Source organism: Anas platyrhynchos, chromosome 8 (genome assembly GCF_047663525.1).
Source record: "Anas platyrhynchos isolate ZD024472 breed Pekin duck chromosome 8, IASCAAS_PekinDuck_T2T, whole genome shotgun sequence".
NCBI lineage: Eukaryota > Metazoa > Chordata > Aves > Anseriformes > Anatidae > Anas > Anas platyrhynchos.
This window is the reverse complement of record NC_092594.1, coordinates 30,430,102-30,501,162: the sequence shown is the minus strand read 5'-3', so window position 1 is coordinate 30,501,162 and position 71,061 is coordinate 30,430,102. Positions and strand designations below refer to the sequence as shown.

At 47.1% G+C, this 71,061-nt stretch overlaps 1 protein-coding gene across 5 annotated transcripts; it reads left to right on the top strand.

Annotated features, from left to right (window-relative positions):
• The first annotated feature begins 44,430 nt into the window (after positions 1-44,430).
• On the top strand, positions 44,431-66,906 carry DMBX1 (diencephalon/mesencephalon homeobox 1). Of its 5 annotated transcripts, none has more exons than XM_072041795.1 (6): positions 44,431-44,584; positions 57,478-57,643; positions 60,084-60,263; positions 61,625-61,803; positions 63,081-63,435; positions 63,891-66,906. In XM_072041795.1, the coding sequence occupies exons 2-6, from the start codon at positions 57,490-57,492 to the stop codon at positions 64,289-64,291; spliced, it is 1,269 nt and encodes a 422-aa protein (XP_071897896.1). In that variant the 5' UTR covers positions 44,431-44,584; positions 57,478-57,489; the 3' UTR covers positions 64,292-66,906. The 5 variants fall into 5 exon arrangements, with proteins under 5 accessions (XP_071897896.1, XP_027319335.1, XP_071897898.1 ...); XM_072041797.1 differs by lacking the exon at positions 44,431-44,584 and adding an exon at positions 45,081-45,189; XM_072041796.1 differs by lacking the exon at positions 44,431-44,584 and adding an exon at positions 47,245-47,861.
• The last annotated feature ends 4,155 nt before the right edge of the window (positions 66,907-71,061 follow it).

Below are 71,061 nucleotides of genomic sequence, written 5' to 3'. Positions count from 1 at the left end.
GAATGAAGGAAAAAATCCTAGGAGGTATCGATGGTGGTAATTATTTCAGCCTTCTTTATCATTAAAGATGAGAGATGAATCAAAATGAGCTGAAAGGATGTCACTTGCAGTTTCACTCAAGTCAAGCAGCAGTTTGGAGGAGACCTGGAATCAGTCTCCCCATGTAAAAGGTTTGGAAGATTAAAGCAAACTTGAGTTCAGAAAGAGTACGTGTGTTTAAGAAAACCTTCAATCCTAGAAATATGTTGTTTTTGCACACGAAAACATACTTAAATACACAAATTGGTGCTCCATCAATGCAATTTCACAGATTGTTAAATCTGACCCTACGGTAATAAATTAAAGTGAGTATCTCAAAAATTGTATTTACCAGCAAACTCCTATCTGTGCTCACAACTGAAGATGTTCCACTGCACCAGTAAAAGTTTGAGCTAAGTTGGTTACTTTGGGTATCTCTTAAAATTGCAGGCATTTTACTGTGAATGGCTTCAGGGATCTTCCCCATGCCCTCATCATCCTAATGCTCTTGTGAGGGAGGACTTTAGATAATCCAGAGGTCACTGGGAAAATACAGCTGCAAAGGTTCGTGTTTTCTGAGTCAGGTATAATAATATAACAATCTTTATAACAATTACAAGATTATTTTAACTACTACTACGTTAACAAGATCCCTCTGCCCCTGGGCTGATGAATTTCCACCCCCACAAAGTGAGAAATCCTGATTGTCTCCATCACAAGTTACAGCTGGCTCTTGCTGTTCTGCAGGCATCTCTTCCGAGGGCAGCACAAACCCTGATATCAGGGCTTTTCACTGACCATCATGGTCAGACTCCAGACACCAGTAGAAGAAGCTCCACTACTCAACAGGTCCTTTTCTTCAAAGGACTGAACTCTTTGCAAACAACTGTCTAGGTCCCCACAACCTTTCTGCCAAAAGCCTGCATTTTTTTTTTTTATTATTTTTTTTTTAATGAAGGGTGAGGAACGGTCTAGGAAATCTCCTCAGACACCACAAATCTCTTAACCAGCAAACTTCTTCTGGCATTACTTAAAATCTTTATCCTTTTAATAAATAAACTAATAAAAACAAACAAAGAAAATAAACCCCTGGAGGTGAGAGAGGTGAAAGGAGGTGATGGAAGCTCGTTTTACCTGTCACTGCTCTGGGTTGGGTGTTAATGAAGTTGAAGCCATACAGAACACCTAATAGATGTACAGAGATAAAATGAAAGGAGAGGGCACAGTGCTGTCAGTTCATCTCCGAGCCAGGATAAATATTAACATTATCAGACTACTGTGAAAAATCCCAGAGAGGGATTACAACCAGAGATTCCTTAGAAGAAGAGGAAAAAAAAAAAAAAAAAAAAAAAAAAAAGAAAAAGAGAGATAAATGGACGCCTTTCTGAATGCTCGGGAGCCAGTGAGTAACACTTTCTCTCAACACATTGTCATGCTCTTTCACAGAGCAAATAGGGCTTTCATTTCACAGCCTCTTCTCCCTACTCAAGGGCCATGGGTAGATCCTGGAAAGAAAGAGGATTTTGGAAACCTGTCAAGTGGCAGGAGGGGTTTTCAATTGGTGTTTGAAAAAGGACTGGGTGAAATCTGATCTGGTGTTATCACAAGCACCACTTTCCTTCCCAGCCCCTGCACCCATTCGCTCTCATTCTCCTTCCCCCAAGTTCTCCTCTCAAAGGGAAGTTCAGGAGAGGTATGCAGGGTGTCGGTGTCAGGTTTTGTCATGGCCTTCAAGACTGAGTAAACATGGGCTGAGGACTACGGGTGATGCACACCAGCAGCTCTCCAGAGGCTTTCGGAGGTGGAGGGGAAGGTCCTCGCCTTAGTGCTCCCACCCAGAGAGATGCTGAGAAGCTCTGATGGTTCCCCAGCTCCTCAGCTGCAGGCCACACTGCAGCCTAACCAGCTCCCCATCTCCAGCTCTGGTCCCAAAGCTGTGTTTTCTCTTTTTCTGCAGGGAAACCCACCTTGCTGCACTTCACCACCAGCTCTGCTAGCACAACCCTTCCTGAAACCGGGCTGGGAACCAGGTAACCAATAGGGTCCTGATTAAAATTAACCCTTCCCCTTAACCTCAGATAATTATCAACTTGGATCATATCATATTAGGGAAAAACAAAATAAAAAAGAGTTCTTAAATTGAACAATAACCCCACAGTGACATAAACAAAAATCCAGAACTGCAAGACTGCAAGTGAGCACCCAGAACGTGGGTAAGCACCCAGGAGGTATATCAGCATTGGTGCCAGCTACCAACAAAGCACAGGATGGCATCTGTAGCATGACAGCACTGCCTGGGATTCCTCATCCCTGGAAAAGGAATGACTGTGAAGGAGCTGATTAAGATAAAATGGGATGAGGAAGGTAAACAATGGTTATTCCCTTTCTCTCCCAGTACAAGAACTGGGAGGCAGCTGCTGAAAAGTGCAAGTGGCAGCTCAGACCAGCTGGAAAAGGAAAAAAAAAATCACCTTAAATCTGTTTAATCTGTGGAGCTCCTTGGCACTGTATACTGTGAAAAATCAAAGACAACTAGAGTAATTAATGGAGAAAATAAATCCATTCTGGTTACATGGGGAATCCCCTGACCATGCACCTGGGCCTTGGGAGAAAGTATTCTGGTAAGGGATCGCTGCAAGTTTGTTGTGCTACACATATTCACTGGTTGGCCACAGCTGGAGAAAGGATGCTGACTTGGATGAGCCTCTGGATAGATACTGGCTACTTTTATTGGCATTTGAAATGACTGGTGGAAATGGTACTGCCATTTCACGTAGCACTAATAGATAACCTGCTTGTGTCCACAGTCCTGCAAAAGTCCAGGTCCCTCAGCAGTTATCTGACTGATATTACAGCAAATGTTCAGCTCAGGAGGGAAATGAAGGGTGGGCAACTGGAGCCCAGCTCCCTCTCCCTGCAAATCCCCGGCTGGCAACACACTCCCCACTGATAACGGGGATCTGGGTTTCCAGCAGCCTCACACTGATCGCTAATCTGAGCGAAGACCGAGGGCTGATTTTCATAAGTGCTGAGTACAGACAGCGCCTACTTAAGCCAAAAAGAGCTGTGAGCCTTCATCATCCTGGGGAACTGGGCTGAACCATCCAAATCTGCTCTGCTCGGAAGCCCTGTGCAACTACAGAGCCAGCCTCTGCCCATTTGGTGCCAGGCTGTGACTGGGGAGCGGGGCTGTGCACGGAGCCCTGGGGACAGGGACACCCCAGGGGCTGGCAGGATCCTGCCACCCACCTTCAGGAGCAGTGGCAGCATGAAGCTGGTAAATCCTATTCGGATGAGCATCCAGTGGAAAGGGGGCTTTTAAGCAAAGGAGGTGGTGATGGGGACCTGCTTTGGGCCCCCACATCTGGGGAGGGAAGGTTTTCCTGAGGGTGTAGCATGAAGGAAGCCCATTCCCCATCAGGAAAAAGGAAAACATTCCCCCTCATTTAGCTCAGCATTATCCCCACAGCACCAACTTCTCTCCCTCACCTCCAAGCCTCCCTCGTGCTCCTCCCATGGAGGAGGGGCTGACGGTGCTTTTAAAAAATCCCCTCCTTCTGTATTTACTTCGTAACCCAAATGCCAGGAGACGGTCGACAGCTGGCTTAAATCTCTGCAGCTCAGGAGATCAGCCGTCCCCCCCCCCCTACTTTTCTAATAAAAATTAATTTATTATGATCCAGAGAGTTGAAATTAATCTGCCTCCGGAGAGGCTGTGTCTGGCGAGGCCTGGTGAGGAGGGAGGCAGAGGGCTCCGGAGGGCACATTAACAGTATTGTTGTGCTTAATGTTGTGTGGCCGCAACATCTGCTAATTTAATGCACGAGCAGCCAGCTGCCTCCGACAGCTCCTAACAAGAAGTGGGCAGTGGGGAGAGGGGGAGGTTTGCAGGAGGATGGAGGTGCAGGGGGCTGGGCTGCTCGCCAAGCCCCTCTCCCCGAGTATCAGCAGGGTGTGCCGATGGGCCCGTGGTTAAATCCATGGGGGGTCATCCCGGCACCGAGCTGCTTGTTGGTCAGATATCACTGTGGGTGACAGGAGAAGCAGAGAGGAGATGCTGAATCCCCCCATGAGATGAGCTGCTCTAAGAGCGAGTCCAGCTTCTGCTCCTGATCACGTTCAGAGATGCCTCCATCCATCCCTGGTCTCCATCTTCCAGGAAGGGCTGACTCCATGCCTCCCATGCCAGGGGATCCAGCACCCACTGGGAGGCAGCAGTCTTTGGAGAAGAAGCCAAGGCTGGGCAGCAACTCTGATTTCCACTGGGAAATGGAGAAAGCCCTAGGGGAGTGAAGATCAGGGCAAAGAAGCCACGGCACGTTCCCTGATGTCCTGGGCACGGCCGTGGGTTGTTGCATAGGACACCTTGGGACAAGTCTCCTTGCATCAGCTGCTCTGCAGCAACTGCCTGGGGACAGCTTAGAGGTATTTACCCTCGAAAAACAGATGAAAAATCAAAGCTGCTCGCTGTGCTGTGGTGGAGGAATCAGCCATCCAGTGTTCAAGGCCAGGCTGGACAGGTTTTGGGCAACCTGGTTTATTGGAAGGTGTGTCACTTCCAACCCAAACCGTTCTGTGAGTCCACCTGCCATAGGAAACAACCCCACAGCAGCTCCACAGGACGAGTGGATGGGAGAAGCCAGGGCTATGAGACCCCAAACAATCAGAATACACATGCCCATAGGGTGAACCCCTATAGGGAAATGAGACTCTTGGTCCTTAAAACTACTGGGATGCCCCCAGGCCTTTTGGGCCAAACGATCTGAGGGCCGTGGCAGATCCTGCCTCCAGACAAACCAATGACAACACAAACAGGGTGGGAAGAGACACTGCATTGGGCTAAAAGACTATGGTAAACCTCTTAGGGAAGGGAATGAAATGATTTTTCTCAAATAACCAACATAAGGATTTGAAAATGAACATCTCTTAGTATTAATTTAATTAAAGCAGCATGCTGCCGTTACTTATAAAGCTAGAAGAATCAGTCTGTTTAATGGGTTCTCAGCTAATCAAAAATTAATTAAGCGTTTAGTGGGGATTCCAAATCCCTGAATTGGATTTAAAGAAGCCTGTTTCCATGTCTTTTTCAAGTGTTGCTTGTTTTACTATAACAGGAGACGTGTTTGATTGTGCAGACCTCCCATTATCCCTGGCTTGCAGGTGATCAGCCTTGAAATTCATTCTTGTTAGTTGATAGCTGCTCCATTCCCCGAAATGACTGTGACAGAGCATCACTAAGTCTCTGCCAGCCCTAAAAGAGGGCTCAGAGCTTTGCTTTGAGCACTGTGCTGCACGTCTCCTTAGTTCTCAGGTGATAAGGAGCAAACAGCAAAACGGGGCTGAGAAGGGGGAAGCCTCCCCCTTATTTCTGAGGCTGCTGGTCATGCAGTGGGGAGCAGCAATGCAGTAGATGGTGTCCTTTTCTCCATGTCTCTGCCTGCCCTCCTGCTTGTAGATGCTCTAATTCCTTCTCTGACAGTGGATATTGCCGATGGCAGCCTTATTGCCTTCTCTCAGCCCCTTTCTCACCACTGCATAGCACCTACCTGTGAGGGATGGAGTCTGCTTGCACTCAGGCAACAGCCACCTGTCCTGACCTTGAGTGGAAGAAGACGTCTATTTGTCAGCAGTGTGTCCCACAGACACCCTTTGCCCAGTCCCTTCTCCTTCCCTCCTCTTTCCCTGCCCACCAAACCACACAATCCCCCCTGCCTCAACCCAGGAAAACACCCTAGGCAGCGGATCCAGCTGAAAAGCAGTGCATTCATTAGCAATAACGAAAAATAAAAATAAAAAATAGTGACGTCTGAATACCCATTGCTTCTCCAAGCCCTTTCCCAGTGAGACCCATGGTGTGCAGGAGGGAAGGCTGCTGCACCAGGAGATGCGACAGTGCCAGCCTGCACCCTGCGATGGAAACCACGGCCCCATCCTGCAGCTGCAGACAGCTCCGCTTGCCTTTCATCTCTGGAGATCTTTTTTAGCTATTCAGCAGGCTGACAACGTAAATAATACCAATAATAATAATAATAAAATTGCATCAAGTGTCAGGCAGGATGCAAAATTTCCCTGCCTCTTTTTTTGGCATGGGGCTAAGGGGTGGAAACTTAATAATGCTCTACCTGAACCCCTTAAAGCACAACATCTTTGAAGTAGCAAACTGGCAAATACACTCAATCAATTATAAATGAAATAATCTTCTTAAAATATTAGAGATTTGGGTGCTAAGCAATACTGGAAGATTACGGAGAGAAAATCAGTTTTAGAGCTTCCTAAAGTGACAGAAAGAGAATAATCGGAAGAAATGGTGAGAAGTTTAAAACGATTATGTAGATTTGTGTCAGTGAAAATGTCCCAGCAATCCTTAGCCGATCTCTCGTACGCTGGAAATAGATTATGTTCAATCCTTTCTTAAAGGGGCAGGTTTCTTTCAAGTGTGGGGGTGGCTTTATTTTTATTTTCTCTTTTTCTAAGAACCTTTGCATTATTTTTAACCTCCAAATGAGGCTGGGCCCAAGGGCACGGCTGTGTTTCTTTGCTTTGCTGTGGTCTCTGGACACACTGAAGCCTGGGCACGTTGCCTGGCTTGCTGATGGGGCCGGTGAGCCCATCCCCACCTCGTGGTGTGACACCCCACAGGAGCAGCCACCAGCTGGAGGTGCCACCACCCAGCCTGAGACACCCTCAGGAGCACTCAGTTCTGCTCCTGCTGGGGCCAGGCAGATCTGGAGAGATCTCACTGAAAACAATTGTTCTTCCCACTGTGAAACACCTCTGAAATCAATATTAGATCCATCATTACAGGGAACAAACACCACTTGGTGGCCCTGGAAAAAAATGAGGTGCCCAAGGTTGAGCAAGACTCATTCCCCTTCTTTCTTTCAAATCTGGATTTCCGTGGCTCCCCAAGAAACCAGCAGCAACAAAAGAGGAGAGTAGAAACCCAGGAAGGGGAGCAGGAGCACACCAGGCACAACTGGACCGTCTTTGATATAAGCAAGTTATGGAGAGCTTGTGCTGCAATTCCTTTTGTTGCTGTTGGGATTAGATCCTGCCTGATCCTTTACTGGCTCTGCATTTGGTATTTACAGTCTCAGTGCAGATTGTTGGAATGATTTCTGGAGTTTACCCTTCACACACACATATGATTTTAACACAACCTGCAGACATATCCCCAGCACAAAGGACCACCCGACCTGGAACTTCAGGGCTGCTGCTAAAGAGCAAAATACAGATACAGAAAGCAAAGCACAAATGGATGGAAGGGTTGGTGAGAGCTTTCGTTGACAGGTAGCACAGGACTGGAGGCTGTCTCCAGGGAGAAGGAGGTAATTCAGGTAATCTTCAGAGAGGATTTGCCTGGAGAAATGGAGGCTTGAGGGCAGAAATTCCTGGAGTTGAGCAGGGGTGGAAGAAAGATGAAATCTGGTTTTGCCAACAGCCATCCCGGAGATGGGCCCACCAAAGAGCACCCAGGCACTCTAAAAGGTGTTGCTGCTTTCATTTAAGATCCACAAACCAGTTCCTTTCTGGAGTAATGGATATTTTCTGTAGGGAAAAGTAGAACCTTTTTTCTGAATCAGATATTTTCAATCACACACACACAAAAACTTGACAAAGTGCTTTTTTTTTTTTTTTTTTACTTCAATGAGAAAAATTCTTTATTCTTATTTTTAGTCTTTTTCCCCCTCATTTGCTCATTGCTTTCCCTGACATTTTTGACCTTCCTTCTTTTCCTGAGGGTCCAAGTGAAAAAAATGATAGAAAGAAAGAAAAAAATTCCCAAATCAAGACCTTTCCTAGAGGTGTTTGCAAAATATATAAGTGAGCACAAGCCCCAGGATTTTTTAAAGGTCCTATTTTTCAGCAGCTCTGAGCACTGGAGGTTTTTTTCCTTTGGATTTAGGGGGACTTAGGGGTCATTTCAAGATCTGGCCACTCTCCTGTGCTGCTCAGCCCCAGACACCCCCACTGCTGCCGTGGTCTCCCCATCTACAACAGCTTCAGGGATTCAGACAGTCAGAAATAGCATCCCTTACCTGCTGCTGGCAGAGGGGTAGGCAGAATTAGCTAATGTTTGTAAAGCTCTTAGCAGATGACAGTGCTGTTGTGTGGTACTAGTCCCATATTATAGCTGTGTGCTGCTTGATCGTCAGGCATGGAATCAATTTTTGAATAATGGATATTAAAAACGTCAACTATGACACCCAGCCATAATGCCTGCTGCACGCTGAGTGCCTGTATATTGTTTCACACACTTAATATACAGTGGAGGCACTGTAATTACTCCTTGCTAATCCCCACACTTCATAATCTGCCCTTACGTACAAAACCTGGCCGCCTCTTCCCACCTCTCCACAAAGATTTCAGAGCGTGAGCTGCACCTAGCTGTCACTGTGCTAAGACATCACTATTTTTTCCCCCCAAATATTGTGAATTACCAAGCAAAGATTTGCCAATTGCACGTATCCGGATCCCTGAACCTGCTCTCAGCGTGCATCTGTTCCTGGCCGTCACTTAGCATCAGCAGGATGGAGCGATTTGTCTGCCCAGAGAGAGAAAGGCAGGGCTTCCTTTGCAGAGACCCTCAGATAAATGCTGCCAGAAAAGCTGCACAAAGGAAATATGTTTATTTGCAGCATAAGCTTTGGAAAACGCAGCTACCGAGGGCTCAACCTCGGATTTAGCCATCTGAAAATTGAACTCTGGGTCTGATCAAATCTAGGAAGTTGTCTTGACTTTGGCTGTAGTCACTTGGGTGTTGCGCCAACGTCTGTGGTCAGTCTTTACTGCCAGTCCATAGAGATTCACCCCATTTCTGCTGGTCCCCTCCACTGACATACAAGGGGACGCTGGGGTTAGCTGGGAAGTAACCATGAGCATTCCCCAAGTGAGGAAGAAGCAGCAGCTTCTCATCAGCAGAAATACTTTGAAACAGCCCTTTCAGCTGAGTAGAGGGGCCCAAAACTAAGCTTCAGATAGAGCTTGATGAGATGATGGGAGGGACTATGGAATAATTTAGATGGGTAGGGACTTCTTGAGCCTCTAGCACAGCCTCTTCCTCCAAACAGGGCCAGCTTTAAGGTCAGACCTAACTCCAGTGTTGGATCAGGCTGCCCAGAGCCTCGTCTATCTGAGCTTTGTCACCAGGCATGGAGAGCCCACAGCCTCTCTGGCCTTTCATGGTGTTGACAACAGCCTGCACAACGTGGTGCCTGTGCACAAGGAAAGATGCCCACGAAGCCAGGAGGTCCCAGCCTCTACCTCTGTGGGGCTTCTTCTCCTTCAGAAGCCCAAACCTCTGGAGGTGGGAGAACATGGCCAGCACAGGAGCATGGCTTTTCAGAAACCCTTCCCAGCCAGCTAGTGCACTTGGGCTTCCTACAACAAATTTCTGGCCTCAAAGAGCAAAGCAATGCAGAGGCCCACATCTTTTGCTGTGCTGTGCCAGAACCACTGTGTGGCCAGATTCTGGCTTCCAGCTAGAGCTCAGGCACCATGACATCCTTGCTCACCACATGCAGGGGGAGATGCTCCTGGAGACAGTTTCAAGAGCTGCAGTAACAAAAGGGACATCCTGATAACGGGACAGAAAGGAGAGATCTTCCCTTGGATGCTGGCTGGATTTTAGCCCTCTTGGTCCATTTCGGAAAGCACCTTGAAAATATTAGGACTCAAGATGAGGTCAGAGAAGCCACTGGACCCTGGTTGAAAAGCCCACCTGGTTCTAGAAATAACCTGTGGACATCATGCATAGGAAAACCACAGAGGCATCACCTCTGTCTCAAAGCAGGGGAATAGTGATGTTTACCTACAATAATAGAGAGGTAAACTGAGGCACGCAGCAGCGGAGAAAGAACCATAAGCCAAACTTGAGGCCTCAGTACTTCATCTGCAACCTGCCCCCCTTTCATTTTAGTGGAGTTGCTTAGATTTTCATGTCGTATCCATGGCAAACCAGGTATGCAGTGCTCAGAGAATGGAGAAACCTTCTGCTGGCAAGAAGGTCACAGTAAGAGGAGATAAAACGTGTCTGCAAGCCTGTGCAGGGTGTGCCATTTCTGCATGTGCTCTGCCCTCTGTGCTCAGCCTCCCCAGCAGGAAAGTGACTTAGGGAGACAGCCCAGAGCCACACAGGCTGATGCCACGGGTCTTGACTCTTGGCTGAGGGCCCGGCTCGCTTTATTTGCCGCCCGGAGCTGCGGAAGCAGGCTGACACCCACCCACTCCAGATTAACGGAGGGGGTCAGCCGGCGAGATGGGCAGCACGGTGGCCAGGAACAGCTCCCAGCCCCGAGCTCGATTATTGCTTAACTTCTCTGCCAAGCCTCCGGGTCCCGCTGTGCTAAATCATTCCCCATCGATCCGTTCCCATTATAAAGCTCCCGTCTGCCCCGCGAGGGTGCGACTCCGTGCGACTCGACTTCCAGCGCAATTGAGCTCGGGCCCTAAAAATCAATACTGCAGCAACCCAAGGATCAGAGGCCAATGAGGTCTTTAACAAACGTGTCTGGTGCTCTTGACTTGAGTAGGCTTCAGCCTACTTTGAGGTCCTTTCTGATCCATCATGGGTTTGTTCAAGTTGTCATAAAGCAAATTTGCAGGCATTGATCCAGGCAGAATGAAGTTGTGAATATCAGATGGGGGAGGGAGGGGGGAGAATAACCCTAGAGAAAGAGTTTTAATAGCTTATAGGCAACACATGTCTGAGCCAGAGGAAAGCAAATTAGGAGAATGCAAACGAAATAAGCTTTTTCTATTTTTTTTTTCCCAGCCTTTCTTCCCTCTGGAGATGGAAGCTGCACTGGCTCTCAAGAAAAACAAGAGGAAACAATAAATATTATTAACTATAATATGGGGCCGGTTTTCTTTGTAATGGATGAGGGCCATGTGGGTGTATATACTTGAGATGTTAACTGTAGAGCATGTTATTTAAGGATAACTTTTATATATATAGAAAATAACAGGCCAGATCCTTCTCTGACATGAAACCATGTGGCTCTGCTGAAGCCAATTCAGCTCCTGCCAGCAGACAGGACCCAGGGAAACTCATTTCAGAGCAAAATAACCGAAGAGGGAGGAAAGTTGCTTTCCATAAAGTGCGATTCTGATGACAAATGACCCAACCGCCTGCAAAATGTATTAACGAGGCTTCACTATGCAACAAATTGCACAAAAGCCAATTGAATTTAATATCAGGCTCATTCATCTCCCTGGCTTTTTGTTACTTTTAAATCAGCTCCAAATCTTTTCAAAACTCATTAAATGAAGCATAATCAAAATTCACATTTCTGTACCTTTTAAGTCCAAACCAGGACCCCAGGAGCACCCCCCGCCTTCTCCCCCACAACCCTTGCCCTGGTATTTGCTGCCTGACCTGCCGTGATATTCAAGACAGGCCCCAGATATAACTGCTGGGGCAAACGGCAGTCCTGATGCCAGCCTCCAAAGGCAGAGCCATCCCTTTTCAGCCCCAGGAGGAGCCAGCCAGCATCCCAATGTTCAGCCATGAGTTGGTATTTTGGGTGGTCCTGTATGGCTCTGCACCCATTGCACCTGCAGCTCCCCGGTCTCTCCTGAGTACAATTCAGAGCTGGTGCACTGCAGCATCACGAGTCTGCTGCATCCTCTCGCTCGATCTCTGACTAACAGCCTCTGCCTGCCGGCAGCTTTCCCTGTCACTCAAGATTTGTCCCTTCAGAAGTCCCAGTGAAACTACCCTCGGGTTCAGTAGTCACTGGTTAGGCCCAGAAATCCCAGTCCAAGGAAGCATTTCGACTTTTCTGACATCACTCACTGTGGCTGAGTGGTGACAGGATTGTCCCTTTTGCCAGAAAACCCGTGATTTCATTTGTTCCTGCCAGTCCAAAGTGTAATGAAAAAAAAAACCCTGGAATTTTTCATGCTGCTCTTCCCTACCAAATAAAAGTGAGCCGAGCTGGATGAAATTAAGTTTCCTTTCCAATTTAGTTCACTTTCTTCACAACATATTTTTGTTTTGATGTTTATTTTAAGCCAAAACATCAAAACAGTCTATTCGGTCTCTTGCGTGTTAATGAGACCCAAACAGTTTCCTCTTCTGACCAGTTCTTCTCCACTAAAAACCTTGCTCATCTCATATCAACATTATCTAGCCAAAATAGGTTCAGAGAGAAATTTCCAGCTGGGTGCATTTACGTCTCGACATGCCTGGCCCTTCCCAGGGCAGTCAGTGGGGCAGCTCAGCTATTTTGGCATCTCTCTGCAGTGGGGCCGTGCCACCCGTGCCCTCCCCAGGTCTGTTGCATTTTGTGGTGATGAAGGAGCAAACAAGGCTCCATTCCCTAACAAACAGAGAGAATTAAATCTTGCTTTCACCACCCTTGATCCATTTGTCTGAACACATCCCTCTCTTGAACGCATCCTGCTTTAGAGCCATCTTTCCTCTATTCAAATTGCTCCTTAATTCCTCCTCTCAGAGTGCGCCCGACCACAGGCTTTTCCCCATATCCATCAGTCCTCACGCTCACCGTAATGGTGTGCAGGAACGTTTGCAGATATTACCGCTGCTTCCGTGTTACGCTGCCTCCACCTTGTCCTCGTTGCTCTATCCCCATCTATTGCTTTGCCCCGCTGCCCGTCTGAGAGCGGCTGCACACACTTCTGCAAAGCGTTATCTCATTATTTCAATTCTATCTGCTAAAGCGTTTGGAGAGACGGTGTATTAAAGACACTATATAAAAATAAATTGAATCGAGAGGAAATCTATATACCTAAAGTTGTAAAAAGGAATAGTCTCCGGTGATGACTCCATTTCCAGCGACGGCATTGTAACAAGCTGGAGCCCATCTCCCAGCTGAATTTTAAATAGATCTGTTCAGATTGGAAGAGCTGGCCAGGCTCGTGGGGCTGGGGGGTGTGTGATGGAGCGCGGGGGCTTGGGAAGCTGTGAGCAGGGGGCACAGGGAGCAGGGGAGTTGCAGTCCCCAGCTGCAAACACAGCTTGTCCAGCTCAGCCAGGAGCTGTGAAGAGGGATGCCCTGGCTCTCCATCAGCTTGTTCCTTTCCATCATCTCCAAATCTATCATTCCCTTCATCCCCATGGCAGATCCACAGTGTAAACCCTGGTGGCTGTCCCCGTGTTGGTCCTTGGGGCATGGAAATAGAGCCCAGGCTCGCTCTCTCTGCAGCCTGGGCCGTGGGCTGGAGAAGTGGTCTGGAAGAGCAGAGCTCTGCTGGGCTGTGGAGCAGAGAGGTCCCAGCAAGGGGAGGCAGTAGAGGACAGCTCTACCTGTAAAATGTGTGACAGAGCTGACAAACCCACCCCAGAAATATTGGGAGCTTGCTTAGTGGACCCTCAAAGTCGCATTTTCATCCTGAGGAACCTGTAAGATACAGAAAGAGGAAAGATTTGCCCCACTGGTTTGTCCTCGTCCTCATGACACCCAGATCTTCACCGGTATGTGATGGGGAAGGAAAAAACAAAAACATGCCTTGCACTCATACCAGCAGAACAGGCCAAGTCACGGTCCGGGCACTTCACAGGATGGGTTGTGATCCGTGGGGAGGCTTCCTGCCAGTCAGTCCTGCAGTCCCTAATTAATTCATTGTTTGTCTATTTGGAGGAAGGGCTCAGCTGAGATGACGTCTTTTTCAAGTTAAAAAAAGAAGAGAAAGAAAGGAAGTCTGACGTACGTCACAGGCCCCTCCACCCCTCCTAACTCAAAGCATTCTCCGTTTTCTGTTTCTCTTTTTGCAAGTTTTAATGTCAGCATTTGAGCAAGCTGAGGGAAACACTTGCCTCCCAGTAATTCCCACTGAAGTGGCAAGAAGTGAAGCAACATTTTGCAACTCACTTGAACCAAGGTAGCGATGTCTCTTTCTCTGTTCATGAAGATTGCTTTGCATTTTTTCTCTCAGTCCTGGTTCAGAATCATGTCCCAAAACAAACATTCCCAGCTGGAAGAAATATTCCTCCAGCCTTGCACGATGGCCACCAGCACCCCAAATAACGCTGCTGGAGGGAGAGGATGGATCCACAGCAAACCACAGGGTGTTCCCAGCACCTGATGCTACCTGCAGCCCTGACAAGCAGTGACTTGAGAGGTGTCCCCAGCACCATTTATTCTCTCTTTCTTCCCAGGACCTGAAGCTTGATGCTTAAAATGCATTTTCCATTTTTTGACTTGCTCAGGGTACACCTGGTTGTTACCTGCATCCTGGGAACAGCTGGGATCAGCGGCTTTGCTCGAGTGGTGGAATTCAGATCCTTGGATCGATCAGCACTCCCATGCTTTAATAGAAATATTAACTCTTCCAAGCTGCAGTGAGGGAACCAGGGAGGCAGCCTGTAAAGTGGCAAAGCATAGTTCCCAGAAAAGCAGCTTTTCAGGTCTGGATCACAGCTATCGCTAAATAATAATAGTAATAGTCAACTAAATGTCTGAGGGAATCTCTCCTCCCCATATTCCTCCTTTTCCAGCTCATTATTTCTTCATAAGACTCATTACTAGCAGGTCTGAGACTCGGGCACTGACCCACAAAGGCCTGGAGGGAGGAAAGCTTTGAGATGCTGTCAGCCCCAGCTGCATCGATCGAAGAGCGAGGCAGAGAGGCGAGCGAGGTGGCATCCAAAGGGACAGATTTCCTGGGAATTTGGAGGCGGCAGGATAAGGCTCCATTAGCATGTGCCCATCCTCAGCATTTCAGCTGCACGGGAAATCTGATTTTTCAGTATGCCAGCCCATGAATCCAAAGGGAATTTTTCAAAATCCCAGCAGAAAAACTTTAAGAGAACACTGTTCCACAAACAGCAGTGTTCTTCTGTAGCCATTCAGCCATTCAGGACAGGTTCTGCCCCAGCTGAAGCCTATTTATATCAGGACTATTGTGCTCTGTCCTCATCCCACCCCATGTGTCCATGTGTTCCTGTCCCCTTCCTCACGCTCCTGGTGTCTGATAGGACAAAAAAGAGAGAGGGACAGAAGTGAATACTTTCCAAAAGGAAAAGATACTTTCATTTGGTAATATCACTGTGTTTAACTGCTTTGTTTGTCTTTTGGGTTCCTCCTGTTCCCTCCACCACGAGCCTCTCCCCCTGCTTGCCCTTGGTCTCCCTGGAGGCACCACATCCTTCGGGACAAGGCAGAAGGTCCTTATAGGAGTCTACACATCCCACAGCTCTGGGTTTTCTGCCAGTCCCCCACCAGCCAAGCCTCCCTCCTGGGAGCTTATTCCAGCAAAAACACATTCATGGCAATACAGGGTGGAAGAGAAGGAAGGACTTAAGGAAATGCTTCATCCTTTTCTCTTAGTGAATTTCTACATGAATTTTGTGCATGAAAAAATGAAAATGAAATCTAAGTGCATTAATTTGATGTTCTGTTCATCCACCAAATCCCTGCAAGTTTTCTTTCTGGTTTCTCCTCCTTTTTATCTCAGCTGCATGGGGAGCAGCCAAGCCCAAGGATGATGCCCAAGCCCTTTGGCACCATGAGCCCTGGGCCCAACTCTGAAACTGAATAACTCTGCGAGTGCAGGACCACTGCCCTGAGATGCTGGGATGTTAAGGTCCCTTTGGAGAATCTGAAACCTTCAAGGGGACATCAGTGATCTATATTTTTGTGAGGACTGAAAATAAATATTCTTGCCCTGGTTTTAATAGTGGCTTCTTAAAGATTTTCTGCTGGAGCCTCCACTTCTTTCCCCAGTTTCCCTCTAAACCCATTGCCCCATTTCCTTGGTTGAATCTCCTCCTTGCAATGTTCCCCTTTTTGCCTATTTCGGTCTGTGATTTGGCTCTCCCTGCACTGGAGGCTGTATCTGCTCCTTTGCATTCAGCAGCTCACCGCGGCACTGCTCGCATCTGAATTTTGATTTTGCTATCAAGTGAAGGGCAGCTCTTAACCGAGCTGGCAGCTGAGTAAGCCTTTCTACGGCGAACTCTTGGGAGGGAATATTATCTCCTACTTGTGTGTGAAATGCCTCGGAGAAGGAACCACACCAGGTTTCTGGAAAAACACCGTCATAAATAACGTGCCTGATGGTCACAACAGGCGAGTGAGGACATACGACATAATCAGGGGATAATAACGAATCTCACCAGGCTTTCAGGAGCGTGGGGCTCGCAGAGACACAGAGCAACAACCCGGCGCCACTGCCGGGCTCGCTGCTCACTGTCAGGAGTGAAACCACTTCATCGCAGCCACTGAGAGTTGGCTTGTGAGAGCCTCGGATATATTCACCGGGGAGAAAATTACCTGTCAAAGGAATGATAAAGCCACGGTGTGCTTTGCTACTGGAATCCATTTGTTCTGACTGGTGACGGGGAAGAGTTCAGACTGCGTCAGGCTAAGTCTGTTGCTGCTGAAAGGATGGACGCTGGAGGAAGTATTAAAGCATAGCGTCCATGTTCAGAGCATGGTGAGATGTGTTATTGAATAGATTTTTTTTTAAGTATACAATCTTACACATTTCTGTAGTTATAGTTAAATCCACACATGTACCTGCAAGCCTGATCTTGGAAGAGGCATGTGCTTTTTAGGGAGTGACACGATATCTTGGTATGCCATGCATACAAACCAAAAACCATCAGCAGGCATCATTTGTGCCAGAGGAAATCGGGGCAAATCACACCCATTCGTACCCTGCCCAAGACAGCTGTGTTTGCTGCTGTCATGTTTTCACTGGCAGTTGGCTTGGTTTCACGATGCGGGACACGTACTCACAGAAGTTAGGGTAGAAGGCACTTTATGAGATCACTTGTTCCCACATTTCTCCCCTGATATAACCAGTGATGTAGTGATGATGGATTTTGCCCATTTTTGTTCTAGATACTGTTGAATTAGGAGGAACGCAGCAAGAGGATTGAGGGAAGTCATCATCCCTTCGGCTCAGCCTTGGTGAGGCCACCACTGGAAATCCAGACACACCTCCAAAGTTATGAAATCTTCACCTAATCCACCCCCCTGGATGCTAATAAAGTGCTTGGGGACCGTTTGCAGACCCCGTGGTGGCACTTCTCCATCAGCCTGTAGCTGTCAGTGGCCCCAACCTCCCAGCTAATGAACTGTCTGAAGGTGAGGGGTAAAATGAAAGCTTCATATCCCATGTACATGACTGGAAAAAAAGCAATGGGAAAACAAAAATCAAGGCAAAACTCTTCAGAACAGGCACGGGGAGAAAAATAATGCTATTATCATTCTTCCACATGAGAAGAGTGACAGAGGAAGACCTCTCTCCCCACCCGTCTGGGTGCTGTCTGGATTTCCCAGCAAGGTCGTGGCAATAAGCAACCAGCTGATTGAAATGCCACATCTCAGCCAACCAGGAGAATAAGCAGACTTTCTATCAGGATTCTTCACAACAGAGCACTCATTGTGATAAATGAACTGGAGAACATGACAAATGAGTATAACCTACCAGTGTGCATGGATTCATCAGCTCAGAAAGCATCTGGTGGAGAGGGAGGAAGGGATAAGACTGTGCACAGGGGGTTCGGTAGGAGAAGGCACACAGGAAGGTCACACTGAGCCCTCTGGAAGCACATGGATTGGAAAGGAGACCTTGGCTAAGTGCCTCTGTGGGGATGGCCACAAGGCCATGAGGGCAACAAAGGAGTCCCCTGGGATGGGGCCTCCCAAGGCTTGTGTTGGGCAGAAACAAACTGCACATCTTCTACGAGAGATCCTTGAGGTCTAACCTTGACTCCCTGATGTTCACAAAGTGACTGGGTCAACAAAGGTGGGATGGTTCTTCAACAGGCATAGACGTGAAAAAAAAAACAGTAACTTTCCTACGATATCCAATGTCCTCCAAGGGGAGCTCTGGGCAGACAGGGCCTTCATCCATGGATATAGAATCATAGAATATCCTGAGTTGGAAGGGACCCTTAAGGATCATCAAGTCCAACTCTTGACACCACACAGGTCTACCCAAAAGTTCAGACCATGTGACTAAGTGCACAGTCCAATCTCTTCTTAAATTCAGTCAGGCTCGGTGCAGTGACCACTTCCCTGGGGAGCCTGTTCCAGTGTGCAACCACCCTCTCTGTGAAGAACCCCCTCCTTATGTCAAGCCTAAATTTCCCCTGCCTCAGCTTAACCCCGTTCCCGCGGGTCCTGTCGCTGGTGTTAATGGAGAAAAGGTCTCCTGCCTCTCGACAGCCCCTTACGAGGAAGTTGTAGACTGAATATACCCTCGGAATATACCCTCGGAAGTTGTAGACTGATATACCCTCGTACCTCTTCTCTCCTGCTTCCCAGGTGCCACAGACAGGATCACAGTCTGTGGCTCCTTTGTCTGGTACGAAGCACTTCTTAATCCAGAAGACAAAGTCATAACAACATCCAGGGGTTGGCAGCTGAAGTCAGCAAGGTTCAAACCCGAAAGCTCATGCAAATCACCAGCAGTCATGGTAATTAGCCATCGAAATGGGTTACTAAGAGCTGTAAGGAGTTCATCACTCATTTTCTTCATCACTCACAGTCAGGAAAGCAAGACTGGGGCCTTTCTAAAGGACACAGCCAAGCTTGGCCAACAAATGCTGTGAAAAATTAAGGAAGGAGGGGGAAGCTTCTTTTATGGGGCGGCCATACAAAATCGCAGCAGGCCTCAGTGGCTCTTTCAGTGTGATGCTGCTGTCTCCCTTTATGCTGTTCTGCAGTGTCCAAACAACAAATGGACACAGAATGGAGTCAAATTCAACAGGAGAGCAAGAGGCATCGAATTTGCATCTACTTCCAGGACTGAATTTTTGTCTGATGTCTGTGTTTTACAAAGAAATTCAAATTCATATCACTGCAGATCTTAGAGTGAATTTTTTCCCCTTATGATGTAAAAATAGCCTGCAATGAGTCTTTGTTTAAAGCCATGGAGTTAATTTTCTATAATAATTGTTAACAGTTGGAGTTTTTCTTTCTTCAAGCTCAAGGGAGAAGCATGGACAGATTTATTAATGGTGTCCCCCAACGTGATTGATGGGCTGTCGAACAGGGAAACTTCACACCTGAAAAAGCTTGAAACAAGAACACTTACACCAAAAATAACGTCTGCGCCTGGTACCTCTGCAAGTCTCTCTGTAGCAACGCGTGGCCTGGCCTTCCCAGGGGCTTCCCAGCACAGCAGCTCCTCTGTCGGCTCTGTTCTTCCATCGCTGGAGAGTTGGATACACTCATGGCATCACCAGCACAGTGATGGATGAAGGGAGAAAAGAAAGAGCATCTCTGAAAAGAGTGAGCAGACAAACAAGAGATTCCCTCTCGGGGTAATTATCATAGAAGATTTTCCTCCAGCACAAGTGTCCATCACAGCAAATGTGGCTCACACACAGTTTCCACATGCATGCTTAGTGGTTCGTGGATGAATTTTAATCCTTGGGCACATCCCTTCTGCTGTCGTAGGTAGCAGATAACACGGGATGAACTTTTCACAGTTCTGCACTGATGATGGGGCACCAGCGAGCCCCCCATGCACCAGGAGAGCACAAATGTCTCTAGAGGCACCCAGGATAACAACTGAAAGGCACAAGACCTCGTGAGTTTTTACAAATGACGAAGCACTGGGAACCATCTCAGCATGCAAGAGGAGTGGGGAAAAGCTCAGGCCTTAGCCACTGATCACAACTTCTGCTCCAATGACAAAAATATAATCTGTTTTAATAATCTTAATAATCTTCCCCCAGTATCCTTTGTCCATATGGCTGGTAATTTGGCTGCTTAGGAAAGAATTATAAAAAAAATCCTCAAATAGGGATCTAATGGCTTAGCTCAGAGAATCAAAGCAATTACATGGAGAGAAACCCTACCAGGCCACTTAGCCTTCTTCACCCTCCTTCCCATAGATAGGGTCCTCCTGAAGGGCAGAGTCAGATCAGCTCCCACGTGGAATTGTGTCCCCTTCCCCAGCCTCCTGCCCCAGGGGCACTTTTCTCCCTGCTTCATTTTTTTGCTAAGACTACATTTTCCTCCAGGATGGTGACTGTCCCTTGCATTGAATTTACACCCTGCCCAGCAGGCAGGGATCACGATTGGGGTAGACCCTTCCCGTGTTGTGCCAACAGCAAAGTACAGAAGCCTCCTGCAGGCTCTTCCAGGACTGTCCAAGGTCTTAAATGGGATGCCACAAATATTTCCTCCCATCTTTGCCTTTAGCATAAGGTGTGGGTGAGGAGGGGGCCAATCCAGCAACCTTCTGGTGCAAAGCAGTGCAGCACTCTGACCGCTGGCATGACCTCCATCTGATCAGAGGGCCTGGCTGAGGCAGCTGGCATTGCTGAAAGTCAACAGCTCCTATCCCATCTATTTTTATTTCTGAAGATTGATCCTCATCAAACTAGTGTCTCCTTAGCAGTACTGATTCCCAAAAAGCAACACCGACTCCCAAAAAGCAATACCAGAGCGCAAGCAGGACTTGTACAGAAAGCTAGGGCTGCGGGACCCTTGCCCGCTGGTGGTCTGCAATGGGCTTTTAATTTATTTAACCATTGGTAAACAGATGTAATCAACATAACCTTCCCCATCTCCTTTGGCACCACATCAGAGCCACAGGCAAGCTCCGCTGGGGACCGGCCGTCACATTGGGATGAGGCTGCGAAGCCTCGAGGTTATGAGACCACTGCTGTGAGTTTTGCCCAAATCTTTACATGCCCAGTTGGTCTCAGCAAGACACCATTAACTTACAGAGGAAGAAGAAAGGAGCCCCATCTGGAGCTTAGAAAGCACAAATCTGCCATTCTCTCTTCGCAGGCTGGGGCCGTCTGAACAGAAGGTAAAGGTTGCAGGGAGATGCTTTCATAGGGAACAATGCATGGGAAACACAGGGACAATACGCTTTTCTCTTTCCACTCCCCCCTAAACTATTTCTCTGCAAGAGCAGGTACCTAAAATCGCGGCCAAAGAAAACTGTAAGTTAGGAGCAGCAGCCCTGCTTTCAACAATTCTTCCCACGCTCCTCTCTGAGCTAATAATATTTTGCCATATTGCACCAGTGCAGGGTTACCAAGTCTTCTGATCAAGGAAAATAAAACATACCCACGTACTGATTTAATATTGCAGCAGCCAAAACCATAAAACATGTCGGCAACAGTCACTGCAGGTAGTGAATTGCATAGTCTTGCTGTTAGGGGAGCTCCAGGTGCAGGATTTCAGAGGATTTTAGAGAAGCAGGCTGCCAGCAATGCTGAAATCTCAGTGTTTTCTCTCCCTTACAGAAGCCCTCCAAATTGACAATAGAGTGGCTTGTCTGCTCTGCTCTGAATAAATCAGCAAATGAAGTTATTTCTCCTTTTTTTTTTTTTTTTTTTTTACTTCACCTATTTGCAAACCTCTGAGTTCTGCACTTATTTTTTAAGCGTGAAAATTTGCCAGTCACTTCAGGGAACAAATCGGGCCCTGCAAGCCCTTTTTCTCCTGCTCAGCACGTCTGAGGGATGGTTGCCTGAGATGTGTAACAGCTGCTTTGATTCCTAATAGGAGAATAAAATTTCCTGGCCAGAAGAAGATGCCCTGATTTCCTCGGTCACTCTAAATCCATTCCTTGGACTGGCTTAAGAAGTTTCTGCTGCTCCATCCCCCCATGCTGATCAGCAGATTGATCCGGGCTGAAATCTGTCTTCAAAAAAAAAAAAACCTTAAAAAAGCAAGGAGAAGGGCGTTTTTAAGCTGTATTGTTTTGCTCACTGAGATAACAACAGTGCCCTGGTGCTTGACAGGGCAGGCAGGGAGGAAGGCGTCAGCTTCTCACGCTAACATGGTGCTTGAAAAAAAGGTTTCACTGAACAACAACGTGTGACTGATGCAGCTTGTGTTTCTGCAGGTGCCTTCCTTTTTTTTTTTTTTTTTTTTTTTTTTTTTTTTTTTTTTGTGGCTGATTATTCCCTCCAAATATCCCCCCTTTCGTTGCAATTTTAGGTAGCAAGGAGTTGCCATATTCTGGCTCACATCTCTGATCGCAGCCAGGAACCAGCACCAGCGACGCTAACAGAAGGTGCAATAAGAAGCTGCCTGATGGCAAATGATCCATGACTCCACGGAAATATCCTAGCACCTGGAGATCAGTTCAAACCCTGGAGCAGGAGGTCTCATCTCCCTTGCAAATAACTCAGAAGCACTAACTGTGGACGTTGAGGATAACCGTGTAAATGTCCAGGTGTTGGCACGAGAGACGTACCCAGCTCTTCCTTTTAATAACACGTTGCATGGGGGGGGGAAATACTGCTACTGATTCTGATTTTTTTTCCAAATTCTGACATATTCTTCATCGCTGAGCTGTGATTAATACTACTCTATTAAAACCTCACAAAGTGCTTTCCAGATAGATATTGTTATTCACTTTACAGCATGGGAAACCGAGGTGACAGCCAGCCAGCAGCGTGCACGCAGCCAGCAAGCACATCGCCAGACCAAGACTCTGAATCATGGGCTGTGCTGCTTCCCTCCCCTGCAAACAACCCCAGCATGCCCAGCATAACAGTGGGTGAAAGCTGGGCTGCTGTGTGCTGTGGTTCACCAGAAGAACAGAGGAATTCAGTGATGATGCAGAAAGAAACGGAAAATCCCGTTGCATATCCAGGAGGGGAGAGAGACCAAAGGGGAAGGGATAATCAGATGGAGAAAAAAAAAAAATCTGAAAGTAAATGCTTTTTAATTATCATCGTTTCAAGGGAGCACAGAATGACTCCACATGGTCCCTCATGGTTGTAGAGAAAGACCCAGGTCAGGGCAGAGGGCAAACCCAGGGTCAGATTCTTATTGAAAGTGAAAATTGTTCTTATTGTGCTTAACACCAGCTTTAGGAATATTAAAGAACAATTTGGGTTTTGTCAGTTAATACACTGTGGCCTGTGGTTAATGTGGCACTAAGATAGATTTTTCTTTTTTTTAAAGGCTATTAATCTAGCAAGATTTTAAAGAGCTCAGCAAATATAATATGAGGCTAACATACTCCATCTAGAAATTACCACCAGCCTCACTCACTGGTACAAAAATAATGGTGCTGATCGACAGGTCGTGCTCACCCACTGCAGAGAGGTTACAAAGACTCGAGGCAGATCAGCTCCCAGGCTCATATTTATTTAAAGACACCCTGGTTTCCCTTACTCTTACATCACTGGAAGATGTGCAAGGGCTCTTTCAAAGCCCCCAGCCCTCAGCCTCGCTCAGGTCCATTCTCACCGTCCTGAGCATTTTTCTGACAATGGCAGATGGCCTTATCAGTGCTGCTGCCTCCCCCTGGAAAGCCTACCTCGTTACCCAGGGCAGCACTTTTTCCACAAAATACACTTAGATGGGTGGATGAGGGCATGAACAAACTCAAGACCTCACAGCTGCGTGTTGGTAAGCTCTGATTCTTGGACCTGAAACACATTGGTGTGATCTTGAGGAGCAGACCAAGCAGCTTCACTTACCAATGAAAATATAAATAATAATAAAAAAGAAGCAACAACCCAGTGTAACAGTGAAGGAAACCACACAGACACAGGACTGGACCATCGCAAGGGTGCACTGACAGAGGTTTGGGCTTGAAATTTTGCCAGACTGTCAATCTGCAGGAGAGAGGAGGCTGGGATCTCAGCTAGGGAATCCTCCTGAGGCTGTGCAACACAGTTTCACACCGGTTCCGTTCGTAAAAACACCAAAACCTAGCCAAGGGGAACCACCATGGGCTGCATTTTTTTCTTTTTCTAACATTTCTTTTCTCCTCTTTTCCTAGGAGCACCCATCCCGGACACTTGAACTCCCTCAGCCGGAGATCACACCAAAACTAGGCAGTGGGTGTTGCTGGGAGCATCAATCCCTTTTTCTTTCCCATCTGGTTTTACTGCCAGATTTTTATTGCTCCTGCTTTCTGCAGGACACACATCTCCTTATGGCACATCCAAATGGCCTTAGAAATAAAGGAATGAGACCTCTCAGCCAGCAAAAACCTGTAAATAAACAGTTTGGGCTGGCAATCAATGGGCAATCTCTCTAAGCCGTGGGATTGTTCAGTTAGATTAAGCCTTTCTAATGAATTCCTCATTGAGCCACTGAACAGAAATGAAGCCTTGTTAGCTCATTATCTTTCTAATTAACCCATTCTAAACCTGCTCCTTCCTCACCAGGAGGTAGCTGTGCTGTTTGGGTTTCACACTGAGGTTTATCAATGACCCCCTGAGAGCCTTTTGTATCAGTAACGGAGATTTATTTGAAATGACTGAGGAAAGCAGCTTCCAGTTTATTCCCTCTGCCAGATGAAGGTCCGAATACAGTGTTATCCTCGGGCTACAATTTCCCAAGGACAAGCCATGTGTTGTGAGCATCTCCAAGCCCCTTTCTGCAGTGATGAATGCTCCCCCCCCTGCCCTTGTTTGCATGCAGATCGCTGGGCTCGTTAAGCTGACGAAGGGGCCTGCCCTGCCTAATGGGGGCACAGGGGCTGCATGTGTCTGCCGGCGGACAGCAAGAGTATTTCACCCCTGGCACTGGCTGCTCTTGGCTGATTTTGTGTTTGCAGCCAGGGTCCAGGCCATTTCCAGGCAAGCACAGCAACATGTCTAATGGATGGAGGGTCCTCCTCACGATTACTGGGAGCAGCAGCCCCATTATCTGGGACGTTTTGAAGCAGACAGGGCTGGCTTTCCTTCTCCCTCCTGTTCAGCAGCATCTCTTCCCTGTGGGCTCTCCCTTGTCTTTGCTCCCATTGGGTTCAGGAGGTGGCTGACAACCCTTCCTGTTGGGTACCCCATCCACGAGCACCCCTTTGTGAGTGATACAGCACCCAGGGCAGCCCAGATCCCCCGTCCTCATCCCTCAAAGGAGCAAGAGAGGCAGAAGAACGCTTCCTCCCTCTCCATCCATTTCTACATCTCCACAGCACACATAGGACCTGTTCAGGAGCCTGTGTCCTTGCTGTGTTCAGCCTTCAGCCCAGCTCGGGGGGCACAACCCAAGGCACGAGCTTCCCTGAGCATCACCAGCCTTCAGCCCGGGGACCAGCATTGCCTCTGCTTCCTCCCACACCTCCATCACTTTTTCCACCCTTGCTTGTATCCTCTACCAAACAGCATTGTCTAACCTGCTACAGGCTCAGAAATACAGATTTCAGTCCCAGGTCAAAGCTGGGCACATTATGAATTGCCCAGTGGAGGTTTTATTGTCAGTACAGTGAGGCTGGTATGAATGCTGCCCTTAGGGTGGCACTTGAAACCTTTTTTAAGCAAATGAAACAAATAAATTCTTTAGACTTTCATTCCTTCTGTTACTTCCAATTCTGTTTTTCCCCCCTACCTGCCTCCTGCAAACCCTACCCAGCCCAAGGGAGCTGCAACCCCAAAGCACCCCGCTAGATCTGTTCAGATCCTGCCTCCAACAGCAACATTTTAACAACCCACCAGCCAGGGATCTCTAAATCTCTCCCAGGAAAGGAGGCAGTGAGGATATAAACAAAAATATGCTTTGCCTAATTGTTTCTTACGTCGTCACGAGCAATTGGAAACGGCTCCTAGGGCGATATCCATTATATTTTGTAACAAAGGATTCTAAATGAAGGAAGCCCAGGCGGAACAGCAGAGAGTCAGAGCTAGAGACCAGCCTGGCATATAAATCTGTGCCAATCTCCCCCCTCTGCCAACCCCAAATGCTCCCACAAGACCTGGAAACTGGCACAGCAAGAAAGAAATTCCAGCACGTGCCACGCTGGGATCTCTGTTTCTCGGGATACCCGGGGGCTGGAGGAAGATGCTGCAGCCGCCCGCCTGTCCCTTCAGCCAGCCTTGCTGCCCCGTTCACATCCCACACATCCCCAGTGGGCTTTTATAATTTCAAGATTTATTTTATAACAACTTCATGTCATCTGCAGCTCCTTCACAAGGTGTGAGTATTAGAAGGAGATACAGACATTAAAGTATACAAAAAAAAAAAAATCAAAATCTGCCTCAATATTTTCACTCCCAAACATTTAAAGTCCCATCAATGTAATGAAATTGTTTCATTCTTCAAAGAATAAAGATGTATTTAAAGTTATCAGTAATCATCTGGGTCTCAAGCCACTAGAGCACCCATTTCTCTCCGTGACAATGCTTGCTAGAAACCTGCTTGCTCTGTGAAATCAGAAAACCATAGATGTTTGGATGTTTGGGTGTAGGGCTTGAATAAGGATTGCAACTATCGGGCAGTGGTAGGACGCAGGGTCACCATGCCGTGCCATTTCACATCGGGCTCTCTGTCCTTGTCTGGGACCTCGCACTGATCCTGTTCACCCCAGAGTGGCACCTTGCAGACCCCTCACCCAAGGGGACCACAGCCAATTTCAGCTGGTTGTTGCTCCTCTGGGGGATGAAGCAAGCGCTGAGGAGCACACAGTGCTTAGGATACCAAGGAGGTGACCCTGAACCTCCAAAATCAGGATTAACTCAGTTCTTTATGGGCAGTTCCAGCTTCCTCTCCAGCTCCTTTACTCTAGGTTGGGTAGAAACAGCATTTAGTCAGTGGAGGCAGGTTATTGACCTCTATCTATTTTTTTTCTGGTTCTATGTCTATTGTTCTACCTCAGATTATTGACCTCTATCTATTTTTTTTTCTGGTTCTGGTTAACCCTTTTGCAAGGGACAACACCCCAGTCAGCTTGGCTCCACATGTAGCTCAGACAACAACTATTGTTATTTCTGTGCAAGGAACGAGGCAAAACTAACGAAATGCAACACCAGACCCAAAAGCCGTGACAGCCCAAGGAAGCCAGCACCATGTTCACTCTCACAGCACTTACCTCCCTTGTTCTCTTCCCCCACTGCCTCCTCTGCCTGCAGCTCCCCCCGCCCTGCCCCTCCAGACACGTCCAGAGGGATCTTTAAAACTCTATAAAAAACATAAGAAGCTGTTTTCGACTATTAAGAGAGACTGTTGATAACACAGTTCCAATAAAAAAAAAGTCTATATATGTGCTTTCTACAGCTTCCCTCGGAAAATAATTCATTTCTTCCTGCATTATATTTCATGGTAACCTAGAGACTCAATATGTTCTGGATTACTGCATCCATTTCTGTTTCTGCTCTAATGGCCCACCGGAGTATGAACCTTCCAACCAGAGTCCCCTAAATCTGGTGACTGGGGAGCTAGCTGTACTTTCTTGTTTTCCACTTGATAACTAGCCCCTTCCAGCATTGCTTTTATGGCAGTAATCTTCCTAGGCTGGTTGCAGATTGCTTGTCCTGCTTTTTTTTTTTTTTTTCTTGCTTGCTTTTTTTTTTTTTTTTTTTTCTCTTGTCCTCCAGCCACAGGAGCCAATGGTCACTGCGGACTATCCATCACGTTGTTTTTTATGTCAAGCTAGAGTTTCCTGGGTCTGTTTACTCTTTTTTCACCCCCCATCCTAACGCCACTGCAGTCTGGCAAGCGCTTGTGTCAGCCCCTGCCACACAGGGGAAGGGACCTGAGGCTGGCAATGCCTCTCAATAGGCAAGGGATCTCCTGGCTTTCATTTTACGCTGGGTGCTGCTCGCAGGACAGCTTCTATCACACCCCTTTTGTGTGGGCAGCAGTATGGGCTGGGACCCAGGCACATGCACAATCCTCTATCTTATTTTCTTTTCCTTCATGGCTCCGAAAGAAAGATCAGATGGAAAAAGTCAGTGCTATGGAGGGGAGGAAATTAGAGCCCAGTAAACCAGCCTGCTTTAAAAAAAAGGGCTAAAATTTAATTTACCCTTCAAGTTCAAATCTGAATACATGCTAGATTTAAAATGTATGGGTAAAACACTTTGTCCCCAAATATGAGACCAAAGAATAACTGAACTTTTCAGAAAATTAACCAAAAATGATGGAGCGTAGACTTCTTTTCCCATAATAATTCGGATCTGCAACCGATTTACTCAGTGTTAAGGCTGCACCTGGACTTGACTTCTCCAGTCATTTGGTGCTGGCATTTTTCCTCTTCAGGACACTTGCACTAGAAACATTTTCTCCGCCGTTGAATTATGCCTCTGAGAGAGTGGCAGAGAACCAGCTAAACTTTTCATAGCCTCGTTCATCTGTCTGCAGATTTGCCTCCAGGTCCTGCCGAGTGAGAGGTGTGACAAAGGCCATTGTTCAGCTCTTCCCAAGGCCAATTCCTAGGGCTAGGCTGATCTTAGCATCCGTGCCATGTTTACAACTTCCATTTTCTAGAACAGGTTGAGTTCATTGGCATTAAAAACTCTCTATAGTGCATCAATCTTAATCCAATTTCAAAAGGCAAGGCCAGCAACTGTGTTAAAGGGATTAACTCTTATTAAATATAGTGTATTTGAGTAAGCCCTAAGGGAAGGACTCCAGTTGCTCCTCTATGTGTGCGTGGAGGCAGTCGCACCAAGTTACATCCTAGGGACATGGCAGTAAGCTCAAGCAATAAATTACATCATTTTACAGGAAAATGATTTTTAAAGTATGAAGGAAATTGGAAAGCAGTGTCCTGACCAGGCTTTGTAAACGGGAAGTGTCAAACTCTTAATCAATATGGGAGGAAAAATGCAGGTGAGAAGCTAACCTGCCACAGCAGAGGAAACTCTTCTCCAGGTCTCACAGCAGAATGTGTCCAGAAGATACAACACTGGGCTAGTAGGGACAATAGAAAGGGGGGCAACTGTGTCCTCCAAACTTTGGGTATAGCTGGGTAATAAGAACCAAACAAAAGTGTTGTCCAAAGCAATCAAAGCAAATGGATTCCAAATGTGGGAAGAAAACACCAAGATTTCCTATCTACCTCCCCAAAAGGACTACTGTTAACTGTGGGAAACCGAGGCAGAGAACATTACATTGTCTCACTGCGCTCCATTAGCAAGTGGACCAGAACAGCAGAGTCTCAGTAATTCCCCCCAGTCCCTCTGCCAGTCAATACAGGGGCACAAAAACCCTGACCAGGAGATTTCCCTGAGCTCTCTGGGGATGGAAAATAAATTCTGTTGATTTAGAGGCAATTTAACATTGACTAGGAAGACTTGGCAAGCTCAAATGTGTGAAAGCCCCCCCTTACCCACCCCTCGTGGGGTAGTAGCAGGAACAACACTTAGTACCTCTAAAACGATGGGGAATTTGAGCCCAACTAACAAATCCTAGCTTATTCTTTCCTCGTGGGACTGACAGAGGATAAATGCATTTGTAAATATTTTAACCTATCTAACAACTGCTGCCAGGGAGTTTCCAAAATCAGGGCCCTGGAGAATGACCTTAATTCTGATTCAAAAAAAGATTGCAGATTAAAGAGGACCTTGTCATCAGCTATTCCCTGTAATTAGTTTAATATGATCAGCTCTCCATGATAACGAAAGACAGCATCTGAGCTGCCCAGAGAGAAACTTCCAGTGGATAATAAATCCTGACAGATTTCAACCAGATGGCTTTACCAGACTGCAACATTGCAAGTGATTTTTGAAGCTCAAACATTAGTGCTTATTACTTAGGATCAGGCAATAGCCGGGAGAGAGCTGCAAATGGTTCCAGCTGGGGATTAAAGGCAAATAAAACATATGGATAAAGACTTTGATTAAGGGGTAAAAGATCATTTTTGCAAATGACTTTCACTGGGCGCCCAAGGCCTCGGGAGCTCAACACAACCCTCTTTGGGTTGGGGCTTCACCTCTACAGGTGGGCTAACGGCAGAGCACCCCAGGTGATACACCCAAAGTGTAGCGGGCTGTGATTTTCCCCTTCACAGAAAATATCTCCAATTCCCTCCAGTGGATCAGATCAGCCGTGGGTCACGGCCTCTGCCTGTCAGTATCAGACTCTGCCTGGCAGAGATGCAGAAGGTCCATGCAGTCTCCCCAGTGGTGTTGCTTTGCCTCTGTCCTTGCAAGGCTGGAGACCCATGAGGAAAACTCTGTATTGCCATAAGGGTGCTCAAGGATATGATTGCCACTGGAAACAGCCTGGAGGTTTGGTATCAGTAGCAGAAAAAAAATAAAATGTATATGTCCCCAACTCCAAAACTAGGGAAGAAGATCAGCTGTATTTGCTGGATGCAACCACTGAGGGCTTAGCAAGGCAGGTCCAAGCAGGAGACAAACCCACCTGGACCAGTGGAGAGCTGGAGGCACTGGGAGACCCACAGTCCATATGAAAGCAGGTCAATCTCAATTTAACACAAATCTCTGTTTTAATACCTTAAAGTATCACAGCCCATGGGGACAGGCATCACAGTGACACCAGCACTGGTTCCAGGCCAGGAGAATCCAACTTCTTCCCTTCCACAGGGATCTTTGGAAACACATGCTGATGATGACCCCATCCTACAAACACACCTCCAGATCGGGTGAAGGAGACACCCCAGGGAGAGGAACAACCCTCCCTGAGCTAGCCCTGAGCCTGCAGGTGTGTTTGCATCGTCCCCTCCTGCCCAGCTCACAGCAGGGCACATGTGCCACCAGCTGCTCCGGGGCATCCAGGTGGACGTGGGGAGGAGGAGGGACACCCCAGCAAGCTATTTTTCCCTGCCTGAGTTCAAAGATACATTTCAGCTGTCTACTTACTGCTCCAGTCGGGTGAAAGCTCCTGATGTCTGAAGGGGCTTTCTTGCTTCTCTTGGCATTATGGCCAAAATATCATTAAGACTCCTGTAGCTGGAACTGAGCTGTCAGTAAGAGAGAGAACTTGACTGAAGGCATTTTTGCAACCAAGGGATTTTAATTTTTCCCCCTTCTTCTGCCTTATCCAAGAGAAAGAAATATAACAACAACCAAAGAAAAAAAAAAGGCCAAGACAGGGATTTTTCAGCTAAATTTATTTCTTCCAGCCTTTGCCGCAACGAGGATGTGTTTGGGTTTGCTGCTTGCTTACTTTTTGCAGGGTTTTTATGAGATATTCACATCCAATGTTAAGAAAAGCAATAGGGAGCAGAAAACCCTGAAGAAGAGAGCTGGATGCTCTGGGATCTGAAACCTGGGGCTGAAACTCTGTGCCCTGTCACTTTGTTAGGGTGAAAAATAGAAGTAATATCACAATTGTAGTGATACAGAGAACCCTATAGATTTCAGCCAGAATGATACAGACAAAAAAGGAGTGGATTTCATGATCTGTTGAAGTATCTCAGCACACTGAAAAAGTGCATTAAGCCTCAAAATGTTCTCATCAGGTTGTTCAGTTTCTTTCTCTACAGCTTGGACTTTAAACTCCACAGATTTAAAAAAAAAAAAAAAAAAAAAAAAAAAAAAAGTCACACATTTCCTTTCTAGTTTTCAGGCTTAAAAATGATACATAGGTCCCTTCCTGTGGCTTGATTAAATGTAAAAACTCTGGTCTAGCACCACCACATGACTCCTGGACCTGGCGATTTTAGGCTGGAGGATGCATGGGGTTGCTGGCCAGGCTCTAGGCTTTGGCAACTTATTTTTCAGAGAACAGATTGATTGCCAGCAATGAGTTCAAATTGTGTATTCCCACATCTCACCACTTCTTCCTGAACAGGCAAAAAATGTAGGGTTGAATCTCAACCTAGGGACAAAATTCCTTTACTCCCAGCCACTACCCTGTTTTTGAAAACGAATGAGATGCCCCCAGCCCACTGGATGCTTTTTGGGATAAGCTTTACCCAAAGAAACGTCTTTTTTTTTTTTTTAGTACAGATCAAACCCCTAAGACTGAGCCCCAGTGCAAATTCCTTGATGCTTGTTTGACTTCATTAGCACAAAAGCAAATGAAGGCGCTTTCCCCATTGTCCCGCTCCAGTGGAAGAGCACTGAAAAGGCAAAGCACCGGTGACCTGTGGAAACTCTCCCAGGCTGCTCCATTCGAGGGACAGAAAACATCCCAGTACCTCCACAGCTCTGAGATGAGCTCTCCTGAGTGCCTGGTACCTGAGTGCCAATTCCCCACAGTCATTTTGGGAAAGGCAGAGCCCACAGCTGAGGACTGCATTCTCTGGGACAACCACAGCTTGCCCAAAGGCCAACAGGAGGAGAAACATTAATTAATTAATTAATTAATTACAGTTATTGTCTTTCAAAAGGTTTGTTCCATCTGACACCTGATATTCTGGACCTGATTTCTGACTGCCAGCCCTGACCCCTGGGCTCATCCCTATCTTGCAGCATGGGGATGGGATGGGATGGGATGGGATGGGATGGGATGGGATGGGATGGGATGGGATGGGATGGGATGGGATGGGATGGGATGGGATGGGATGGGAGCATGCCGTTTGTTCCAGGGGGAGTTCTGGGGTTGAAAGTGTTGAAGTTACCATAGAGCATCCTCCTCCTTCACTGGGGTTTCCCTACTCCAAAATATAAGCAGGTGACACGAGATGCTACCAAATCAGCACCTTGCTGAGTGGTCACCCGCTGTGTGGGCCAAACCAAAGTCTGCTTGCAAAAAAAACACAGCCCTGTGCCACAACACATTGTCACCTGGCAGAAAACCATCGCTGATTGTCTCTGCATAGGAAAAAAAACAGGGCAGTCAAAACCCCCTTGCACAAGCCAGGATGGGGGCTCTGCTCAGCACCCACCATGGGCCACCTCCACCACCATCCCTGCCCCTCCACAGCAGCACTGCTGCTCTGAAGGGAGCCATGAAAAGACACCACCTTGCTTCGGGAGGAAGAAAAGAAACCGGCTTAGCTGTGGAAGGAAAGACAGCTACTATTTGCTATTCAAATCAGGAGGCATTTCTGGGCACAGGTCAATGAGAAAGGGAAACTTTCAGGCTGAAAGGATATGGACTTTGGAGATTTTCGTTGAGAAATGGTGTTTACTGGTTTCATACGCCATCGGCGTGCAAACACACCCCGTGACGCCGGGCAGACATCAAAAGGGCCCTTTCTGTGTGGCTAAGCAGAGGAAAGCCGGGTGTCCCGGGGGAGCTTAGCAAAGATTATACACGTCTCTTTGGTCGAGGACAAAGCTCCTGTGCTCGGGCACTTTGGGTGCTTGCTCCTCCTTGCAGACATTGAATGAATCAGGTGCATCTGGTGGATACCAGCATGGTGCCACGCCAGCAGGTAGAGCATCCTGGTGGCCATCAAGGGGTTTCCTCAAAGATGATGATGGCCATGACCCCGTAGTCACCCGTGCAAGCAGCAAATGCAGGCAGCAGCAGCAAGGAGGGGTTCGGGGCTCCCCTGGGAGCTGGGTGCACGGAGATGCTCCGAGCTCCTCAGGCAGGACCGCTCCCATCTGACAGTGATCAACCAACACGTGGCGAGAACATGTCGCGCTCAACAACCTTCCACAAAGGGAAAACATCCAAGGAATCTGCCCAGCCTTTCCCAGGGCGCTGAGCATCAAAAGTGCCTCGTTTCAGCGAGCTGCCACGTGGGGGGCAGTTTCCTCATTTCGTTTAATTTCTGCTTTTATGTTGTGTCAGGATATTCCTGTGGCTGCAGCTCTGTTTCACACCCTGTTCGTGCCGTATGCAGCATTTACTCACGGCCTTTGACGTCACGACGCCCAAATTATCGCGGGGAATTTTGACTTCCCGTTGAGATTTGCACCAAAGCACATTGCAAAGCGATGGAATTCCCACAGGGGCAGAAATATGTTTTTGTGCTTGAGGGAAGGAGCTGCGAGCAGAAAATGCCCCGTCCCTGCTCTGGGGTGGGGTGATAGCAGGGTGCCAGCGGGCGGGCACCTGTGCATCCTTTCCTCTCAGGTGAGCTGTGCAGAGGGGGCAAAACCAAAGCAATGCCTCCCCCTCCTCACATCAGCAAGGTGTTCAGGCTGCATCAGAAGTGATCAAAAACTGTGGGTGTAGATTTCTTCTTCTTCTCAGGAGCAAAGTGGGAATAAGGATGAAACCATGCTGCTGCCACAGCCCCAGTCTTCATCTTCCTCTCCCCCATGCAGATTGCTGGATGCCAGGCCAGACGCTAGAGGAGACCCCAAAATCCCCATCCTGCCAAGAGCAGAGATACAAACCAGAGGAAGAAGTCAGTGGGTTCAGGTGGTTTCCCACAGCACCCCTGCAGCACTTCCCCACTGCTTCCCAAGCCCAACATTTCCCCGCACCTGAAACCAAGCAGCACTAAACCACACACACACCCTGAGACCCCAAACCAAGCATTAACCCTTCTCCTATTTCCTAAAATGATTAAAAAAAAAAAAAAAAAAAGTAGAAAAAGTCAAGATTTGGTTCAGCTTTGCAGTCAAAGCTCGGTCTAAATGCTCAAGAGCTCAATTACTCCTTGCTACCGTATTACACTCCCACACCCTTAAATTAATAAGGAACTATCTTTAATGCAGCCAAAGTGGCTCCAGATGTGAGCCACTTCCACAGCCTATTATCAGCATCGTGTTTGTTTTTCGATATTGACTGTGTGTGTAATATAATCCTTGTTTATGATAATTGATTTTCCTTGGGCTGCCTTCCTGGGAATAATATGCACACTTTTTAACTCTCTTTTTAAAGATCAAATGGCATTTAGGACTGGTGATTTGAATCTGAGTTGGTCAGAGCATTTAATACAATAAGAGTGAGCTTAAAGGAAAGCAGTTAAACCCTGGATATTTTTCTTATTGCATAGCCTGAAAACCCTTGAATTGAGAGGGAAGTTTGCATCTATTTTCTTGTCGTCTATTTTAAAAGCTGTCAGAGTTGGTTAGTCTCTCTTAAAATTAGTCCTTTGGATCATCTTCTTACTAAAAACAAAATCTGAGCTTTTTTTTTTTTTGCTTTTTTTTTTTTTCTTAAAGCGATAGCGGATTAGGGCAAGAAGCTTTGTTTAGCTAAAGCGAGGGATTAGAGGAGATTTGCCCCCATAAAGTTGTGGTTTGATGGTGCTTTTATCCCTGGATGTTGCTAAAGCTGTGTTGCTTCAGGATTAGGAGCATACAAAGAGTCTCCTTGTGCTGTTTCACAGCCAAGAGAAAGAACGGGGGGGAGCGGGAGAGACAGGGGAACACATGCAGCAGAATTGGGAATTCCTTGGTCACACAGATCTGAAGTTTAAACCCCCTGACACAAACGTTGCCGGACACGTCGTGCATGCGAGATGGCCAAACCTGGTGGGAACGGTGAACGGCGGGGCGGAGGGGCCGCGGGCTGCGGGACCGCCTGAATGCCACCTCCCGGCCTCCCAGCAGGGCTTTCCACCCAAAATGAGGAAAATTCAGCCCGAGCTGGCAAGGGGAAAGCAAGATCTTGGTGTGGTTTGGGCAGCACTTCTCCCAGGAGAAGGTTGGAGTAAGGAAAGCAAATGTTTCCTTGTCCAAACGCTGGCCAGTGTTCATTGGGATGGAGGTGCCCATCCTGCCCACTTCTGGGAGATGTTCCCACTGTGGCATGTGCCCAAGCAATGTCCCCACCATGTTCTGAAGAGCCATGTCCTAGGCCAGTCTGAGATGTTAGAGAAGGAGTGGAAAAGCCCCAGGTAACAACATCTCCCCGTGTCCACCCCAAGAGACCTGCTGTGCCCACCATCATCTTCGGTGCTTCTGAGCTGGGCTGCCAAAGCAAGGACACATCCTCAGGCAGTGCAGCACACCACCCTCCAAAAAGCTTAAGTTTTATACACACAGAAGACCTCCCTTTACCAAATGAAAGCACAAAGGAGCTTTTCACCTGCCAACCCTTCTTGTGTGACAAAATTATTTCAAAAGCAGGAGCAAGTTGTATTAAAATGAACCACTCAAACGCAGTAAAATTCACAAAAGGCAACTTACTTCTGTCCTGCAGCAATCTGTGTGCTTTTCCCTGCTTTTTATTTATTCTAGGGGACACGGAGCTTGTATAGAAGCTGTGCGTGCACGGGGAGCGCCTCGCTCCATGCACCTGGTGTGCATGTCCCCACATCGCTGTGGGGCAAGAAGAAAATGCCATTTGATCAGGTTTGAGTTCAGAAAAGTCACCTCGAAATACCACAACACCTTCTGGGACATGAAAGTCTCCCAGTGACACTGAGTCAGCATGCTTCCACGGGGCAGAAATACAGCTCTCCTAACGCGGTGCGATGTTGGGAAATGCAATTTAATTTTAATATTCTTTTCCTTGACTTGTGAATGTATGTTTTGCAACACATTAAAATAAATAAATAAACAAACAAAAACCACCCATGCCCTGTAAACATAGGAAGCTCCATAAAGCAGGCATCCCGCTCCCACTGCTGGAAGGGGGTTCAGGATGGGGACGGGACCTGGCTGAGCTGGCAGACCCCATGGTGACCACATGGACATTTCAGCTCCCTGCAGTCAATTCCCTGGAAGTGCTGCAGCTACCGAGCTCACCAGGCAGCAGGGCAGTGTGACGGAGGGACAAAACCTCCTTAAAAAACAAGCATTCGCTCTCAAAACCTCTTTGCATCATACGACCTTCAAAACAAATCAGAAGGTAAAATAAACACGCAAAAAGCAGCCGGGGTATTTGGCCTGACTGAACTCCATCAGGGCTGCGGCGCTGTAGGAATGCATTATCAGTTCCCAGCAATTTTTGATTTTTCCCCAGTGTGGAACTGCAGAAGTGGCCTTATTGAAAGGCCAGAATCTGCTTCTATTTCAACCAGTGACAGCTACATTTATATTAAGTTGATTCCCCCTTGAAATTACCCAAGTTTAAAGAATTATCTGTCTGCAAGGGGAAAAAAAATAAGGAAGAAAAAGAAAACCATGCACCAACAGTGGCTATTCTGGATGTTGTTCTCAGTTTGGAAATTACCTATTTAAGTCAATAAATGGGTTAGGAGGAGGGGAAGGAAAGGAAGGTAGTGTTTGTGGTTCTTAATCATAGCTTCACAGGGTTTAGCTGCTCTCCCACTGTTGAAAAATGTTTCAAAAAGCAAAATAAATGATCTTCTAGTTACTAAAGTATTGATTTTGCCTACATCCAGTAATAAAGAGCAAGTCACCTGTAGGTAAAACTCTTGTAAAATATATTTGATACTATAATAGTCTGGAGATAGAGTTATATGCAGCTGAGAGAGGCAGAGGGATGACAAATCATCTCTAATAAGGTGTTTACCTAACATATTTCATGTCAAGTGCTACCCAAACCTGCATGAGGCTCATTTTCCTTTCCCCTCCTCTGTCCCCTCTCGGAGAAAGGGGTAGGCACAGGGATGGCATCACAGTGCCTGCAGCCGATGCATCCCCGTGATGGGGACCTGGGCAAACCCCCAGCTGGTGGGGATGCAAAATTGGGGTGGGAATCCTGCAGAGCAGAGGCTCTCAGCAAAACTGGCCACCCTTTGCAGAACAAACATCACCAGTTCATCACCCCCATGGTCTCCAATGGTCTCTGATGGGGAAAATGGGAAGAAATGCCTCCTCCAGATGCTCCAAAAGCAATGCACAACTTCGAATCCCAAACCCACTGGTGCTGGTGGAGGTGTTCACTGGGACTAGTGCCGCACTGCTGCTCGAGGAGGGAGGGATCACTTTCCCCAGCCCGCTCATGTCCTTGAAATTTCTCCTGTGGAAAATACGGCCAGCCCGGCTTTGTGCCTGGGAGATGGATTTTATCCCCCAGGAAACATATCTATCATTTTGCTCAGAGGTAGGTACGAAATAAATGCAGTCATGCATTTGAGCATCCGTTACCGAAGGACTGAACTTAGTGCTAAATGATGTAAATCTAGATAAATACCACCGCTTTTGAATAAATTACGTTGGATTTACACCGACGAAACCGCAGCCAGCTGTGCTGCCAGAACAGGCAGAGCTCGCACTGATGTCTGAAAGACCAATATGTGGGTATTTTCCTGAAAAGATGGGTGGGAAGAGCCAGTGCTGGGTGTGATGTGCCTGTTAAGGGCTGGATCTTCAGTCCCAATGTCACAGCACTTCCTTGGCTTCAGTGACACGGGGTTGGGTCAAAACTCCCTTACCTTGAACTGCTTCCATTACCTGCAGCCATACAGGGGGTTCATCACATAGTTCCCAAAGGAAGCAAATCTCCCCACAACAAAGGTCTATTTCTGAAATTTCTGGGTACCGCAAAGAAGCGGAGCAGAGGTTAGGTTTCCTCTGCTCCTGGCTTGGGTCCGGCTCCAGAGAGCAAGAGCTAGGCCCCCAGTCAAGAACTGAATTTAAACACCCTTCTGGAGCTTCTGGGGTGTAAACAATAAAATAGAGTGCAGCAGCCATGCAGGTTGCTATTAAATATGTGAGGAAAGGCTTTTCTGGTGAGGAGGTGCCTGTCAGAGGAGAGGCAGCACCCCTGGTGCCTCCAAGAACACTGCAGGATGCCCAAACCACAGGGTGACGAGGGCCATAAGGGAGGTTGGTGAGGGTGGGTGGCTGGATGTGCTCCTGCCCTCCTCCGTCAGGACCTGGCTGAGCAGCAGGACATTTTATGATGCTTCACCATAGGTTTTCTGTAAAAAAATTCTCAGCAGGATACGTCTGGAATTGGCTTTGCTCAGGTCTGGTGAATGCCTTCCTCAGAAGGTCTCAGACCCAAGGAGCTAGAAGAGGTCTGTGGCAATGTGGTGGTGAAGGCCCAACCTCTGCCCACAGAGCACTCATCAGAGGAGGAAGAAGGTGTCTTGTGCCCAACTGCAACAGTTGAGTCAAACCACAACTGCCCGCATTTCAGCCCTGCTGGTATTTTTTTTTTTTTTTCTCCCAGGCTATTTAGTTACTTTGAAGGTGGCTCCAAATTCCTGATGGAAATCCAAATGTTCCATAAGGGGATATTGTTGAGCCATCTCCGCTCATTTAGCGAAAACAACACCTGCCCTGGCCTTAGACTGATGGATAAAATTTGCTTAAGGATGAGAAGCAACCCAGGCACTGGATGGTCCCAGAGCAAGGGAAAGCCACAGGTAAATGCACGACTTGGAAAAGAAAATTAATATTATTGACAATTAAAAATGGGAGCATTTCTACTACCTTATGGCAAAATTTCCATGTCAGCTGGGGGGTCGCTGATTCTTTCTGGACAGCCTTTGACAAGAAAGGCAGAAAACCACCCGTGTGCACCTCCGTGCTGGCTCTGCCACCAGCCCTGGCCAAGCAGTTTGCTGTTGCTCATCACCTCTCCTGCTCCCAGGCCCCTGTTGGCAGGAGGCTCTGAGCACAGCTGGGGTTCACCGAGGAAAGAAATAAGCAGCTCTGCCCGTCATAACTATACTTTAAATTCCCTGCACGGGAGAGACTTCCCCTTTGCATTCTCTCAGCTAACACTTTTGCCAAGAACCAGAGGCTGAAAAAATTGATCTCTTTGGCTGTTTTCACCTAATGCTCTTGGTAGATTTGATTCCTTACAGGTATATAAATATATATATTTTAAATAGGCTAAACTAAGAAATGGTTTATTGCAGTTACAAACTGCAGTTAATAGCAAAAAGAAATTCCCTTGGCTGCTTGTGAGAGAAGGATGAAGCCAAAGAGGGAAAATGAAGCATTTTTACTCAAACATACAGAGCTAGTTATTATCACAATTAACACAGAGCAGGAGCAGGAGAAGCTGAGCTTGCTCCACAGTTAGTGATATTCAGCTCACCTTCTTGAGGCACAAAATTATAAAACCACATCCTGCTGCCATCCAGGCATAAACTTCCTGCAGCAAGGTCTAGGAGGGAAGAGATCTCTAACTCTTGTCAGAGGGGTGAAAGCTTGATGAGGAATTGGAGGAGGTGGAAGAAAGAAAGCAGGAGAGAAGGTGTTGGGTTCCCTTTAAAGCAGGTACCTAAATCTGAGGATATTTTTTTAAACCCTCTTTAAGATGAAGGCTCTGCTAATAACATGTCCAGAAGATGGCTCCTGGCAAATTGCTTTGTTATTCTTGTCAAAAAAAAAAGTCCCTTGGAAGCAGTCAATTTTAAACCATATATCAAAATGATTAATTGCCCTTAAATGAGCAGATGTTGAAGTACCCTTGAATGGGGCTAACGCCTTTTTGGATTGCAAACATAATGTATTCATGGACTTGGAAAAATACCATTAGGGCTATTAATTAGCTATGAGCACCAAAAGCTTTGGTGACTCCAAGGTGTTCACTTTTTTTTTTCTTCTTCTTTTTAAAACTTAAGGGGGAACAACTGGTTTTGCAGGAATACGGTTAGCAGGTATTTTTTAATGCTGTGCAGAAAACCTCGTGAAGTAGGTCAGGTTTGGGGAAGCTGTAAGAAATACTGGCTGACCCCTAAACATGGGGAGAAACTAGCCACAACAGCCAGTGTGTGTTATGGCAAAAGGACTTACAAAGGGGAGAGCACAAATGGAGTGGAGCAAGGAAAGGGAAAGGGAGGAATAAAAATAAAAACCTGGTATCGCAGGAGGCTTCTGAGGTTGTAATTCTGCTCTCAGCCAAGGGAAAATGTGCTAAACTGCAAACATTGAATGACGGTTTGAGTCAATTTGGGAGCAAAAGGTGTTTTGTGTCCTCCTCATTTGGGGAGAAATTAAGTTTTATTACATAGTTAACCCCGGAGGAAAATATATATATATATAAATTCCTCTCCCCACTAATCTCACTTTCCTCCAAACCTTCAAGAGCAAAAGGAGAAATGTAGCAAGCTGTGGCTTCAGACTTTTTAGTAACAGAAAATCCTTAAATGTGAGCCTGTTTTGGTCTCTTTTCAGATACTGCATCAAATATATTTTCAATGAATTCATGAAAGAAAAAAAAAAAAAAAAAAAAAAGGAGGCAGGGGAGAGAAAAAAAAAACTTTTTAAATCTGTTTAAGTTTATAAACAAGATTAAAGAAACAATGTCAAGGGTCTTATGGAAATGGTGATAGTGCCCCTTTAAATAAGAGCAAGTGGAGATTTTCTATATCACTGTGCAGTTTAAATCTTTCTTGATGGACCGGACACTAGTCCTCCTTAAATCCTTCAGAAAGCTGCTTTAAGGAAAAAGGCTGCGAGGAATTTCTTCTCGCTTTAATTGCTTAAGAAACGGTTCCCACAATGAGCTGTGGCCTAGATTTGCCTCTCATTTAAGTTCTGATTTTTAAAAGTTCACAAGTTAATCCCCTTTCGGTCTCACACGAATGCGGTTGGCGTCGGGGACAAAGTACTGGACAATGTCTGGAACATTTCAAACCTCCCAAAAGATGCCCCATACCAAAAAATAAAACAAAACAAAACAAAACAAACCCCAGCAAAGTGGTCTTGATTTAGTTAAGTAACTATCTTAAGACCTTGTTGCCATTATAATTTGAGGGAAGAATAAATCGTCCTGCACTGTATCTGCCGTAGATGCAGGGTAAGGAGGTCTCTCAGGGTTTGCAGTTTTCTTCCTCGTCCATCTTTCAAGGATGGAGCTTTATTTCTCTTCATTCCACGTGAAATTAAACCTCCGCATCGCTTTACTGTTCTGGCAAGAGGTGGAAGAAAATTCCCCAAAACAAAAAGGGAGAGAAGGAGGGAGTTAATGCGGTAGCTGTTTAAAACATAACCAGTTTGGCTTTGGTTTTAGTTGTTCTGAGCAAACAGCCACGATTTTTGTGCGAATGCAAGTCCGGTTACACTCCTTTATAGCACATACCTACTTACTTAGAGTGGGAGAAAAAAAAAATACCAAGATAGGGAAATAACATTTCTTCCTAAATAATATGAGCAGAGCGCAATTTCCTTCCAAATTTATGCTCTGATCATCCCGTGGATTTTTTTCCCTCAAAAAAAAAAAAAAAAAAAAATCACTTTTCAGCTGTCTTTCCCGACCAGCAGGTGAGGGTGCTCAGTGCCTACGTGGAAACCTGAAGTTCCCAGCTCACTTGGGGAAGATGCCAGAAATGGCTTTAGAGGGGAGCTGGGGGGACGTGCGGGGACCCAGGCTGTCGGCCAGGATTGTATCGTTCACCCCACGGCGGTGTAAAATGTCCTTTCTGCCTGGGGAGAGAGGAACCCCCCAGCCCACCCAGCGGGGGTGCCAGATGTGGGCACCCCTATATTTCATTTTCCTCCGCGATGCGAAACTTCCGAGCAAAAATCGCCCGATTTCCGCCCATTTTCTCCACTCGGCTTTCATTTCTTTTTTTAATTCATTACTTTATTTACCGGTTAAATTATTATTATTATTTTACCGAGGGGGTGGGAACAGCCATTTCTCGCCCAGCAAAGCCGGGGTTTGCTGGCGGACTCGGTGCCAGCCGCACTTTTGCGGAGCCCCCGGGGGAGAGGGGGGGACGGGACGGCTGCAGGGGGTCCCCACCGCATCCCTCCCTCGGCTCCCCCGTTTTGGGGAAGAAACCTTCGGATTTGGGGCACAACTCGAGCCGGTCTCCGGATGTTTTGCCCCTATCGATACGTTGGGGAGGGGGGAGAACTGCGTGAAACCAGCTGTGCGGGCACACTGGGGATGCTCGCCTATTTACTCGTTTCTGCGGGACTCGCTGAATTAACCGCAGATATTTATTTCGAGGGGCTGCTAAAAGCGCAGAAACCCCGTCGCTGGAGAGCCCGGCAAGATTTTCTGAAGACAGAGAGAAACTCTTATTAATTCTTCCGGGGTGGGGGGGGAGGGAGGGAGGGAGAAAGAGGGGAATTAAAACTAAGGATTTTTCATCGAAGCAATCCCAAAATCTCCCGTGCTTAATAGCTCAGCGAGCAGAAAGGCGAGACAATGGTGTAACCGCGGGCGGAGGGGCTGGGATTTTTTGTGCCTGGGCTGCAAGCACCAATTCAGTAACAACAGAGGGGACCTCGCCCCCCCCCTCCCCGGCACACAGAGAGGGGGGGTCCTTTCCCCGTTAAATTCAACCACGGAGCCCTGCAAAGTTTGCCGGCCGCTTGGGCGGATTTTTGCACCTCGGGGCTGCCTCCTGCGAGCTACAGGTCGGGGGGGCGGCTGTCCGACAGGCTTGGGGGGGTTTCCAGGAGGGTGGCACGAATTTGGGGAGCATCCCCCGCCTGCCCCCCTCCCGCCCCCGCCGCAACTCGTTGTGGTTAGCGGAGTGGGGACGGTGCGGGTCGCAAACCCGGTGTGGGTGTGCGGGGGGTTCCCTTGGCACAGCCACCCCAAAAGGCAAGGGGAGCAATTCCCCATGGGCTTTTTGGGGGGGTACCCACGCAAACCGGGCACGGAGGCCCGAAAAATTGCCCCGAAAAGCGCAAACCGCGACGGGAAAAGCCGAGTTTCGCCCAATCGGTTTCCCGGCCGAAAGCGGGCGGTTATCAATTATCGGGGCCGGGGGGCGGCAGGGCGAGGGGCTCCCCTCCTTCGTGGGCAGCGAGGGCTGGAGGAGGCTGGAACAGATTTAAATAGATTCACCCCCACCCCTTCCCCGGGACAATCACTTGGTTCCGCGTAACCCCTGGAAAAAGTCCTCATACAATAAAAATAAATACAAGAAAGTGGCACTTGGAGCCTCTGGTGTCTTGAGACAGACCGACCCCCTCTTTTTTTTTTTTTTCTTCTTTTTTTTGGTCAGAATTTGTACAAAATATCAAGCTCAAATTAAAAGGTCCTCTCCCCCCCTCTTATTCTTTCTTGTTCCCTTAATTCCTGTCTAAACGGTTTTGCTCTGGGAGAAGAAATCTTTTCTATAGGAGGGAGAGAGGAAAAAAAAACCTTCAAGAAGAGAAGGGTATTATTGTTTTAATCCTCTTACCCGCAGTCATTTTAAAACAGGGTGTTTTGGAGCCTGAAATGGCGTCTTGTCTCCCAATCCCATCCTAAATCCTTCTGGGCTGGGAGAGAATCTAAAGGCAAGGAGCTGGCATCTATTAGCAATCTCTCTAAAGGCTTTAAACTGCTCTTTCTGCTGCGAAGGCATGGCAAAGCTGAAAAGCAAATACAACCCCGCTCCAGTTAGTTAGCTCTGCCAGATAACCAGCCCGACCGCTGGACGGGAAGGTACCTGCGAAAATCCCGCAGAGAGGGGAAGAAAGAAAAAGAAAAGAGAAAAAAAAAAAAAAAAAGAGAGAGAGAGAGAGAGAGACGGGTTTCCTACTTTTATGCCCTGAAAAAAATATGTATATATTTCGGGTGAGGGTGTTAAAATGAAATAAAATAGAGTAAAAGCGAGGTGATGCGTTAACCCGTCGTTTCTTCTCCGCAGAAATATCTGGCCTCTGCTCCTCTCTCTTCCCTTTCCCCCTCCAAGCCCCCCGCTCCTCAAAGCCCCCCGCTTTCTCCCCAGTTTTTTCTGCCCCCTCCCGGCCCGTTTTAGAGACCAGCCGAGGGGTGTAGGATCAGTCTGGGGAGCTGCGACGGCTCTGTGATTAACGCTGGAAGATTATTGCCCCCACAACACACCCCAGCTCACAGGGGGATATCGGGGAGAAGAAAACTTCAGGGTCTGATCCAGCGTGGTGCTAACCACGGGGCGGGGGGGGCACGGCTTCCCTCCCCTATGTCTCACGGCCCTCATCACCCCCCCGGCCCCGGGTCTAGCCCTCCTCCCTCCAGCGGCATCCCATCCGCTCCCGGGGATTTAATTAGGCGTTTACACCTCGGCTTGGAGTAAATGACTGGTAAGAAGAGTTAGGGGGGGAGGATGGAGAGTAGGGGGGGGGGGATGTATCAGCAGCCCCGTTTTGATTGACAGGATGGAGAACCATTGAAAATCCTGCTGGGTAGCTCCCGGGTCGCTCTGAAGCTCCTTTTAAAAATCCTTCTTCAATGCAGCCTCCCGGTAGATGGCAGCTCCGCCGGGCGCGGAGGCAGCGCGCAGGCACCGCGGGCGGCCGGGGTAGGGCGCGCCGCGCTCCCACGCGTGGCGGCGCTCCCACGCGGGCGGACAGGCTGCGCCGCCGCCGCCCCAGGTAAGACCCCCACCCCCAGGCTCCGGATGTCCTTGGGGGGGGGAATAGGGCACGGTCGGGGGGTCTGCTCGCGAGTGGGGAGCTCTCCAGGGGGGGGGATTCCGCGGAGAAGCTCGAAGGGATGCGCGCACCGCGGAGAGGCGCAGCCAGGGCTATAGCGCGAGTCGCATCCTCTCGCTGTCCCTTCTTAATTTTTATTTTTTTTGCTTTATTTGGAGTATATCGTGCTTTTTCACTTTAATTTTTTAAGATGAAACCCCGACTATCAGCCCACACGAAGCCCGCTCCGGTGCGGGTGGGGAAAGCGCAGGGGCCGCGCATCCTTTCCTTTGCCGGGCTCTGAGGGGGGAGTGCAACTTTCCCCCCGATTTACATAATGATGTTTTAATAAGGTGAGAGCCCGCCGGCGGCAGAAACTGCCCCGAGTGGGGCCGGGTGGCTGTGGGGTGGCTGTGGTTTGCTTTTCTTTTTTTTTTTTTTTTTTTTTTTTTTTTCCGGTGCCGCTGAAGTTGAGTGAGGAAGGGACCGCGTGGCAGGGCACGATTCCGGCAGCGCTAAGGGATGTTTTTACGGAAAATCATCCCCCTGCACCACCCTTTTGCAAGGTTAGATGGCAAAAAAAAAAAAAAAAAGGACGGGGACCCGCCTGCAAAGAGCTAGGGGCCCGACCCCCTCCCCGCTCTGACTTTAAGAGGTATATAAATCCCGGACCTGCGCTGTCAGGCTCGGGTGATAAATTAAGGGCTTCGCAGTCGAAACCTATTTACACCTCCATTATAGGGCTAACCAAATGGGGATCAGCATGCATATTTTTACCGCAAGAGATCTCATACATCTCCGCCAGAGTCGCCCCTCGGGCCATGGGATAACAGCTCGGGAAGGGGCGGGGGGGCGCAGCCAGCACTTGGTCGGGAAAAAAAACTCCGTGTCCCGGTGGGTGCCGGCTGCTGGGGCACCGCAAACCCGCCGGGGGGCGAGGGTGACCTCCCGGGAGGGGGGTCCCGCCTGGGGATGGGGAGGGCACGGGCTCCTTTAGGCAATGCGAAGCGCTCCGGGAAGTTTCTCCGCCGTGGGAGATGCGGTTTAAGCCCAGACCCGCCGTGACTTTCTGCTTTTATTTATTTTTTTATTTCCTTTTTTTTTTGGAGAAGGGGCTGGGAGCATTCCCCCCACCGGAGTCCTGGGGTCCCCCCAATCCCTCCAGCCCCCCGGCTTTCCCCAGCTGCTTTTTCCGTTGATTTCCAGGCGGATTCGCGGTTCGGGGGGGACACCCGCCGGTATGGGGAGGGAGCGGGGGTCAGCGCATCCCGGGCCAAATTCCCGCTGTCCCTAAGGATCTCTTCGGTCTCTGCGAGTCCGACAGCAGAAAGGGGGAAAATCCCTCGTTTTACAGGGGGATGCGCGCACCCCGCTCCCTCTCCAAACGAAACGCAGAGCCTGGGGGCCGGGGAGGGCTCGGCCCCAAAATCCCTGTCCCATGGAGGGGGGGCTCGGCGGGATTCGGCCCCCAACACGCCTCTCCAGCCGGCCGGGCTCCGGCTGGGTCCTGCTCTCGGGTTCGTCTTCCAGAGCCAGGGGAAAAAAAAAATTAAAATCTTCCCCCCACCGCCCCATCCCGTCCCCTCCGGCGGCCCCCTCCAGTTCCACTTGGTTAGCTCAAGTTTTCCATGTAAATGACAGTAATAAATATCTAATCATGTCCCGCAGCTATCGGCGGCTCGCCGAGCAGCCGGCATTAATGAGACATCCAGGGGAAGGGGGGGAAAAAAAAAATCAGAATTGCCAAGAAAGAAAGTTTTTTCCGCTCTCCCTGAACGGTTGTTAAATGCGGAGCTGGGCGGGGGGACACGGGGAGGGGGCTCCCCGGTTCCTCCGGAGGGGTCACACCGGGGCTCGGCCCCCTCCCCTCCAATTAACCCCCTCCAATTAACCCGGCCCCCAGCCAAGCGGGGGGACGTGTGAGGGGGGTGCCCGGCCCCAGCCCCGGGGGGTTGCGTGTGCCCGTCCCTGTCCCGGTTCCCAAAAAGCTGCTGGGGCCGCGAAGAGGTTCTCCTGTATGGGGGGGTCGGGGCTAAGGCTGAAATGAACCCCTGCGAGCTGGATTTGTTCCCCTAACGCTAAACAAATGGAGTGATTACCTTCTTTCCAAACGCATCAGTCATACTACATTAAGTAGCAGAGAGCTAATTATCCCAATTAGGAGGCTGATTTATAATTAATGGCTTGGACCAAGTGATAATTGGATGTTAATGGATAACTGTTTTGTCTGAAGTAGCCTCCCGCTTCCCCGAAGGCAGGGCCGGAGGGCTTTTTCCCCCCTCTCCCTCCCTCCTCTGCTCTCACCTCTGCCGGGAGCACAAACACACGAGGGGAGAAATCTGCATGGGGTTGAGGGGGGGAACCCCAACACCCCCTGATCCAACTTTCCGAGCCCCCCTCCCATGGGTTTTTCACCGCCTTTCCCCTTTTCGGAGCCGTGCCCCTGGGGGGGCTGCGCCTCCTCACCCCGCAGGCTGGGGGAGCCCCCAGGGGTGCCCCCCTACAGGTGAGGGACCCCCCCCATAAAGGGCAGGAGGGGACACCCCAAAGGGCTGCCCGGGACCGGGGGGGGGTCACAGCGGGGATCTGCGGCTTCTCCCCTCTCCGTGTGCCTCCCTCGCACCCGAGCAACCACGAGCTTTTAGGGCCGAAAATTCGTGAAAGGGTAAAAGCGACTTCAGCTCCGAGCTCCCCCGTGACTGATGAGAGCTTGGATTGAATTACACCAACGCACTCAAGGCAAAAATGTCTGAAATTGGGCTGTCGAGCCGAGCCAGTCGGTGTGGCTTTCCAGCTTTCCCTGCTAATTTCGCGAGCCCCCGATGCCCAAATGGGATGTTCTCCTACTCGTGCAGCTCAGGGGGCTCCTGCAGAGATCTCCCCGGCTCAGGAAACCCAGCTGGTTCCCCCAGCTGTGCAGATGCTGCTTCTCCCCAGCTACCTGCAGGGCTGCAGAGGCTTCCCGCTGCTCGGGGAGAAGGGCCGGGCAAGTTTGGCACAATGTAGGCGCAGGGGGAGCGAAGGCAGCGGGTTTTGTTCCCCGTGTCATGCCTTTCTCCTTTAAAAGAAAGCTTCGCTGGGAAAGAGGGGATGCTAATGAAAGGAAGCCAGAGAAAGCAGCTCCTCTCCCCTCTGTCCTCCCCACCACCGGCCCTACAAGACAAAGGTGCTGCAGGAGAGGTCCGGGACAAGGCTCTTCCGATGCGGCTACCTGCTGGTTTTGCTGCTGCAGCAATAGGTAAGCCCTTTAGAGAGAAGGAGCCCGTGTTTTCTAAGGCAGCACTTAAATTATTCTGTCTGAGGTTTCTCAGAGGCATCCCAAAATTCAGCTCAGGTTGGAAATGTTTCTGGCGAGGCAGTGACGGACGTCAGCTGGGTTTGAGCCTTTTCAAAAGGTTCGGCACTGATGTCCAGCGCCCATATCAGAACAGAAACATTTGTTTACCTTGCTTTGTTTGGCAGAAACATTAAGTAGGAGAAATGCTGAAGAGCAGGGTTACAATAAAACCCCACTTCACCAATCTGACTCAGCTACTGATAAACTAACCTGCTTCTGGGAAACATCCGCTGCCACATGCTTGTTGCACAGCATGGAGAACTGTGAAACGCAGCTAAATGCCCAGGAATTAATTCATGGGGCACCAGGGTTAGGCAAGATCCTCAGGTCTTGTTCCTCCAGTCCAAACACTGCTGGAATTGATTTTTTTTATTATTTTTATTTTTTTAACATTGACTCCATTGGGTTTGGGATCAGGCCCGTGATTTATGATTTCTAAAGCATGCCTGGCACAGCCCAGGCTCCTGGAAAGAAGGTCACTGAGGGAGGGATGGGAGCTGGAGCGGGGCTGGCAGGGACCGGCGGTTCTGCCAGCGGTGGTGAGCGGGTGTTTGCAGCCAGGGGCTGTGGGTGGGCCACAGCACAAGCTGGCTTATTGCTGGTAGCTGCTGGCACAGCTCTCCTGGGAGAGGTTGCATAGAGTGAGTGCTGACTTGGGAAACGCTGCTTCAAACCGTCCAGATGACAAAACGTCAAGTATTTTTAGGGAGAAAAGAGTGTTTGGGAACTCCACTAGGATCCTCTGGGAAGGGGAAGCCAGGTGAGCTGATGGGGCTTGGAGGGGAAAAAATTCTCCTGCAAAGGGAGCTGCAGAAATCGGATGTGTGCAGCTCCTTGATGCCAACCAGCTGCGTGAGCGTGCTGCAGGGCTGTGCATCTCCCTGCAAAACCCAGCGCTGAGCTGCTCTGCCCATCTTACAGCTCCTTAAGGCTCAGATCACCTGCTGGTGGCCAAAACATCTTGCTTATCTTGGCAAGTGTGTTTAATTCTGTATATCTATCCAAATGCTTACGGGAAAGGCAGCATCGCATGTACCCATGGTCCTGCCCAGCTGATGGCTCCGATTTTTGGCCCGCTTTTAGGGGAACAGAAGTCTTTTTCCAGCCCCTTGTAAAAGTCACAGAGCACAAATAGTTTTTTTGTTTGTTTGTTTGTTTTTGTTTTTTAAAGTGGTAGGAGGAAAATTAGTGTTATCCCTTGTAACAAAGGAAAATTCAAATCTTTGGTCTTATTCTTTTAAGGTATTAAAAGTTCTCCACAGTTTTATGACTTGCTGGAGCTCCCTTTTAGGATTTATTCCTTTTCTTTTTCACTTGCCTGTCATTTTGCCTTATAGCTGATCCGAGTCTGAGCAGAAGGAACTGCCACCATGTATTTTGTGAGAGTAGTTTTCAGAGCCCTGCAAACGCCACCCGCAGGGGCAGAGCCCGCCGTACCTGCAGAAGCGGCCAAGGTTCAGGCTTTCAGCTCCCGTTCCCTACAGAATTAGCTCCTTCTTTTGATCTCTCTAAAATCAGCTTCAAGCCAAATTGTGCTTGGTGTCACAGCCTTACAGCTTTTCAGCTAAGCAGCTGACAAAGCACCCAGAAGTGTCATTTTTGTGCCAAGGGAGGCAAGCTCCAATGCTGTGGCACAAACTGCTGCGTGTCACAGAGGTGTGTTCCTCTCTTCTCCCATCCCTGACTGCTCTCAGTTTAGCACACAGAGCTCATGGCTCACTTGATGAATTGGGAGGGGTGGAGAAATTGCCCTCCTGCCCTGCCTGCCCCTTCCTTGTGCCAGAAGCTGCTGCCCAGAGGAAGAGTGGAGGGGACCCAATGTGTGTCCCCACCTCAGCCCAGCATCCCCATCCTGGTCACATCATGGGCAGAAACCTCCAGGACATTGCTGCATCTTCCAGGGGCATCAGAGATTCCCCCAAACCCTTTCACTGACCCAAAGGTGTTCCTTCAGGCCACTCAATTTGACCTTGCAAGTGATCTGCAGCCAAATACGCTGCAGAAAACTGTCTGGGGGGCAGAGAGCAAGGCATGAGCCACCTCTTATGCTGCCCTGAAGGGCAGGGTTTGGGATTTCTGGGACCTCTCCTGTTGTCCACTTTGGAAAATTCTCTTTGCCAGCACTAAGGCGAATGAACTGATGTTTCTCAAGCAAAGCCATTTTCACTACAGCAAAAGGAAGGGCTGAGCCAGAAAAACCACATACAAATACAACTAAGCCAGAAACATGCTTGTTTTGGAAAGGGTGAGGGGGAAAGTACTTTTTTTTTCCCTTCATATAAGCAGCCAAGTTAAACACTTTAAGCCGTTTGTGAAGTCAGTAGTTTGATCGCTTTCAAGCACTTCGAGGCTACTCCACGTGTGGGATTTGGGGAGATGCAGCCGGGGCAGGGCTGTCGGAGCCTGGCTGCGGCACGATGCTGCCTTCCACAGCCACGGACACAACACAGGCAGAGCTGGGCTCTGAGTGCTCCTGCTCCTCGGGGCTGGGCTGGGCTGCGGGCTCAGCTTTTCACTGCAATGTTAGTTGTAAGAAATCTGCCTAAAAATGTGTGCTTTATTCTTTTTTTTTTTTTTTTTTTTTTTTTTCTCTGTTGACTGAGCTGGAAGCAGACCAAGATCCTGAAACTAGACCTGAAGTGATGTTCAGATTAAGAGCTTTTCTTATTCACCCAGGAAAATGTTTCTGCTTCAACACGAATTATAAAATCGCTTATTGAGGGTTGAATGCTGCTCTGAGGGAGTTTTCTACTGAGTCGATCTGCACGCACTGATCGTCACCTGTAAATTACAGCAAGTGAGAGATCCAGCACCACAGTGATGCTTGGTGATGCCAGTCCTGGCCCTATGCTGCAAATCACTGGGATCAAAGTCTTAAAAATTGTGCCTGACAAAAGCAATGACAGTGAGGGTGTCTTAATTCCATTTATTTTATTTTATTTTGGGCTGTCCTTCAAAGTGCACCTCTGCTGACACAGACGCTGGAAATCCTTTTGCCAGGAACTGTCGAATCAATCACTTGGTGCTGTTATCTGGGGCTCTGGGGAGGGGGGAAAGGCAGTTTCACAAAAGCCTTAAATAAAAATCACAGCGACTGATGAGAGCTACCTCTGCCAGCCAGACCCTGCTACCCCAGCCGCTGGCATCCTGGTGCCTGAGCTGGTAGAGCCAGGCAATGAAGCTTCCCCCACCCCAAAAGGGTACTCCAAGGTTTTTTTCTTAAAACTGACACCCCCCTCAGATCCCCTTGTACTTCTGCTGCAAACAAACAAGCGTTGTAAATGCAGTTGCTGTACTCTTCAGCATCAGAGCTCTGAAAAAAAAGAGAATTATTTGACAAGAACTGCTCTTAAACCGCAGTATTTCCAGTTTCGACTGCTAGCAATCTTCTCGGTTTTCAGGAGAAAAAAATACATTTTTCATTTTAAAGGCCAGAGGAAGGTCCAGCTGGCTTGTTGCTGAAGTGGGGTGGAACAGTGATAACAAGGTCGGTCATCGTAGCCAAATGTGAGCTCTGAGGATTTGTGTAATAACTCAGGTTTTGCTTTTGGTGGGTTGCAACTTGTTCAAATAGACCAGGCATAATTAAGATCTCACTCTGCCCTAAGAAATTAACTGCCTTTAGGTCCAGGAATGTGCACAGGTGTAAAAATACTGCAGGTAGATTAGAAAGGGGGAATCGATTTTTAGGAGCTGTTCTCAATTCCTTAATTTCGGCCACGAGAAGAGCCCTCCAGAAGGCTGTTTTTCTGGTGCGTGCTGCTCCCAGACTTTGACGTCTGAATGAGAAAATATGATGTGTTGCAGTACTTGAAGTTATTTATATTTCACCCACTACAAAGGTGAGATTGCCGAAAGTCTAAGGAAACAATCTCACGTGAGGAACAAAAGAGATTTATAGCATGCTGGTTATTATCTTACACGACTTTGGACTTTTATATACCTTAAAGATTTAGGGACATAAGAAAAATAAGATTGAAGAAAACCTCTTGCAAGGATCATTTATTCAGCACCCCCTAGGTATGTAATTCATTTAGTACCAAATACATAGAAACCCTCTGTCTGTGCATAGATGGAGCCTCTTTACTTGGCTGTCAGATAAGCAGGGATGGATTCGTTATCCATCTTGCTGATCTGAAGCATTTCTGAACCAGGACTCAGAGCATGAAATCACACCACACAACAGCCCTAGGAGTGGGGGAATGTTTTGTTGTGATTTTATTTTTGACGAGGCTTATTGCCAGCAGTGGTAACGGGGACAGTGTCAGCACAAACTGTTTTCTGTCCCTCCCTGCTAATAGTGACCAGATTCCTGCACTCGGCACAGAGAAATGCAAGCAATGATTTGCACCGACCGAGCAGGCACTGCCTGCGCTGTGCCGGGCTGGAGGACTGCAACTTTGCTTTTTATGTGCCAGGGCTGCTCCAATTTTTCTGTCACCTGCAGAGCTCCAATTGCCAAGGCACAGGTCACGAGTGAGTGCTGGGTTTTCTTCCACTTTTTATTTCCCCTGATGCTTTTCCCATTGCCAAGCTGTGTCTTGCTTCCAGGTGCAGACCTGACGTGGTGCAGAGCTCTTCCAAAACCCGCGTGCATCTCTGGCTCGTCTCTTTTCATCAGAAATGAACTATGGCATTGAAATTCAGTTCTACCAATGAGCTGTCAAAATCTGGATGTTACTTGTTTAGTACAGTTCATTTTCTACCCCAAACACCGTCCCCCCCCCCCCTTCCAACCCTCCCCAGTTTTCAGAAAGGTGAAATGACTAAGTAACACTCCATGATGTCTATCAGTCAAAAGCAGGCTCTGACGTGCTATCCCTGACTCCTTCAAGAAAAAAAAAAAAAAAAAAAAAAACAAAAAAAAAAAAAACAGTTTTCCTTTTAACTTCATAGGTATTATTGCCCCATTTTTAATGGTGGCATCTGAGCATCCCATATAGGTCAGTGAGTTTAGGCTCAGTATTATTTTGAGTTTGGGATGGTTTGGTATTGGGAGGAGCCAGTTGCAGGGAAAAGAGAAAATGGTCCAAAGCCCCTGCAAAGCATCAAATCATACACCCAGCCTCAAATTCATTTCACTCCACGGCATATTCTTGTGTATGGAAAGTATGGCAAGTATCTTGTCCTTGGCATTTTCTACTCTTACCTGGGAAAAATGGCCAGAATAAACACTTGAAGAAAATTCCTCAGTTTCAACCAGGGAGAGGAAAAAGGGGGCATGTGCATTTATTCCAGGATAACACGCGGAACAAAACCACTGTCTTGGTTTAAAATTGTTTCCCTCCAGAGCAGCGTTGCTGTGGATGTCCTCACCCAGGACGGCTCACCGTGGGGATGAACTCTGTGGCCAGCACAGTGACACCTTGGTTTACAGGCTGCAGGGATCGATACATTTCTCCCCTAATGAGTTTTGTCAGTTCTGTATTTTTGTTAAATGCCTTGTGCCGGCTGGCGTGTGAAGCCTGATGCTGACTGACGGCATTTTGTTGGGAGGGGGGTTAAGGGGTGAAATGCAGAGAGCAGCGAGCAGAAAAAGTCACCCATCTCAGATTTTTGGGTGCAGTTAATACAGCTCTATGTCTTTTTATTTTATTTCTTTTATTTTTTCCCTGTAGAGTGTAAAATGCAAGGTACTTTGCAGAAAACTTCAGTATTATATTTAAAGAATGTTTTATTGTCCTCAGACCTGTTTGAATTACATGCATACAGAAACACAAGCCACCAGGAATAGGAGTTTTCATCTGGCAAGGAAATGTGTGGCATTCCCCTCTTTTCTCTACAGGAACCTGAGGTTTTGGGGGTTGTTTTTGGGGAGAGTTGGGTGGGAGCCGTGCTGCAGCTGTGGAAACGCAGCTCTGCTCCGGGATAACAGGGTTTCCATCCCCGGCTGCTATATGTGCACATCGTTTTGCATCAAATTAAGCATTATAAATGAATAAAGAGGGGTCTGTGGGGAGGTAGGTGAAATTTGGGACTGGGGTGGTAATACTGGGCTCAGAGAAGCCGAGGAGCAGGGAGCTCGCAGCCTGGTGCTGCTGCACGCAGGTGGCTGCGCTCATCCTGCTCCTGGCCGCGGCTGCTCTGAGGCCCTCCAGCCACCCAGAGACATAAAAGATGCATTTGCAGATTTCGAAAATTAAAACCATCTATACAGCCAGTGGGGAGGGATCAGCTTATTTGGTTGCTTAATGAAATATAAAGATTATTTTAACCAGTGTAAGCACTATTCGACAGCTTGTGAAACACAGCGGTGGCTTGATGAATGGCTTTCTCCATTAAAAAAAATTGCTGCATGATGTCTTTTAAATATTTAATTTATTGGGGTTGGAGTGTGCTTGGAGCTGACAGTTAAGCAGGAGCTGTTTGCTGTCTCGGTTAACTTTGCCTATTAGGTTGAATGGTCTCGCTCAGTAAATGCAAGATATCTTCTTTTCCCCCGTTTTTATACAAAACCTAGGGTGATTTTTGTGCTGCACAAGTGGCTGAGAAGCTCTGCTCATCGCCTGCACCACAGCATGCCAGGCTGTTATCATGAAGGCTGTGATGCATATGGATTGCTCATGAGCCCATTGTTATAATTTTATTTAACTTTTTTTTAATTCATACACTTTCTCCTAGGCCACTCAGAAGAGTTTGTTCAAGCACATGTGTACACACAGATGTGTTTTTAATGGTCAAATAACCTGAAATCTCCCTGGAACGAGTGTTTCAGTGGAAGCCTGGGCTCCAGGCACATCACTGGACTGGGTGTTATAGGGATATTCGCCTCCTCTCCCTGTTTGTTCTTCCCTGAATGTGCCAGGTTGGTGAAAAATAAGAGCATGCAAGGGGATTAGGAAATAAACAGGCATTTCTGTGCGATGGGGAGCCAAAGACACTTGGCCTCCCATGTCTCTCTTAGCCAGGCTGAGCCCTGGTGTGGATTCTCTGGTGTCTGCTAGGGACTGAGCTCTGGCAGCAGCCCAGGGTACTTAACAGGCTGTGTGTCCTCACATGGCTGCACAAAAAATGTGGGAGCTCCTCCACCCTGAGGGCCAAACCTGGCAAAACTGCCTCAGGCACCTCTAGCAGTATCCGTGGTGGGACCTGCAGTGAGCTTCAGCCTGGCCTTCCTCCTGCAGGTGATGGGACACGTCTTCTGGTGGCCACACTGACAACACGTGTCACTAGGACACGTTTTTGTTCCTTAGTACATGCCACAATTCTGGCATTGCTTACATCTTCCTGTAGCTTGGCTAGAGCAGAGCAGTGGCATCCTCGTGCATGGTAGCATCCGAACCAAAAGCACCCATTGTCACCCTGACTCAGCTCAAAACAGCTTTGGCTTTCTCTTCCACTGGAACAGGCTCCCCAGGGAAGTGGTCACTGCACCGAGCCTGACTGAATTTAAGAAGAGATTGGACTGTGCGCTTAGTCACATGGTCTGAACTTTTGGGTAGACCTGTGCGGTGTCAAGAGTTGGACTTGATGATCCTTAAGGGTCCCTTCCAACTCAGGATATTCTATGATTCTATGAATAAAGCTTTGATAAGTGTAGATGAAGGTTGAATGAATTATTTTATTTGGGGATGTTTTTGCTTTTCCTAAAAATAAGCTTGGGTAAAATTTTGTAATAAAATATCTTGAAAATCTATTCAAAATTAATTGCTGGGATATGATAAAGAAGATCAGATTTTTTTCTCCCAATTTTCATAACTAGCTAGAAAATACGTCAGACCCCTTTAGATGCATTTTTCAATAAATCAGCTATTGATATTAAAATTATCTGTATGCACTTTTAAGTAGAAGGTAGCTTTTTGCTTATACCCTTATATTGGATATCATAGGAAAGGCTGTGACCAGTAACATCCTCCTTGGGGCACAGGGATGTGCCTAGCATCCTGCAGAGTGATGTGGGAGGTAGGTGCTGGATAGCCACAGCGAGGCTGGATGGTAGATCACCAAATTACCAGCTTTTAATTACTGCAGCTTCTTGGAGAAGACAATACCAAAAGCTTGGGATACATCATCCCCAGTCAAAAGGAAACATCCTAGAGGAACAGGAACCACCCTGGAGCTGGCAGGGCATTAGAACAAGTCCCCTCCACATGGCTTCCTACCTCTGCTTCTGGGCTACAGCTTGGTCTCTGGATGTTAAACAAGTTTACTCTGTGTCCGTATGTCCTGCATTAAGGTTTTGGGGGAGATTATGGGAAATTGGAGCAATGGAGATAGTGGGACCAGTGATTGTCCAGTCCCAGAGGCTCACCATCATTTGCGTCCATTCCTCCTCCTTCACTGAGGGTCAGTCCTTCATGGTAAAAATCCTCTACATGCAACATGAAGGCCTCCAGGCATGAGTATGAGATTAAGGAGTCCCCGCTACTGAAAAAAAAATACAACATATAACAGCTAGATACAAAATTTTGCTTTTTAATGTATCAGGTTCCTCTAAAAATCATGGGAGTCAAGCCACCTTCCTCCAATGATCAAATGATCAATGACCAAAACTGTTTCCTACGAGGTCACCTAGATATCCTGTCTGCTTTCCTAAAACTAGTGCAGCTGGACCTGTTTCTCTGAATGGCCATTCTTTGCACTGACTTTCCAGACGATGACTTACTGGTTTAAGTGGAGTTTTTGGAATTTTCTTTTGTGGAAAATGTTTCACAACATCCTTTCTGATGTCTTATGAACCACAGAAACAGCATCCTGGAGGCCCTCGGTCATTTATAACACGGGTGAATGAAGCATCGCTCAGCTTTTGGGATCAATATTAGTTCAGTTTTACAGATGGTCTGTAAGGAAAAACAGCTTGAAGTTTCATGCAGAGCCCGCTGTAGAAACAAACAAAAAAAAATTAGTTGTTTTGTTTGTTTGTTTTCCAAATAATTTCTTTACTATTGAGCTATGAGACTTCAGTATTTGTTGCAAACCTTAATTCCCTCTTTAGCAATAACGCCTTTGTCCCTATTAAGCTACAGATTTGTTTTACTTTACATTATGAGTTTTCCCCTATCATTTGGGCTTTGTTATGAAGACCCTTAAGAAGCATGGATGTAAATAAATGGCATGAGTGGGTTCAGATAAAAAAAAAAGAAAAGAGTTTGACATCAGAGCAATAGCAATATTGAACAGCTCACTGTATGCAATGATAGGAACAAACCCCTAGCTAGTTCTGGGATGAAGGTAAGTCAGTACATCAAAAGGAATGACAATATTATGTCTTTTATTATGGTATGTATGTAACAACCCTGAAAAATCCCTTCCCATTTTTTGTTCAGCATGTCGTGTACACACACAGTCAGATGCCAGCCTCTAAGCTTGGAAGCCAGACTGCTGTCTTTAACACGTTAGGTCTACAGGAGCTGTTTTTATTCCTGCCCCAGACCCTGCTGGAGCTGCGAGGCTGGAAACGAGCCTTGCACACAGCAGCTGAAGTTTCATCTCTGCATCTCCAAGGCTCTGCTGAGACACCGGGGCGCTGGAGTAGCGTGTCCCTCAGCACCTCTCTCCTCTGGCCGCTGTTTTCCAGGTTGATGTCGCCATGCAGCACTATGGAGTGAATGGTTACTCCCTGCACGCCATGAACTCGCTGAGCGCCATGTACAACCTCCACCAGCAGGCAGCCCAGCAAGCCCAGCACGCCCCCGACTACCGGCCCTCCGTGCACGCCCTCACCCTGGCAGAGAGACTGGCTGGTAAGAACAACTCATGGCTTTTGGGGAAAAAACAATGAGAAGGGGGTGAGAAGGAATTCAGCCTTACTATGTGGGGTCAAAAAGAGAGAATAAAATGACATTGATAACTGTTTTATCAGGGGAAAAACAAATGTCAGAAAGACTGATTTTGCTCTTAGGAAATAACAGCATAATAGATATGAGCATGCTGTGAGGCAGATTTCCCCACCGAGGGACACAGGTCATCCACTAACAGCCATCTTATGCCATCCCAGAATTGTTTGCTCTTCCACGTTGGTCCTTCTTGCAGCTACTTTTCATTTGTCATCTTATTAAACCTTCTTTCATCACCCAAGCTGGGTGATGCTCGCAGGTCCTGCTGGCTCCCTGTCAGCTGTTCTTGTGTTTTGCCTTCCATAAAAGAGCTTTTTTAGTCTCAAAGAAAGTCACATGTGGCATTACCCAGAGGCTGTTATTCACACAGTATTTTTTGCCAGTGGAATGTCAGGGCAGAAGCTGCTGCTCCACAGCATCTGATCTATTTGGCTGTGTTTGACCATGGGTGTAACAGCACTGCGTTCCCTACTGTCATTAAAAGGAAGTGCAAAGTCCGTGTAGTTTTTTATGATTTGGTAGAGAGATTTGTTTAAATGGAGAGCTGAAAATATTTGGTATGGTAGGGCAAATATATCTACATTTCTTTCATACTGTAGAATCACCAGATCTGGCTGAGATCATCAAAGTCTTCTGCAGTGCAAATGGTCAGCAGCTGTCACATCACCCAGGTCAGGGCTAGGATGCGGTGTAGTAGACCAGACCTGATGACAGGAGAGATGCAGAAACACTGCATTAGTACCCTGAAGCTAAAGTAAAAAAGGTGCAATGGATGTGATTCTTGAAACCTTCCCAGAGTGGACACATTTTCCCTGACTGTCTAATAATTTCTCGTCTGCTCTGAGCAAGCTTTCTAGCTGTCTGATATTTAAGGAGAAAAAAATAGGTGGAGTGACTCCTTTCAGCCTATAACAGGTGAAAGAATTAATCTATCCAGACATATTTAGTGGGCTAAATTTAAGAGACATTGGTTTAAGCGAGGTAAGGAAGTAAAAGTTCCAGGACAGTCCTCTGAAGTGAGCAGTACACAAAGGCAAGGTGTCTGTTTGGGTCAGTGAACCACTGCTGACTCCCAAATCTTCATGCCAGTAATGTTTCTTTATCCATCTGCTAAAGGAGGAGTGACCACCTTACGAGGTTCCTCAGACCACTTACTGTGGCCTGTGGGATCTGTGGGGGGCTGTACGGCAGGGCTGGGAGTCGCTGTCCCTATCAAAAGGGATCCCAAGTGGGATCAAGGAGACCTAGACTCTAACCCTGCCTCTGCCACTGGGGTGCAGACTGATGACAGGTGGACACTTTGCTTGTCCTGATAATCCACCTCCCCCTGCCCTCACCCTTTCAGCATGTAGGTGGTCAGAGGGGAGATGATGATCCCAAATTCCATTACGTGCCTCGCAGACCTTGAGTCTCAAGGTGCCCCTTTCCTAGACACAAGATTTTCGTAATCACCTGTATCTGTTACACTAGAGCATGGAGGACTTAACGTTTTTTGACCCTAACTAGGGTAAAAACAGAGGGAGATTTTCTTTAAAAAAATAAAATAAAAAGATTAAAAACTCATATTGTTGACTGGGAGATTCAATCAGTTTTCTGACCTCTTATCTTTAAAATTAATACCCCACCTGGAAACCTTTCTGAATTAAATCCCATAGTCCCCTTCTCTGCTTCTTTTTGGTGGGAAAGGCATTACATACCTACAAGCTGGTTCCTTTGCAGCTGCTTCACATTCTGTTACTTCTGAATATCTTTCAGTGCAGGGTTATAGATCTCATTTGCCTTCCAGGGACAGTCAGAATAAAGCAGCGCAAAAGCAAACGACCTTAAGTCAGAAAACAGAGGTTTCTGATTGTAACTGCAAGGCCTCACCTGCAATTTATATTCTCCTTCTTGCACAAAGCCTGAAAACATAGTTAAAACATTAAAATAATTGCTGGTTAGCTCTCGTTGGAGTGGCCAAACTTAATGCATGAGCTGCCGCCTCTGGGGAACTGGTAGGTCTAACCTCTACTCTCAAAATTCAGGAATATTGCAGCCTCCAGGTAGGGTGTTAAACCAACGTCCTTTCTCCTTATTTCTTGTACTTGAAACAAAATGTTAGCTTTGAAAAGCATTTCAGGGTAGCTTTGGTTTCTGCTCCTGGAAGGTTCCTGCTCCCAGCCTGGCTGCATGGTGCGCTGTGTCTCAGCGCGTGAAGGACGCCGCTGCTGCCTCCAAAGCTGCAGCTATTACCAGGGGTTTAACTCCCCCAAGAGCCCCGATAACTTGAACACAAAGGTCTCTTGTATGCAAGCAAGACTGTATTGTATTTGGCCGAAGACCTTTAGCCCGATCACGTCTTTTCCAGGTTGCCAAAACCACACTGCTTTGGCCGTAGCCCAGAAGGGCGCTACAACTGCTGACCTAGAATGGAACAGCTGGAAGTTTGGAAGAGGAATGCTCGAGCGGTGCAGAGCTGATTTGCTATGCTCGTTAGCTGACATATTTGGAACCCGGCTCTGTGGTTCTGGGACTGGCCTGGCAGCAGGTTTTGTTTTATTGTTTACATTCATGCCACGATGCTCGTGACAAAAGCGCAAAGAAACAGCAGCAAGAGCCTTCATCTGGCTCCACGCATTGATAATGCTGATTTTTCTTCCTGTTAGGTTGTTTTCTAGTGTGTTTATCCCTCCCTTCTACTGGAAGTCACATTCTTAACCGAATTAAAAATGATACCAGACACTGCTAAAGCTCTTTCTGCGTTTTCCTCTTTGAGAGCAAACCTCTCGCCAGACTGAGTATTTCATTCCAATGCTGTAGTACAACATGTCCCAACTTGCATAATAAAGGGATTTTTTTTTTTTTCATTTTAAAATAGCTTATTTTCATTGATTTAAGATCTTTCTACTCCCACTAACTCTTGTGCAATAATAACGCCTGCGGTAAAATAATAAGCCCTTAAATGTGGGCCTCAGATTTTCCCCAGTCTGAATTTCTTCTCTGCCCTCAATTTTGCAAGCGGGGTTTGCAAAGTCAGACCCTCTGAGCAGCATCCCTATTGAGAAGGGCTCAGCGCATGAGCTCTGGGCTTGCAATCAGTGGAGCTGGGTTTGGTTCCTGGCTGCTTTTTCCACCCCAGATGCTGGAGAGTGTCTGTGCTCAGTAAAGCACATGCTTTCAGGCTAAACACATAAGCTCATGAGCTTAAGTGCTTTCCTGAACTGGAGCCCAGAACTGCTCTCCAATATCATGGCTTGAAGACTACGGCGAGCTACATACAAGACACTAAAGAAGGGCCAGCTCAGCCTGGTTTCTGGGAAGATGCATGCCTCCTAATGCAGCTGCAGCCAACAAAACAGGCTCAGGGCATCTCTATTTGAGCTGCATGGCCTCTTCCCAGTGATGAGCACACCACATCATGGCAGCATTGAAGCCTACCAGAGCTCTGCCCATGGCTTCAAGGAGAATATCACACACAGTGTTGGGCTCTTCTCATTACAACAGTGAATCTCCTCTCCTTGTTCTTAATTATGTTTATTAATGAAAGAGCCTTATGCAGTTTATGACACAGTGAGGTCTGCACGTATGCGTGTCCTGCCCCACTGACACTGGATCAGGTTGGCTCACTTCAACCAAATTTAGCATAGGAGTTTCAACAGTTCCCACATCTGTCTTAGGGTTTCTCACTCCAGAATAAGCTTTCTAGCCAGAAATTTTACCTCCTCAGACATCTCAACTAACCAGCAAAATGCATACATGGTTTTTATTAAATCTAGAGCCCATGAGAACACTATTTTGTAGGTTCAGGTTCATTTGGTATTAGCAAGTGCTTAATTCGACTGTTAGCATACAAATTCCAATAATTAAATTGGCCACTTTTCTTGTCTTCCAACGGCTGTACATTTCAAGACATCATTTTGGAGGCACGTTATGGATCCCAGCACCGCAAACAAAGGCGAAGTCGCACAGCCTTCACTGCGCAGCAACTGGAGGCACTGGAAAAGACCTTCCAGAAGACTCACTATCCAGATGTAGTGATGAGAGAGCGGCTGGCTATGTGCACAAATCTACCTGAAGCCAGAGTCCAGGTACTGCTATTTTGTGGGTTTGTGAGTGGGGACTAATTCATTTAATTAATTAATGAATAACCCCCAGAGGGTTGACCATCTCTCTCAATTTTTCAAGATTCTTCTAGTGTAACCAAGGATTTGAGGGGAGATAAAGTTGTCAAAGAGGTTGTCAAAGAGGACAGGAAAAACAACAGCCATAAATGAGAAAGGGAAAAAAAAAAAAAAAAAAAAAGAGAGAGAGAGAGAGAAAGAAAAGAAAAACCAACCCCTAAACCATTCAACTGAAGTCTCACATATGCTAAAGAAATTCTGAATCCACAAGCATATTTTTTAAATTTAGGATTGTCTGAAGTGTACACTGGTTTTCATTTGTTCTTTCACATTTCTTTGGGGGAAATTTTAGAAACATCAACAGAAGTCTACTTATTTATTTATTTGTAAGGCTTTTCTGGCTTTCTCAGAGGAGCAAAAACCCAAGTAATTCCAGCTGCTCTTTTCCACCACTGTCAATAATTGTAACATCTCAGGCCAAGGTCTGATTTTTTTTAATTTTTTTTTTAGTTCCAACTAATGCAACCTGCTGGTAGGGAGGTTCTTGCATTGTTGGGCTCTAAAACACTAAATAACAAGCTTCTCAATGTTAAATGGATAAGTAGTGTAAAACAAACAAACAAACAATTATTTTATATAAATGTCAATATATTTTGACCTTCATCTAACCAACTAAACAACGCTAAGGATATTTGCAAATACGCTTTTTCCATGTCTACTGATTTTAGTTAAAAAATATGGATTCTCCCTCCCCTTCCTTAGATTTGGTTCCAAGATATCAGCCTATGCCTGTCATGACTTATAATTATAATGACTTACTTTGACTTTTCCTTCCATAGTTTTGGTGCAGTTAGAATTATTTTAGAATTCTTGCTTTTATTTTTGAAATTAACATTTAGAGCACAGTACTGTAAGCCAATGCAGTATCGTCATACTCAACTATAAGACGTTCTGTTTGGACACAACAACCTGAACAATTTAGACAAAACAAAGCAGTGATGTGGTTTAGAGAATAAATACAAAGGCTGATTTAATATATATATGTATATATTGTGCTATTTGTAGAAGCACTAATAGAAGGTAGAGCTCTAAGATCCAGCGAAGTGGAGTGATGTTTGGGCACAACGGGCTTGCAGTACCTCAGTGCTTTGTGGTCCCCTGAAGCTCCCCAGCTGAATGATGCTACTTTTGGCATTATGTGTGATTTTCACCATTTTTCTCCCATGCTGTTTGTGGCATTGAAGGTTTGGTTCAAGAACCGGAGGGCCAAATTCCGGAAGAAGCAGCGTAGCCTGCAGAAGGAGCAGCTGCAGAAGCAGAAGGACTGTGAAGGGAGCCACAACGAGGGGAAGACAGAGCCACCCGTGCTGGAGACCCAGGCCACAACGCCAGACACTGAGAAGACCCAGAGCCTCCCAAGCGAGGTAAGCACGGACCTCAACCTCACCCTGTCGGAGCAGTCGGCCAGCGAGTCAGCACCCGAGGACCAGACCGACAGAGAGGAGGAGTTTAAGAGCACTTTGGATGAGGCTAAAGTGGACAAGAGCCCTGGTGTGGACGGCAAGGCTTTGAACTGCAAGAGAGCAAGCCCGAAAGCAGGTGAGGGGATGAATCTTGATGATGGTTGGGGTCTGGACTTGATGTTTCCAAGGGAGATGCTGGTGGTTGGGTATAGCCCCTTATTCCCTATTGTGTGAATGCTTGCAGGTAAGATGCTCAGATTTGCATTTTTGTCCCTGACACTAATTGGGGCCCATAGAGGGCATGATGTCCATTGAAGCAGGAGTGCAGAAAGGGCAAAAGCTTTCTGCTCAGATTAGAGCTTGGGGAGAACAGTGCCCATTAGCAGTGGCAAAGCCACAGAAAAGAGGTCAACCACACGTCTAGGGAATAAGATGCCCGGTGTGGATCAGACACGTCTTAGCTTTTCTGAGCTAACACAACCCTTCCCTTTTGCACTCTTGGTGCAAGAGAGAAGACCGTGCTGCAGTGCAGATCATCACCTGCACCCAGCCTGTAGAAATAACCCCCATCCCCTCTGCCTCCTGCTACAGAGTCTCCCATCAGCGCGACGGTGACGCCTTCATCCAGCAGTGGCCTGGCTCAGACTCACTCCTACTCCTCCTCGCCCCTGAGCCTCTTCCGCCTGCAGGAGCAATTCCGCCAGCACATGGCAGCCACCAACAACTTGGTCCATTACTCCTCCTTCGAAATGGGGACACCATCTGCCATGCCCTACTTGGGCATGAACGTCAACATGGCTCCTCTGAGCTCCCTGCACTGTCAGTCGTACTACCAGTCACTCTCCCACGCTCAGCAGGTCTGGTCCTCGCCCATCCTGCAGGCCTCCAGCTCCCTCCCAAGCCTGAACAGTAAAACGACGAGCATTGAGAACCTACGGCTCCGGGCAAAGCAGCACGCGGCGTCCCTTGGGCTTGACACCCTCCCCAACTGAGCCACCATCGCCCGCGAGATGACACACCAGAGGCTGGCACTAAAAGTGTCACTCCTTGACCCCCTGCCCACCCTCATCTCCTCCCGGAGTAAGGTGCTCCCTTTCAGGGAAAACTTTGCATTTGCTAACGTCTTACTAGCACCGTGATTGCGTCAGACATTGCTACCGGCCTGGTCTTTGCTAAATATTTAACGAGGAAGGGGGAGAGGAGGTGTTTAGGCAGATGAACTGTCCCTCTGGACTGCCGTGAGTTAAGCCTGTCACGTTCAGAAAAAGCCCCCCCTCCTCATCCCTGCGATAATGTGCCAACTGTGTTATATACACCCTTTTTTTGTTGTTGTTCTTGAGTTCTTTGGGAAAACAAAGAGTCATGCTTTGTCTTGTACATAGTTTATGATGTTGAAAGCACCCATCACCCGTGTGTTACTGTCAGTGTTACAGAACTGTGACCTCTTTTGTTTTTATTCCCCTTTTTTTCTCAGTTTTAGTAGCTAGTATCAGAGTTACAAATCAGCCATCCTCCCGACCTCAGGTCGCAGCTAGTTGCTCTTCTTGGGTCAGTGTCCTAAAGAAAAGATTTGCAAAAGAAAAATGATTTTACATTTCACCACTCCACTTCTCTCTTCTCTGCTAAAGCCAATTCTGTAACGGCCAGGAAATGATGCAAAGGTGAATTTCCTGCTTAAGCACTTCTGAAAAGGCAAGCGTTTTTCCTTTAATTTTTAATGGCACTTGTTCAAAGACAGAGGACAAAATGCTGCTGGCTAGGGAGAAAAGCAAAATCCAAATTCACAGGATTATTTTTTACTTGATTGTCTCCTCTTTGATCTTCGGTGAAGTGTAAAGTCCTCTGTTTACAAATTATGGGGTTTTCTTTCTGGAGAGCATTTTGGTCTAGCTTTGACAATAGAGAATAATAAAAACTTTGTATGAACTCCCACTGTGTTCATACACCATGAATTATATGGTTCTTTGACAAAACCATGATTAATGCAAGCTGTGCCTAGAAAAATGCTCCGATCACCAAACTCTACCCTCAAGCCCTGCAGCTTCAGAACCTGGTTAGCAAGTGAAAATGTAGCAAGTGAAAAATATCTGAAATGCTGGAGGCAAAGCAGGTGATAAGCGGGGGCTTTGTATTCTCTGGAGCTGGGGAGGAATAGGTAAACTTGCCAGAACAAGGTTTGCAAGTAACCAAAATTCACCGACTACAAAGTGATTTCAGTCAACAGCATGGGCCTTGTTTTACTGGAATAAGGTTTCATTTCAGGAATCAACCCAGAGTGGTTTTCCTTGTTGAGAAGCAATGTTTCTGCTGATCGAAATTACTTTTTTTTTTTTTTTCCAAGCCAATCCAAATTATTACATTTTTTTCCCAAGCCAAATAAATCCTTTGAACCCACTGCACCGAGCAAAGGAAGGAAGAAATTCACATCTAATCTGATATTGCCTAGGACCAACAATCCAGACCGGCTCTGTGGCAGGTGCTAGGTTTGAATCCAAAGGGTGTCAGCCGGATCTGCCACTAATGAATAGCAGAGCTGGGCTAATTTGCTGCAGACGATCATCTGGTCCATACTTGATTTAAAGAAGTGTAGATGCAGCATGTGCATAGCCTACAGCCCCTCTTGCTCCTGCCTTGCTTCATACCAATGCAGAAGCCATGGGTCAAATTACCTTTTTAAACACGGGGGGAAAAGAGTGTTTTTCAGCTCTACTAATGCCTCTTGAAAAAGCATGTAAATCCTGTAAATTGAGACGTAAGAATAGCCAAGTTTGGTGGGAAATGAGGGTTTTATCCCTCATAAAGCCGTAGCAAGAGCAGAGCTCTGGAGGGGCAGTTCTTTGACCACACCAGATTCCAAAGAAAATGGAACATCTTCCTTAACTAGTTCTGTTCTGCAAAATACTCTAGTTTTGAGGTTTTCTCTCCTGCTTTAGTTTTCCTGACTTTGTCAGATCAGGTCCCGTGACCAGCAGAATTCTTTGCTTTGCCAAAACCAAATGTATTTGTAGGAAGTAGATTTTTGGCTGACACTTTCAAAGGACTCCGACTAAATTAAAACCTCCAAAGCACATTTACTGTCTCCAAAAAGATCCTTTGAACATCCCAGCTTTCACTTTTGTAGCAGTGGGTGCCTGTCACCCAAACTGGGGACACCAGAATAAAGCTATATCATGCAAGGCAGGGACACGGAGCACAGGAGATAAACTCCCTTGACCCAGCACTAGATTTGTTGTGATCCTCCGTGGGAAGACAGGACCTCCCCACCAAGCCATGGGACAAGACTCTTCCCTTTGCCTCGGTGCAAAAAATGATTTTAATATTCATCACCTTCACACATCTCACACTACTCCGGTGTTTGATCCCCTTCATCCCCTGTGATCCCTGCAACAGGCTGAGCAGACACCAGGAACTTCCCAGATGGAGCATCTGGACATTGGGATGGTGCCAGCCCAGCCCAGAAAGCAAACGGGGGGAAGGGACATCTGGATCTCTGTCATTCCCTGGGGACCTCAGTGCAGTGTCCTGCTCATCTGCCTCTGCCTGGTGCAGCTGTGTCAGAATATTTCTTATGTTGAGATTATTTTTCCCATTCTGAATCAGGATGAAATTATCTAATATTTAAAAATAAACTAGTGAAAAAACACTCCACGCCTTAAATCTGTATAAGCCCACTGAAATATTTTATGCCAATTTTGGTTATCTTCTTACAGTCAAAATTAACCAAAATTTCCGCAATGAGAGTAAGCTTACAGGTAATGAGAAAATTGATTTGGAAATGCAAAAACTAAGAATTTAGGCTCCTAGCTTGTAAAAGTTCCATAAAGAATTATTGTCAAAACAGACTCTTTCCTGCGAATTGTTTTAATGCCTGTGGGCTTTAGGACTTCTTTGATTAAAAAGAAAAAAAAAAGAAAAAAAAAAAAAGAAAAAAAGGAAAGAAAGCAGAACTCAGAAAAAGCATAGGGAGAAACTCCACATCCAATTCGAGCCTGTGCATATAGTGGGAAGACCAAAGGGAGTGACACTACTTTGTCATTCTTCTTTGAATTTGAAAAACCTAAAAACTTTACCAGTGGGAAGGACCCATGCAAATCTCCCCTGACTTGTGATGGAGGTGAGGTCTGCCTGTTCCCTGCTTTTCCACCAGCCCGAGCTACTTAGAAAAGTGAAGCTGTTGGTGAGCCTCAGAGACAAAACAGAAGGAAGATTCCCTCCCCTCTGTCCCAGCTGTGATTTGATCCATTTTAAAAAGCACTGAAGTTGGTGTAACACGGCTTCTTTCGTCACAGGCATGAAATGCCTAGAGTGTAACCCCTAGATCCTACCCCATCAGATAGAAGAACTATTATAAAAAAAATACTAAAAAAAAATAATCCTATGTATCTCTTTTGGATGCTGCACCAACCCAAAGCTGGGACATGGCATCACTGGTATGGCTTCAGTCACAGGCAGATAAATGCAAAAAGAGAAGCAACATTTTATGTTTTGTAATGCAGACATTCAAAGTGATTTTTTATGCATGAAAGGAACGTTCCCCAAATAAATGTACAGCATGGCCTGGAGGCTGAGAAAGGATACGCCTGGTCCTTTAAAAACAGTGATGGAGAGACTGAAGAGAATCTCCCTAATTCCTATTCTGAGACAGGTTCTGTATCTGGGGGTTTCCTCTGCCGGTCTGCTCCCCTCACTGTGGCTTTGCTGCCATTCCCTCTCCTTGGTGAACCAGCTGTGGATCCAGATCCTGCTTACCGAATTTTTAAAGGTTTTAGCTATGGTCCTTGGAGGGCCCATGAGAAAACAGGTTGCAATATTCAGGGTAAGAGTTTGCAGCAAAATTTCTTCTTTGCAAGAGATGCATATTAATAAATTAAAGGGGTGTTTAAACCATGCAGTAGAAATATCAGATACTCACTGCCAGAGAGAAAAGACCCATTAATGATGCTGCAAGGCAGGAAAGAATGTTGTTTTTTCTTTTTTTCAGTCCCCTTTTTTCCATGCTTTTTTTTTTCCCATCTAACAAGTTTAAATACCCTTGGTATTGAATATGGGAATAATGAACAATACAAATTTTTCCTGTACATCCCCCACCAAAAATCACCATTTACAGTGTAGGTAATACAAGAAATGTTCCCAAACATGAAAACAACCGTCAGCAAATGGACCCTTCCCTGCATTCCATTTCTCATTTAGGTATTTCATAATGGGATGAATTTACACCAGCTCTAGGGTTCTGCTGATGCACAGCCAAAGGGAGATGCGCAGCTTTGCTGAGGAAACGCCAACATACAACATACGTGGGCACAGAGGAGGGAGCTGGAGCTGTTTCTTGTCCCGTGTGCTTCCATTGGCATGACAATTTAAAGCAACTTCAGGACACTTCTGAAGAGTTCATATGAAAAGGATTAAATAAACCTCTGTAGAAAGGAAATGTAAATTAAAATCTACCATATTCTATTAGTTTAATTACAGTAGCTATGAAACATAACTCAATTAGGCTTAAAAAAATTCAATTACAGAAATTTCCTGCTGTTTTTTACAAGCTGTGTTGATTTTTCTATTTCTCCTTTCTTACCCCTCCATGTGCCCCTTGCTGATTTTTTATGATCTGTCCTAGAGCAACACAATACACCTCCTGTGTTTGCTATTGAGTTAAAAAAGCTATTTCTCCGAGTAGATCTACTCTTAACCCAAACCCATAGCAGAGGGGTACGAAAAGATCAGTGCAAGAAACAAACAAATTAAAAAAATAATAATAATCCAGCAAAACAAGATGAAACAACCACAAAATCCCCCGCAACAATGTGCGTGTGTGGACTTCCTGCTGTGTCCCAAATCAGCCTGGAGATGATGAAGCATCCCCTGCTTGCCAGTCCTCAAAGGCGCTCTCTTTCATTCCCAGCCACATGGGCAGCAGTGGCCGTGTTGTCCCCTGCTTTCTTGGGCTGCCTGAGGAGGAGACACACAGGCAGAGATGCCAACATCTCTCTATATAACCTCTATAACCTCTTCTGTAAATGGGGGCCTCTTATTGATGACGGCTCTAATTAGCTCCAACACTGAGCGTGGCCTCCAGACCTTGTGAGCTCAGAATCCACCCCAGGTCATGAAAACTTTCTGGTTTCAAAAGAACCTACCAGGACTTGTAAAGTAAGACCCAGACACTGCTCTGCACTGCTCCGATGCCACAGGGGAGCAATTGCATCAATTCCAGTGGCACAGTGCCAGATTCACATTGCCATAGGACAGAGCTGAGCCCCGATATTCATTTGTAAAGAATATAAAATTTGTCATGTGTTAACAAAAGTGTACAACTGTTTGGAATAGTCTGGGTTACAAACTAAAAGCCTGTGCAAAAGCTGCGAAATACACAAATGAAACCCATAGGCTGCAGCTGGCACCCTACAAATGGCCAAAGCCTTTTCTAACCACTCTAGCTATCAAGCAGGGCCATCTCAAGCTGGAGAAATTTAGGCATGTCTGTACAATGGAAAATAACTTTTTGGTTTATTTTCTCATGCCTGGAGGCAGTCATTTATTTTTTTTTTTTCTCAGCTTCTGACCCAGGATGTCCAGTTAGCTCCAATATGTAACTGTGTTTGTGTGTCAAACCTATATTGCAAAGGAACAAAGGCTTCTAAAGGAGAACAAAAGGAAATCAAAGTAATATACTGTACAGATCGCTGTAAAATTGAGCTGTAGTGTAAGAACTTGTGCTTTAGAATTCACTATCAAGGATCTCAAATGTGTATCATATTTATTTATTCTGGTAGGTAAAAAAGAATAAAAAAAAAAGAGTTTATATTCATTTCCAAAAAGCTGCAGCATGATGCTATGTACCAATTGTGCCAGTCCTGCTTTCTGTAAAATTATTGCCTGTTTTCATACTCCGCTAATAAAAAAGGGGAAAAAAAAATGAGGAAAATTTATTTTTGCACATCCTTCACAAACAAGTATCCAAGTGGATTGGCAGGGTGCAGCTGTGAGCAGGCAGACTTCTTTTAGAGCTGAGTGGTGCCACTGGTGGGTTTTCGAGCCCCAAAAACCTGGGCATGGGGCAATGTTTGGGCACTGGTGCCCACATCAAGACCACAGTCCCCTGCAGATGGTGACAAGTGCCATTGACCACCAGCTGGGGAAGGATGGGATGTCACCAAAAGGCCATCTGCATGGGGACAGAGGAATCAAATTCATGTGGTTGGGGTCACAGCCTCCAGCTGAGGTGGCAATGAAAAGTCCCCTTTAGCTGAAGGACACCAAAATGTTGGCTACAACACCTTGGGCAGGGCAAGCACAAGGCGCTGCCCTCTGGTCATCTTCCAGCACAAGCCAGGAGACAAAGTCAAAGGAGACAAATGTTCTCAAATGCTTTCACTAATTTGGGGGATTTTCTATTCCATTTGATGGAAGACCAGTCCCCTTTTCTAGGTCTAGCAAGCCAGGGTGGGCTGTGCTCAGAAAGACAGCAGAAAAGCTTTTTCGAAACTCATTTCTCTGTAGTGCTGCTCCCTCAGGGTTTGTCAGAACATCGCGTGGATGGTGGAGCTTCTGTTTGAGCAAGAAGGTGGTGGTGGTGTCAAGGGCTTTCCATCTTGGCCACAGGCCTAATGTGATGCCTGATGGAGCTGATGGGGAAAAAAATATTCTTCTGAAGTTATTGAGGTTTTCCTGGAGTGCTCTGTTAATGAAGCTCTTGAAAAAGAATCAAACTATTCAATTTCAGAAAGTCTTCCCTACAAACCTGACCAATATGATTTCCTAGATT

Bases quoted from the DNA above. Each gene is read 5' to 3' on its own strand.
- DMBX1 (XM_072041795.1), top strand. From the start codon at position 57,490: ATGCAGCACTATGGAGTGAATGGTTACTCCCTGCACGCCATGAACTCG. The intron at 61,804-63,080 runs GTACTGCTATTT...GTGGCATTGAAG, and splicing joins TACCTGAAGCCAGAGTCCAG to GTTTGGTTCAAGAACCGGAG. The intron at 63,436-63,890 runs GTGAGGGGATGA...CTCCTGCTACAG, and splicing joins GAGAGCAAGCCCGAAAGCAG to AGTCTCCCATCAGCGCGACG.